This window comes from Phyllopteryx taeniolatus, chromosome 21, assembly GCF_024500385.1.
Source record: "Phyllopteryx taeniolatus isolate TA_2022b chromosome 21, UOR_Ptae_1.2, whole genome shotgun sequence".
Lineage (NCBI taxonomy): Eukaryota > Metazoa > Chordata > Actinopteri > Syngnathiformes > Syngnathidae > Phyllopteryx > Phyllopteryx taeniolatus.
The window spans coordinates 14,523,667-14,579,849 of record NC_084522.1 but is presented as its reverse complement, the minus strand read 5'-3'; the positions used below and the strand labels follow the sequence as shown (position 1 = coordinate 14,579,849).

Sequence of the window (56,183 nt, the reverse complement as noted above, 5' to 3'; positions counted from 1 at the left end):
TTACTTACTATCAAATACATTTTTAATTGAACATTTTCAACGTAGTGCGCCAATTGTGAGCTAAAACTTTTGCATTAAAATAGGTCACAGCTTGGCCTCTGTTCTCCGCTGCAGCTTTTCTCCAGTTTGGTCTCGACATCGAGACCTTTTCATTATTATGGTCAAAGACCTCCGTGACAACAGGTTAAAGCTTTTTTTTTCTTAAATCTTCAGTACACCAGTGGACAGCTTATAGAGCAAAGAAGCACTTATTAGAATTATTAAAGCATCATTTCTCCTTGGTACTATAGCAGCCTGTTTCTACTTCCTAACAATTATTTGATTTTTTTTATCCTACTAGTAGCTTGTTCTTTAGGGCAGAAGGTGAGTTTGGCTAAGAAAAATATCATAGCCTTTAAATTTAGTCTCTGGAAACGCTGCTAAAAAAACAACAACAACCCACCATTCTGCAATACTATAGAAAAGGAAATGAATTGGTGCACAAGAGAAAAAAAAAAATCATCATTTAAAATCATTGTTGAGTATCAAATCTAAAAATCAGAACAACAATATTAAACATTCAAAAAAAATACGAACATTTCTTTTGGCAACTTTTCCTCTTTAACAAGGAGGATGAAGAAACATAATATTCAAGAAATTCTGAACAGAAGCAGTAAAGGCTTCCCATTTTTACAAAACTATCTTGACCACTACAAACTTCACACTACAAAAACACATCTTCCATATCACTTTTTTTGGTATCTCGTCATTTTAACAGCTCTCGGTATGTTAGAAAAGAGACAAGGTGGGGGGGGGGGTTTCAACAAATGTATCTTGTCATGCACGCCAGCATGTTTCTGTGCTTTGCTTGTGATGAAGCGTAAAGGTAAAGACTGTAAATGTTAAAAATGTCGAGGTATTTGGTTACATACTGTATTTCATCGAGGTATCGAAATATTTGGCAAGAAATTATGACTACTTTGAAAGAAAAAGAAAGTATTCCTTATCGTGTTGACATCGTCCAAAATATCTGACATTTTCATTTGGTCACTCGTAAAAGGTTTGTATTAACAAAAATAGTGGTGCACCAGGAAGGAGTTCTAAATTAAAGAATATGAAAAATGGAATCAAATTCTGAGCTTTAGCTTGCTTTTTTCTGGGGGGGGGGGGGGGGGGGGGGGGGGGGGGGCTTGGGCTCAATTAAAGCAAGGCAGGTGACCCCTTTCAAACAGGAACAATCCAAAATGTCATAAAAAAAAATGAAAAGAAAGAAAACCATCAAAATGTTAACGTCTTTGGGTGTCATTTAGCTTGGTTTTCATAGAAGAACCTTTTGGATAGGCTGACATGGTGAAACACAAAAACCTAGTCCGTGCGTTCAGGCATCACCTTAAAAGTTCTTCAGCCGCCAGGTCGGAACCGTCGAGGGCCCGGAGTGACCAAATTTGGCATCTGGAGAGCAAACTCAGCAGCGTGGCCTTTAGCAGTCATTTCATTTGGCAACTATTACTTTAGGCTGGTCTACAGCCGACCAAAAATCCTTCCATTTGGATTCTTTGAAGAGATCTGAAAGGTCTCAGGAAGGGTCGTCATCTGCACAAATGTGTCATTGGAGGTGGAAACTTGTCTGCAAATCCAATCGTCCTCTGATGTCAGATCCGAAATGAAGCTTTACATCTCAAGTAGGCACAAAAAGAAGGCCTGAGGTGAGAAATTCCGGCTTTGGTGATGAGCAAGGTCAGGCTGTGCCACAGTAGTTTCTCTCCGTGGTAGTCGACCCGTTAAGCTCTCTCTGGACTGGCCTGGTCGGCGCCTGGCATGGCACACTGGCATTGGCACTGGTCAAATAAGAATTGAACTGAAGGGGAAATTCGTTTTTTTTTTTTTTTTTTGGCGTGAGGTAGGTTGGCACAGGCAACATTAACCAGTTAATGTTGGCCTCAACTATGGCTCAGGCATTCTGAGGTAGCTTTCTTTGGAGATGTGCAACTTTGAAGGGTTTGTTTGTTTTTTTAAAAATGGCTTCTAGTACAGTGAAAGACCACCATCGCTAATGATGACACTGTCACCTCAGTAAGGCTTTGGCAAAGGCCGCTATGTTTCTTCCCTTATTATTGCAGACGAACTGAAGGCATTGTCAAGAGTTCTGTCACGACAGATCATTTGGAGAGTCAGTCGAATATCAATATTTGGCATAATGTGGTGTACACGTTCACATGTCAGCGTGCCAGGTGAGATCTGAGAAATATAAAACATTTTGGTTATAGAACAGTCTCCCACAAGCAAGCTGATGTGACATAGAGTACAGTATATACGATGTCGACACATTGAGAAGCTGACAGGTCCGAATCTTCTTTGACAATTCTCTTTAAAGGCTTTTTCAACATGCACCTATGCACATGCTGGTACACAGGCAATAAAGGCAATACGCTTTGGTTTGACTTTGAGGTAGGGACATGGTATTGGGAGTAATGGGCTAATATACTGTCGGTCCAGGGAGTTGCACTATGTCACATTTTTGTAAGCTCTGGTATTAGCAGCGGATTTTGTGTTCATTAGGTTAGTTGCAAATAGCTGGAGAGAGGCGAAGGGAATGTTGGCGAGGGTTGGGGGTTAGGGTTATGGGGGCGTTTGACCAGTGCTAGCCTGTGCCAGTGCCAGTGCCAGGAAGACCTGATGAGTGTTGCTCAATGACGACTTGGCACTGCGCCGGACAAACCGCCTGCTGCTGACAGTAAGGAGATAAGAGAAGGAAGACAATTAATTCGATAGAATTACAGCATGTTAAACACTTGGTGGATTTTTCATTGAGCATGGAAGTTCTCCAATACTGTCGTCTGGTGGAACTAATAATTTACATTTTTTTATGCTAATAAAACAAACTAAATGTTCCCCCCCCCCCCCACGCACAACACAATGTGCATTCATTAACCCAAATTTTCAGTTAATTCCTACTGAAACAAAAGTTATTCAACTCTAAGTAATTCCTGAACACAGCAGTCAAGCTACATACTGTACATTTTAATGTAGCAGATGTTTGGAGCACTTATAGCCACAGAAAGAATACAGTGACTTCAGAACCACTTGTACATCTGCAAAATGTTGTTATTATTATTATTACTATTCCTTTTTTTTTTTTTTTTTTTTTAACTACCTGAGGCACTGGCTCCATCCTGGGACGGTCTGCTGCCTCCTTATGGCTGCCATTGTGCCCTGTGTTGTCACTTGGTACAGACCAGCTCTCCTGAGTCCCTTTACCGCAAAACAGACTGCAAACACGTTCCAGGAATGAATACAGATCTGCTAGTATACAGTGCAGCTGCAAATACACCAATCACAATCGAACAGCGTAACTGGCACCTACCTACGGCGATACCCAAACATGAGGAAGATGACGCAGAAGATGATGCAGGCAGTGCCAATATGGATGCCAATAACAATGCTGCCCAAAGAGGCTTCACCGTCTCTACACTGACACGGTGTGTTCTCACCTGCAGGCACAATTTGATTGCATTTGAAATATTGCAGACACAATCACCTTACAGCAAGCAATGATCAGTATTCATCCAGTAAGTCACATTACAGATCTTAAAATGAAAGACGCAGTGTCTTCAAATACCTTCATGCATTAGTATTGAATTTGTTTTTAAATGTATTGAATTGAAGAAAGAAATGTTTTTTTTTTTTTTTTTTAACAAGGAGGATGTAGAAAACAAACCAGTACAAATATAAACTAAACACTGAAAGTCCCATTTTCAAAAAGTTATTTACGATTTAAAATTTTAAGCATTCTTCGTAAAGGTAATCTTCATTGCAATAGTTACGACAAATTCATACATATATGTCGGAAATAACAGCGCTTGGTTTGCTGTCTGCTATTACGTGAATGCAAAATGGCTGCATTGCAACAACACAATGAGGCTCTCTCCAGTGGTATTAACGGTAAAGACAACTTGAGTGAAAAAGTTTGAACCAAAAGCAACTCTGAAGACACTAAGGCACATTACGCAATAGCAGAAAACAGAAAACATGCTGCAAATCATAAAACTTCGTTTGGGACGAAGGACGGGCAAAACATTTTGCCATTAAAAGTTAGAAAAAGATTATTTTACAATATTTGTTTTTTTCTTAGAAACAATTTTTACCGTTTGAATGATAACAACTGCAATTAATTCAAATACTTAAATCTGTCAAATTGTTTGATATTCAAAAGGAAATTCAGTTAGGTATGTCTTCACCGTTATTGATCAAATGATACAAAATGACCCCTAAAGTCCTAAATCATACAACTTTGTCACCCCGTGGGATCAAGAGGAGCTACAGGAAGTCGTGTACTCGGACTCACCAGTGTTTTGGGCACTCGTGGCTTCATCTGCCAATGATACCAGTCTCTTGGAGCAGTCACTTTCCCCATTTCCATTGTACGCCACCAGTTTGACTTCATACACTGCACCCGGTTCTAAAAGAGAAACATAGGAAATGAGTTATATGCAATATATTGAATATTTTTTTCCCCCTCCTCGGCGGAGGTCCATTTTAGTTTTGGGATAAGTCAAAGTCAGGCATTTCGTTAGGAAAGCCGCCCAGTGGTAACTAGTGATGTGGAATAAAGATATGGGACTTTGTTTTTTCATGTTATACAAACGTCAAGAAATATAGTAAACTACGGCTAATATTTGAGATCCAAGACAGGAGCTGATTAAAAAAAAAAAAAAAAATCCCTCCACAAAGACAGTGATGCTTGTTGTGCTTATTGATTGCAAAGTTATTGAAAGTTATCATCACAGCAGCATTATAAACACAATAACAATGTTAACCAACTTAAAGGAAGAACTCAACAAAAGCTCACAAAATGTCACATCATCCCATCAAATGTACTGAATCGCAGACACTTTAATGATGATTCCCCTTTGACTCTCCAGAGCAATTTACAACACTCTTTAATGTAACAATATTGATTTCAGACTGGAGATGACAGTGCTTCATGCCAGGGCATAAATTCACTCCATCAGTTAGAGGCACATCCTATTATTCACTTCTGTCATAATCTCTGGCCTTGTTTCCTGGCTCATCCAGAGCAGTTAGGGGTGAACTGATGAGGAAATTGTCATGCCACATATTTTTGGTATTGGTATCAAAAACTCACAACTGTTCATGTGTGAGGCAACAAATTGTTTTCTCAATCATAGCTCGGCAGAGTAGACAGCTGTCGAGCCAGAGCTATTTTGTGAGTAACATTTGAATGCGTTCGCTTGTTGTTATGGTAGCCAATGGTGAGTCATGTGGTGAACAAATATGGGGGAATGATGGATGCAAAAAAAGTAAAGGAGAAGGAATCCTCACAAACAATACATCCATCCATCCATCCATCCATTTTCAACACCGCTTATGTTGGTTAAGGTCGCGGGTAAACAATACATTTGAATGTTTTCTTTGATGCAACAAATGCAAAAATGTCGTTAATAACAAGCCCAATTTGAAATGTATAATATTTAAATGGGGTTTCATACTATATTTAAAACAGTATTCGGCGAATGCTATTGATGTGCAATAGATTTCGCACATACAGTACGTACCCAGACTTGAGACGATGTGGGCATTGATGTGACAGGGCAACTGGACGGGTCCCTGGAAGTCAGCATTGGGGACCCTGCGGTAGGACAGCCTGAAGCCCTCAGCTTTGCCCGCCTTGCTGGGGAGCTCCCACAGTACCTGGACAGCACTAGAATTCACCACCTTGGTGAAGAAGGTGGGAGGGGTCGGTACTGGGTGGGGGTGAGACAGAGAAGGACAGGACAGGAATAAATAGATTAAAAGTGATTGCATAAACACCGCAATGGAAGGGGAGTAAGGAGGAAGATATATTTAATACATTTAAAATTACAGTAGTATATATAGCTATAAAGGATACAACGTTTTTCCTACTAACAAATACAAATATTTTTGTTATCTCGTTGTTTTAACAGAAAGATAACAAACCACGGCTAGTCCAGCATAAGGGTGTCCACACGTGCACTTGGCACCAGGACACCCTAGGTCGCAGTTCGAATGATCGACTTTGTGGTCGTGTCATCGGATGTCTTGGACACTCGGGTGAAGAGAGGGGCGGAGCTGTCAACTGATCACCACCTGGTGGTGAGTTGGCTCCGATGGTGGGGGAAGATGCCGGTCCGACGTGGCAGGCCCAAACGTATTGTGAGGGTCTGCTGGGAACGTCTGGCGGAATCCCCTGTCAGAAGGAGTTTCAACTCCCACCTCCGACAGAACTTTGTTCATGTTCCGGGGGGGGGCGGGGGACATCGAGTCCGAGTGGACCATGTTCCGCGCCTCCATTGCTGAGGCGGCCGACTGGAGCTGTGGCCGTAAGGTGGTCGGTGGCTGTCGTGGCGGCAATCCCCGAACCTTTGGTGGACACCAACGGTGAGGGATGCCGTCAAGCTGAAGAAGGAGCCCTATCGGACCTTTTTGGCCTGTGGGACTCCTGAGGCAGCTGATGGGTACCGGCTGGCCAAGCGGAATGCAGCTTTGGTGATCGCTGAAGCAAAAACTCGGGCATGGGAGGAGTTCGGTGAGGCCAATGAGAAAGACTTCCGGATGGCTTCGAGAAAATTCTGGTCCACCATCCGGCGTCTCAGGAGGGGGAAGCAGTGCACCATCAACACTGTGCATAATTGGGATGGAGCGCTGCTCACCTCGACTCGGGACGTTGTGAGCCGGTGGGGAGAATACTTCGAAGACCTCCTCAATTCCACCGACACGCCTTCCCCTGAGGGAGCAGAGTCTGGGTTCTCTGAGGCGGGTTCTCCTATCTCTGGGGTTGAGGTCACCGAGGTGGTTAAAAAGCTTCTCGGTGGCGGGACCCCGGGGGTGGATGAGATTTGCCCAAAGTTCCTAAAGGCTCTGGATGTTGTAGGGCTGTCCTGGTTAACACGCCTCTGCAACATCGCGTGGACATCGGGGACAGTGCCTCTGGATTGGCAGACTGGGGTGGTGGTCCCCCTTTTTAAGAAGGGGGACCGGAGGGTGTGTTCCAACTACAGGGGGCTCACACTCCTCAACCTCCCTGGTAAGGTCTATTCAGGGGTGCTGGAGAGGAGGGGCCGTCGGGAAGTTGAATCTCAGATTCAGGAGGAGCAGTGTGGTTTTCGTCCTGGCTGTGGAACAGTGGACCAGCTTTACACTCTTAGCAGGTTCCTCGAAGGTGCATGGGAGTTCGCCCAACCAGTCACATGTGTTTTGTGGACTTGGAGAAGGCGTTTGACCGTGTCCCTCGGGGGGGTCCTGTAGGGGGTGCTTCGGGAGTATGGGGTACCGAACCCCCTGATACTGGCTGTTCGGTCCCTGTACGACCAGAGTCAGAGTTTGGTCCGCATATCCGGCAGTAAGTCGGACTCGTTTCCGGTGAGGGTTGGACTCCGCCAAGGCTGCCCTTTGTCGCCGATTCTGTTCATAAATTTTATGGACAGAATTTCTAGGTGCAGCCGAGGCGTAGTGGGGGTCCGGTTTGGTGGCCTCAGTATTGCATCTCAGCTTTTTGCAGATGATGTGGTTCTGTTGGCTTCATCAAGCCGTGACCTCCAACTCTCACTGGAGCGGTTCGCAGCCGAGTGTAAAGCGGCTGGGATGAGAATCAGCACCTCCAAATCTGAGACCATGGTCCTCAGTCGGAAAAGGGTGGCGTGCCCTCTCCAGGTCGGGGATGAGATCCTGCCCCAAGTGGAGGAGTTCAAGTATCTTGGGGTCTTGTTCACGAGTGAGGGAAGAATCGAACGGGAGATCGACAGGCGGATCGGTGCAGCGTCTGCAGTGATGCGGACTTTGTATCGGTCCGTTGTGGTAAAGAAGGAGCTAAGCCAGAAGGCGAAGCTCTCGATTTACCGGTCGATCTACGTCCCTACCCTCACCTATGGTCACGAGCTGTGGGTCGTGACTGAAAGAACAAGATCCCGAATACAAGCGATGATGTATTTGCCTAGAGGATTTGACATGGATATTTATAATCTTTGTTTTTCTTTATAGTAAATAAAACAAGACTGATGAATATCTCAGTATATAGCACGAACATTATGCAGAAAGGGGGGAATAATAACAACCTTAAATTACATTAATTGCTCGGGGGCATGTTAAACTTCCATTCTGTTTCATATCCAGTGCTTGTCAGAATCCAGAATTAACTCACGTATACAGAATTTATAGATAGGATTTATACAGCAAGTGATGTTCTGTATGCCAATGGTAAGGTGGCAAGAGTAGTTGAGGGATCAAAGCATTGCTCAAGGGCAGTGACAGTGCTCAAGAAGCGAACCGGCTATAAATGTTCATGATTTACATTTCTCACTATTTCTACTTTTCGGCCCAAGACATTTTGTTCAAAATGTCCTTCTCAATAATCAGGAGAGATAAAGAAATATTCTCTGAAGGCTATGTCTCAGTACTAAAGTATACTTACCGCCACCTAGTGTTGTTGCCACCACAGTGCGAGACTGCTGACTAGCCCCAAGGGGTGAATAGGCCTTCAGATAAAGCGAGTAGGTGGTGGCTGGCTCCAGGTTGTTCACATCGTGCTGAAAGGCGCCTTTGCTGATGGCTTCTTGCAGCTCCAAAGCATCTGGCTCTGAAAGCACGAACACAGCAGCATTTTAGTTGCACTAAATATGAGCAAATATTATTAATACATTCACTGCCATTGACGGCTTTAGAAGTCGAATATCCATAAATGTGACAGTACTTTGTGATAATACCTCCTATTTTGCGGATATGCAGCACGTAGCCAATGATGCCATCAGTGACCTCGACGGGTGGCTGGCTCCATGAGATCTGCAGAGCGCTGGTGGACAGCACGCTGACTGAGAGGCCCTGGGGAGCGGCGGGCAGGTCTTTAGCTTGGGCCACAGCGAGTCGGGCGCTGGCCTGGTTGGTGCCGGCACTGTTCTCGGCAATGCACTGGTAGATGGCCTCGTCCTCAGAGCTGATACGGGTCAGGGCCAGAGTACTGGCGAGATAACGCATCCTGATCAGTTTACAGACAGTGACACATCAATGAAAACATGGATAGAATAACACGCGGTTGGATAGTGATAGCGCAAGTGCCCTGGCCCCTCGCTGTCAGAAATAGCAGTTCATTTCTCTCCTTAGAGTACAAAATAAATCCTATTGAGCGAACATGTAGCCTACCTTTTCCAAGGTCAGAAGTGTATGAACAGAACTCTGTCGTAAACTGAGGAACCATTGACAAAATAATTTTAGGAACATACTTGTTCAATTTTGATAATGACAAAAGTGTAAACAGTCGCTTTGGTGTCTATTACTGTAATTAGGCCAGTACAATAGTGTAGCTTGTGCCTTGACCTTGACATACTACACTCCCAATTTACAATTCAGGAAATGTTATTGTCCCCATCCCAAGACATTTCAAATAATCCATGGACAAAATACAGAACTATACGCTTGTTTTGTAAATTATAGTTGTCCTGAGACAGAATGGAACTGTAGCTGTAGTAAGTGATTTTAATACGAATCAAATCTGGAATGAATGAATCTGGAATGACCAATGAATATAAATCTACCTCAAAATTGCCTTGAATGTAATTACAATGATATTGAGTTACCATAAAGTCAACCAAACGTAATAGTGTATAACATAAGCAGAGATAAATGATGAAAAATGAACTTGTGTGGTGCAGTGCTGCCACCGTGTGGTATTAACATTAAATGGAAAGAGTGCAGCCTATCAATTGTGACTTGCAAAGAAAGTCATTTGTAGTAAATAAATACACAATTATCACAGACATTGTCACATGATATGACACCTTTTTCGCCCTGTACCTGTTATTATTGGTCAACTTGACGTTGTGTCCAGGCATTAAAACCTTGCCGTTCTTCAGCCAGATGAGGTGAGGCTCGGGCACACCCTGTGCCACACAAGTGAACACGGCACTGCCCCCTGCTGGTTTGGAGACAGACTGCGGCCACTGCAAGAACTCTGGAGGTGCTGTGGAGAATCAGGGACAGATCACAAATGTACGAGGGTCATTTTCATATCATTTGATCAACAAAAACAAACAACAACTCTAATTTAGTCATTTTTAAATTCCACCTTGGATTTATGTGAGTAAATGTCTCCCATGCTGCAACAGCCACGCTTAGTCCTATTTTCCAAACGTTATGGATGATTTAAAATCGTGAGCATTCATATGTCTAGCCCCCCCCCCCCACCCCCCCTCTAAATTAAGTGTCGTTTTCTAATTATACAAACCAGTGCTTCTCATTGTGGTACAAGTACCACTAGTGATACGTAGGCTCCCTCTAGTGGTACGTGAAAGAATCACAGTACAGTTCAGTTGTACTTACAGTAAGTTTCATTTCATTTAAGCTTTATATGCAATGCAAATGATCATTTAAATCCAGTTTTAAAAAATGTATTTTAACTGGATAGGATCCAGCTCACCTGTACAGAAAATGGATCGACGGATGGATATTTAAGTGCACTACTAATGTTCAAACCGCATAATGTTACAGTGGCCTGCAGTTACACTAAATATACATTTTAGGAATAAAAACCTCTGTCTAGTTTTTGATGAATACTCCCACTATTGGAGGACATTGTACATTTTGTTTTCTTACGCAACTATGCATCTCACTCCTTTTATATAAGGTACAAAAAAAAGGAAAAATTAAATCTCTCTCTCTCACACACACACACAAACACACACACACACACACACACACTGACATCACAATGGACGCGCATATTAATAGAGCCTCCATCGGAGCAGGCAGGGATTTTGACCTTTTTGTTTGGCCTAATCTTAAATCTTAAAGCTTAAAGCTACATCTAAATGAGTGATGAGATAATTGTGTGGCCGGGTGTGTGACACCATTATCAGCATGTCATGTAGATGTGACAACATTCATGTATTTGTGTATTTATTGAATAAAAAGAATGTCCCAACGTCACGCTGGAAATTGTCCTCAGCTGACTGCGCATCAGTCGATCCATACTGTGTATTGATCAGTGATTCTGTTGACCTTGAGTTTTACCGCAGCTCATAAATCTTGTCCCCCTTTTCCATTGTTTGCATCCGTACATCTGGGAAAGCACTTTACGTTGTCGTGGAAGTTGTCTTTTATATTCGGTATGTTTCCTCCTTATGATGATGTTAATAATAACAGAAGTCCAATATTAAAAAATAAATAAATAAAAAATGAAGTAAAACTTTCCTCATTAATTTAAATGCGTAATTGACAGAGGGAAAACACATAATACAGGGTGTTAATTTTTTTTTTTAATAACACATGTATTTGCTATAGTCAAATTCCTTCTGTGGGAAAGTTGCTGATGTTGATATAATTTATGAGAAGTGAGGGCCTTTGCGGCATCTGCATGATAAAAGATCTGCATATCTTTTTGGAGAGGACTTTGTGGGCAAAATCAGAGTGGGAGGGGGTTACGAAGGCTGAGACAGACGGAGGGAGGGAATTTTATTTTGGTATATTTTTTTTAAACACTATTCAATAAATTGGCTGGCAATCTTTTGTGTGTGCAGCTAACACCCACCCTCGTGGGTTGCTATCCATCTTCCGACCCTCTATAATTAACTATACGGCCACACCTCCTTCCTCCTTTCATTTCAATGTCCGTCCCAGAACCTCCTCCCGCCCCTCGACCGTTTTCACACTTTTATGCCCTCCGGTCCTCCTGTCGAGGTTAGAGGTGAGAGGTCACAGATCACCGGTCACACCCCTTCCCCTTTTTCTCCCGATCCATTTTGCGGCGTATTGACAATCTCGTCATCCTCTGCTTTGTCTCGCTCTTTCTTCTCCTCTTTGTCCCGTCTCCCTGACCATGGCCGTGGACGCACATGCGCACAGATGGGCTGATGGCAAGACTGTGAGAAAGTTGAAACCTGCTCGCTAGAATCCCACTCAACTTGATTTCAGCTGGAGGGAGACACTCGCTTCTACACTACGAGACACATCACCGTGAACGTCTGCAATGGTGCCCTTGAATCTTTACAACCTTTCCAAAATATCTCAATGGAGACAGATTTTTATCTTATGATGGAACAATATGTGCAAGTGGATTTTGTAGTCTCATACAGTTAAATCTTCAGTTCTAAACTCAATTTACACACTCAGGAAGCGACATTGTGGTGTGCCTATAAACCAATGGAGAAACGAGATCAATAAATGAATGAATAAATTAGAGATGAATTCCATTCTCCCTATTCTCCACTTGAGGCCCCGCCAATCACTGTGAGACAGCGACACGGGCTGCGCGGGTATCGATTGATCCGAGACGTGGACACAACGTCAACCGAGGGAGGTACGATGGCAAAGCTGAATTCTATGAATATAATGTAGACTCATGTTCTAAAAATGACCAGAAACGTAAAATATATCGAGTCATCTTTGGAGTGCGAGAGCTATATTTAAAGCTCTTCCTTTACAAAGATAATCATGTTGGTATCAGAGAAGTTATTTGTTTAACAATACGTTTATCAGTGTAGTTTTAGATTACAGTCAGGTCAAGCTGAACGGCATTGTTGCTCATATTTTGTCACTGTCTCGTAGCTAAATAAGATATTATCTTGAAACACCTCACAGCATTGTATTCTATTGAAATTGGCACTTTTAAAAATGATCTTTGTACTCTTACGGGATTCTAATGCCTTACAAACAAGGCGCAGGTTCCATTTTTGTTTCTTTAACGTTACCAAATATGATTTCTTTCCCTAGAGAGGGCGGCACTGATCTTTATGGGTCACTAGTTATTACTCAGTAGCTTGTAGCTGTTTTCCTTTCATTTAAATTGCCACACAAAGCTTTGACTCAAGCATAAAGCCAATTCTGACAATCAAAATGGAAAATATTATCTTTGTTACAGCAGAATTTTTATTATACCTACTGTTTCGAACCTCATTCCATTGCTGTGTCCAGTAAGTGGGTATGTATTGTCTTGTGTATTTAAAAGGCAGAAAATTGAATGACTTTGCAGAGCATTTTCTATTCGAGAACGACTGCAAAATCTTTTCATATACTTCCTTTGTTTTCTCTCACCGGCCTATATTAACTCTGAAGCGAACCCAGATATACTGTAATAGAATAGTAATGAGATCCGAGCAAGTGACCAGCCTCAGTGTTTGTGTCCTGTCCCCTTATTGGGTCCTTTACTACTCTGGGAGGTGAGCTACTAATGACCTGGCCGCAGGACATCCGATTAAACCCCAGCTAATGACACTGAGAAATATGAGTGGACTGAGGCTATGGACATCTGCGGGGTGATGGATGAGTACCCCCCCCCCCCCCCCCCCCCCCCCCCTCCTCCCACCAGGATGCAAATACACAAACAGAGGGACACTGGTGTCTTACTTATTGTTGTGCAACGAACTAGGAGGCAGGTGCATATTCCTCTGGTCCAATTTCTGCATTGTAACACCTTGGCTGTTGTATGACATTTGACAGTTTGCACATTTGAAGTTTGGATAAATACAATTATGTGTTGGCGTGTGTGGGTGCGTGTGTTGCGGGGCGGAGGCGTTGGCGGGCTCATGTTAGAAACATCCGCCCCCACTGAGGAGTCAGGGGCAAAGGTGAGACAAAAGGGTGGAGCTTTGCTATTGACCCTCCTTCCCTTTCACTCACTGCCTGCAAATAAACATGGCCAAGTACAGGCACACACACACACACACACACACACTGGCCGCAGATGCGTGAGTCAATTAACAAAGCCTGCAACATAGCCTGTATGTTTGCAGCTGAGGATGAGGATATGCAATAAATTCACTTGCTTACCTTCTTACTCTCAGTCTGGCATTAGTTACAATGATCAGAAAATACTGTTTCAGTTGTTTAAAGTCTTATTCCAAGTATTACCATTAATCCTATTCCCTTAAACTAATTGCCATAACGAAGGAATACTGATATCCATATACTCACACACACACTGTAAGATATGCTTGCTTGTATCTAGTATTTTCGAGTTAGATCGTAACACTGTTCTTTCCTGTCATTTTTTATTTTGTAAGCACATCAGACTCCAATAATGCCTCTTTTTTTATACTATACTGTATGTGCACAGGGGTTTACTGGACATATTTGTTATATCAAGCTTGCACGGAAAGCGTCAAACCTCGAAATTAGCGTTGACCGTTTTCGAGGTCAGTATTTACACTGAGACACGAAACCTGCATTTATATGTAGAACTAATTCTAGCACTGTAGATATCTTTTTTGTCTTTATTCATTTTAAGACAATATGATACAGCGTACTACCACTATATTACCAAAAGTATTCGCTCACCAGCCTTGGTTAGCTATGACGTCAGTCCATCCTTTGCAGCTACAACAGCTTAAACTCTAATGGGAAGGCTTTCCTCAAAGTTCAGGAGTGGTTTATGGCAATTTTTTTGAACATTCTTCCAGAAGCGCATTTGTGAGGTCACAAATTGACGTTGGACGAGAAGTACTGGCTCTCAGTCTCCGCTCTAATTCATCTCAAAGGTGTTCTATCTTGTTGACGTCAGGACTCTGTTAAGGTCGGTCAAGTTCGTCTACACCAAACTCTCTCATCCATGCCTTTTTGGACCTTGCTTGGTGCACTGGTGCACAGCCATGTTAGAAGTGGAAGAAATGTTCCAACAAATGTGGGAGCATGGAATTGTCCATAATATTGGCTACTTAGTTCCAGTGAAAGGAACACTGAAGAATTCAGCATTCCAAGAGCTTTTGGACAATTCATTGCTCCCACCTTTGTGGGAACAGTTTGGGGAGGGTCACTTCCTCTTCCAGAATGACTGTGCACCAATGCACAAAACAAGGTCCATAAAGACATGGATGAGCCAGTTTGGTCATAGTCATAGTGTTCCTGTAAAGGCTTGAGAAGTTTTGGCCCAGGGTGATGATATTGCACAGTAAATACTTAGAGGTGCATGATTTAGATGAGTTGATGGTTACAATATCATATGTTTTTTGTTCAAGAGAACAATACTGACGGCACGGTGGACGACTTGTTAGCACCTCTGCCTCACAGTTCTGAGGACTGGTAACTCCGGTTTCCTCCCACATCCCAAAAACATGCATGGTAGGTTAATTGAGGACTCTAAATTGCCCGTAGGTGTGAATGTGAGTGCGAATGGTTGTTTGTTTGTATGTGCCCTGCGATTGACTGGCGACCAGTTCAGGGTGTACCCCACCTCTCACCCGAAGATAGCTGGGATAGGCTCCAGCATGCCCGCGACCCAAGTGAGGAGAAGTGCTATGGAAAACGAATGAATGAAAGAAGAACAATACTGTTCCAATAATACAAACAACTCAAATGAAACTGACTTCTCTCATTTGGATGACATGGCATTTATGAGAAGAGATTTTAGGACCATAATCAACTCATGTACAGTACAGTCAATAGTAAAGTTGCCCTGACCTTGTACCACAAGTCTGCCAAGCGCGGTACGCCTCATCCTGGTGCCGGGCCGGTTGGCAGCGCATACATACACACCAGAGTGCTGCAGAGATACATCTGAGATCATCAGGTTCCCCGTTCCAAGGACCTGGATACCTTCCACCCCGATTGAGCGGCCGTCTGATGGAGAGAAAAGAAACAACATGGTTTGGAAACTTCAATGTCCGCCTGCTATATTGGAGTGTACTAGTGTTACCTAGTCTGCTCCAGGAAACAATAGGCTTTGGGTTTCCTGTGGCAATGCACTCCAAGATGGCGGTCTGATGGACAGTGATGGTTAGATTCTGAGGTCCTGACAGGATGACTGGCTCCTTGTAGGTTCTTACAGCTCCACCTAAAAAATGAGTGATATTAAAACATATTTAGAGTAGCAAGAGTCATGCAAGCCCATGTATTTATCCAACCCTGCAAGGGTGAATGTATTCAAGCTGCAACAGCCGGTGTGACATCATGTACTGTAGTTAATTGTTTTCCCAATCCACCAATGATATTGCCAATGTTCAACACTTGTACTGTACATGGGCAACCACGTACCAGTGATGTTGAGAATGGCCTCATGGCTGTAGCGAGTGTTTGCAATGTTGGTGGCAACGCAGCGGAACACCCCGACATCTGCCTGTCTTACGCCTGTCACCTGTAGGATCCCCATTGGTAGAAGAGTGTACCTGGATGGGGAATGGACGATTAAGTCAGGGTGCAGCTGGGATATACATTTTGGGATTTTTGTACTACATTTGTCAGCTCATGTAGGTGTTATTCAATGAGATGATAACAGCAAAGTTGCACAGTTAGCCATCCCCGTATATTTTACAATTATTTACCACCTCCCTTACAGTAAAATACTTTAAAGTGATTTTGCAGTAATGAATTACAGTTTCCACTGCATCATGGGATTTTGGCTGACGTCACGCAGAGAGTTACTGTATTTTTTTAATGCAACAGCATTGTGAAGCCTTGTGCTCCCAGCATGCATGGGAGCACTTATAAATAGTAAACAGTGACTGTAGGATCAGGCATCCATCCATCCATCCATCCATTTTCTGAGCCGCTTCTCCTCACTAGGGTCGCGGGCGTGCTGGAGCCTATCCCAGCTGTCATCGGGCAGGAGGCGGGGTACACCCTGAACTGGTTGCCAGCCAATCGCTGGGCACATAGGAACAGACAACCATTCGCACTCACAGTCATGCCTACGGGCAATTTAGAGTGTCCAATTCATGCATGTTTTTGGGATGTGGGAGGAAACCGGAGTGCCCGGAGAAAACCCACGTAGGCACGGGGAGAACATGCAAACTCCACACAGGCGGGGCCGGGGATTGAACCCCGGTCCTCAGAACTGTGAGGCTGACGCTCTAACCAGTCGCCCACCGTGCCGCCAGGATCAGGCATACTGAAGTAAATACTGTAATAGCTTGATCTTGCAAAACGGTGCGCCTACTTACAAATCAATTGTTTTTAAGAAACATCAATTTTAATTCTATTTTTTATGTGCATTTGAACCTTTTTTTTCTTCTAATTAACAATTATGAGACATAGCTTGAATGTAACAATGTAAGACATATAAACATACAAAACTGTAACATTCTTCTTCAAGCCTTATAATCCTTAACATAAAAGTAAATCTAAAAGTCTGCCTTTACAAAAAGAACGTTTTGTGCTTAACAATCATGCTTTAATTGAACAATACGCTCACTAATATGGTTGCATTTTAAAGTTCTGCAGAACTGAATAAAAGAGTTGTTTGTAATATTAGAACAACCGTCAGTCAACAATTGTACAGTGTGACTATATTTTGGTCAAATATACCGTATCAATGCACAAACTGCTTGGAATACCACAGAGGTCTATGCTGACCTGTGGTTGCATGGCCACAATAGTGAAATTTCAATGAGTTATGTGACTAAATATGGACAAATCCATAAATTGATACACATCCTATACAGTATACTGGACCTATTGTTACTGGTGCTCAGGGGCACCCTGTCTTTCTCCCAGGTGATGTTGGCCTCAGGTATTCCATTGATCTGACACTGGAAGCGTGCGACTCCGCCCTCGTCTACTGCCATGGTCATAGGGTGGGTGTGGAATTTAGGAAGGGCTAAGAGAGGAAAACAAATAGAATACTGTAAATGGGAAAAATATTCATTTTGTTTGGGTAGATGTCCTATAAAAAGTGGACTGTTATGATAGCTTGATAACAATTTGTGTCAACTTAAAAAAATGGTGGACATGCATCTGCTTCTGTTCAGTAATAGCTATAGTCTATAGTTCCCAAAATAGTATTTCCACTTTCTCGACTCCCATCAAGGATTTCCAATGACTCGATGGCCATAATCGATACGAGCGTGTACAAGGGCTGCAGCAAATTAGAGAAGATCGCCATGGAGACTCATTGCATTGAGGTAAGACAAGATAGCTATAACTCTCCTAGATTACCCATAAACCCCTGTTTTTATTGGTGTGACCCAAGTGGTGGTCAGTGGGGGTAGGGAGGAGAACGTTGAATACTGTTTGTGTTCAGTAAAGGAACAGTACTGAACAATGTTATACACAATTGATGGGTTTTATCCGGAATGAAAATGTGGTCGCCTTCTCTAAAGAGTCAGGTGCTTGGGTTGCCAGGTCTGATGTAGAGGTGTTCACCTCTGAAGCCTCATTTAATGAATGTTTTGACAAAGGACTAGGCAACACGTGGTGACTTTTCCATGGGGTGGTCACTTTTAGAGTTCTTGAGCCTACCGTCAGAGCATGGGTATAAATATCAAAAGGCCACAGGGCATATCATCAACGCACATTTAAGTGACCAAATATGGTTCCTTCTCCATCTGGGCCTTGTTAGTTTAGGGCTGTTATCCACTGTCATACACTTACATGCCAACAGGACTTTGGCCTTACGGCTGACCAGCATGCCATAGCGATTTTGAGCGGCGCAGTCGTACTCTCCCATATCGGCATCGCTGCCTTCTTTGCGTTTCTGAAAGCTGTGGATCAACAGGGTGCCGTTTGCCAGCACCTGAACCCGAGGATGGGTGATCAAAGGCACCCCATTTTTACGCCAGGTAATCTGGATGGGCTCCTCGCCCCGCACGCTGCAGTCCAACATGAGCGGGCGATCCCTCACTGCAATAACATCTCGGGGCTCCTGCAGAAAAGACAGCTCTGAGGCCAAGCAGGCACCTGGGAAAGAGAAGGGGCAGGTAGAGATCAATTATTTAAAAAAAAAAAAAAAAAAAGCAAAATTCCAATCTCTGAATGTAGTCTGGTTTATGCAGCTGTACTAATGTTTCTAAAATATGGCTTTATTTGATGATGATTGGAAGCCGAATTTGCTCAAATGTTTTCTTTATGGGTGTTGTCTTTGGAAAAAAGTGAAATACTTTGCTAGAAGGAAGTGTTGTGACCTTTTTTTGCCAAATGCGGAGGTTAGTTGTGCATATACACGTTTGTATATAATATATAGTGACTGTTTGAGCTAAGCGATACAAAGCAGCAAATGTCATATCACAGATTGTCGACGTAACAAGTATATTTCTCTTGCATAGAGGCCCCTGCTATTGGCTGGCAACCAGTCCAGGCTGCACCCTGCCTCTTGGCGAGCTGGGATAGGCTAAAGCTCACCTGCTGGCTGGATGGATGGATGCATAGTCCATCCATCCATTTTCTGAGCCGCTTCTACCTCACGCGGGTCGCGGGCGTGCAGGAGCCCTTCCCAGCAGGAGGCGGGGTACACCCTGAACTGGTTGCCAGCCAATCGCAGGGCACATACAAACAAACAACTATTCGCACTCACAGTCACAATTTAGAGTCGTCAATTAACCTACCATGCATATTTTTGGGATGTGGGAGGAGCATAGTGATCCAAAATAATCTATCCACAGCTTTAAAAAAAAAAAAAAACATTTTTCAGTGTTAATTCCACCAGCCATTCAACACTTTTCCTCTATTATGCTTCCAATAATGAATGAGATTTAATGACATTTTAAATACAATGTAGAGGAGCTCTCTTTCAGGGAGCTACAGTATAAACAGTTGCACAAGCCACATTGGATTTATGGAGCAAAGCAAACTAAAATTGCAGGACTTTAATGATTATAGAGAGGACAGCATAAAAGAGGTACCCCAAAGAAATGCAGTGGGCACTTGTGCTTTGATCGATGATTTGCTGCATCTACCACTTTTACGAAGGCGAACGACAATAGAGGAAGAATGCCAGTGAGCCATCTAGGCCGAGAGGGCAACGACAATACCTTAAAACCAAAGAGGAGAACACTGGCAAGAGTCGCAGGGGTCAAGTTTAGGAGAACGTCTATACAACAAGGGGCCTACTGCGACAATGGCGTTGTGACTATGGTTATTTGCACCCAACCCCCAGTAACCTCTGTAAAACTCCGTCAACCACCATGCACCCAAAGGGCACCATCTGCCCCTTCTTATGCATCCCCTCCACCCCTCCCATCTCTCTCCATTCTTTCAGATCCATCTCAGAGGTGACTTTCCCATGCCACCAGATCTCCTCCGTCGCACCCGTGTGCCCTCTCCTCTGTGACCTTGGCGACACCAACTACTCTTCTCCATTTTCTCTCAGCCTTAACGTGTTACTGACCTCATATGCAAAACACCGTGAAGGCCTCAGAACGGCCGCCGTCTCCTTCCCAGCTGCCAAGCTGGAACAATCGCTGTCTGCACTTGAACCTGCACAATGCCCGATCAATGTCATGACGGAGCCTTGAATCTGTCCTGCCAAATGCACCCCTCCCTTAAACTTTCACTGTCACCCATACGCCATCCGCTCTCACAGCTTGCTGCTGAACTTGACTCTGGATTGGTCTCAAACGTCTGCTAGTTCATAGGGAGAACATTCTTGTAGGTGCAACTGATTTTTCATTTCCTTCCAACACGAGACTAAAATGCTATCAAACCACACCTAATTGTATCTAATCATTCAGATGCCACAAAATAAAGAAAGCTCTTCAGCAAATTGTGTCGCGTTGACTCTGGATGATCTAGTAACAAAGAGTTCTAGAAAAAAATGGCAATTCTTCAATGCTGCGAAAACATGAAAATCTGATGAACCCACAAGATTACACATCTTGTAATGACCAGGTTTTTCACAATGTAAAAAAGAAACAACCATAGATTCCAAGCAACAAAAGAATGCATTCGCCAAAAACTTCGGAAAGGCCTGCCAGAGCCCAGACCTACATGCAATTGAAAATATATGTGATGATATAAAGAGGGATGTGCACAGGAGATTTTGAGCATCGGTGCAAACAAAAGGGGGAAAATATTGCAAAGTCAAGAAGGGCCAAAGTGATTCTCACCCCCCAAAAAAGCTGTCACCAAAGCAAAAGGTGCCTCAACAAAGTATTAGTTTTAGGGTGTGCACAATGATGCAACAATCTCATCTGTTTCTTTTTCACCTGAATTGTACAGATTACTATAGGTCACATCAGTTTTTTGAAAGGTGTCTTGAAACTCGTTAGGCTGTGATACAAACTTTCTTCCCCATCTGGTTTGTTGTGTTTTAACAGGGCTGCATTCATTTTCAACATCCACTCTAAACACATAAGAAAAGTTAGCCAATTTGGCTCTAGCCATGTATGGTGCACATGATAGATTTTCGTTCAAAAGATAGTTGGGCGCTTACAGAACCATGGCGCTTCCCCACAGGTTCAACATACACCTGGCCCTCCTCCTTGAGATCTGCGTCATTGCTTTGACTAATGTGTCACGTCACGACATAAGCATCTGCCCCCGTCCTTCTAATGAGAAATCTCCCACACAGCAGATGTAGCACGATGGCGGGTCTACCGGTCAGCTGTCCCCGAATGAGCTGATGTGGACCAAAACACCCCCCACCCAGCTGATCTTCCCATCCCTCTGTGTTGGTAATGAAATTCAGGGCTCCCAAGGGGTGACATGCATTGCATTTTGTGGCTTATCGAACACATGGCGTTGCAACCTGGGAGGTTGAAAGGGCCTACCATGATGTTTGGTGCAGAGTTTATGAGTGATGTTTACATCAACAAGGTTAGGATTTGCAAGCATTTTCTGAAAAGAAAAAAAAAAAACCCTACTTTTCAATCTTAACCTACACTAATCGTCCATAGGAGGCAAAGAGCTGAAGACAAGTTGCAATGTGACGGAAATCTGCTGGTTGTACATTTACTTTGTATCCTAAATATCACAGAAATTTAGAGTTGCCAGTATAATACATTGGAAATGAAATAACTATTACAGCTATCAGCAAGGTAATCTACATTCACGATGATGGTGCAGTTGCACAACATTGCTTGAAATTTCATAATAGTCTCACTATTGTGGTTATAGTTTGCAGTGGTGCACAGCTGCACCGTTTCATATAGACGCTGTGTCTATTATTTTGCTCCTCTTATGTATGGCTAAATGAATTAAGCCAAGTTAAATTAGCACTCACAACATTCGCCGTGCGATGCGGTGCAGTTGCATCACTGCGAATTACATCGATCATAATGAGCCTGGTCGAGGGAATGTCTCTATTGCAGTGAGGTTGTCCATTTACCATTCTGATAAATTCAGCACAACACATTTTTAAAGTACAGTTTAATGAGTCATATTTGCCTGTCAACAAAATACTTTGGCAGGGGGTATTTGTTATTAATGGAGGAGGATTTACTTGGACTGTTATATTAGATTAGATTGATTGTCAAGAAGAACCAAGTAAGCTGACTGCGGAGATTTGTTTTTCACATTTGAGATTTATGCCTTTGCACATTAGCACTGATTGTTGCTTTGTTTTCTTTTCAGATGAAAGCTCCAAATGAAGCAAATTGCGCATTGAGTGGGTGCACAGCATTGAGACCTGGACCATTTTCAATATCGGAGAAGGACTAATAATGCGATTTTATAAAGGGAGGGAGTTGTCCAACAACCCCCACGCAAGCACCCTGTGTCTGTAACCCCAAGCCCCTCAGGGGTCATGAGAGAGTCAGAACTCAGGATGGATGTATAGAATGGGGGAGGTATACTATGTGTCCAGCCAGAAATACTCCCTGAGCCCTCTTCTGCTATTGTTTGGCTGACTGTTGCCCGTGAACTTCACACATATGTCCACACACCACTCCAGACAATAACAAAAAGAAAAAAAAATACAAAATAAAAAGTTGTGAGAACTGATGATAAGCCCAGCATGCTCACATTTGTACAATGTTTTTCCATTTTCAGACATTGGATGGTCAACCTTTGGACTGAGCGCCTTGGTTTTAACTCACCTTTCCAAACGCTGAGTACAAAAATCAAAGTTTCAGATGGGCCTTTTTCTTAGATTTATCGGCACAATTCTGCAGACAAGGCAGCATTCAGATTTTTACCAAAGCAGATCCTCTAAAGTTCTTTCATACTGTCCATGACATCTTCCTTTATAACTGTTGTAGTATGGGGAGCAGTTGAAAAAAGAACCAGATAGATGAATGGGCATGAAATCCATCTTCTCTTTTTATTCACTTGAAGGGAGTTCAACTCTTGTGGCTGCAAGGCTCTTACCACTGTGTTATGTTATGCAAACATGCTTAATGCTTTTTGTCACTGCTGTGGGGGGGTGGGTGGGGGTCTGTCACGCATCTTTTCGCCAGTCCCATTCAGAACCATTTGGGTGGAGGCCAAGTTCAATGTCTGAAAAAGTCATTTCTTGACACTTTAAATAATTACTGTAAGCATCCTGAAACCTGACGCCTAGTTGACATTGATATAAAAAGCATCGACTTTGTCACGTTAATTGAGGACCAGGTTTCATGACCTTATACTGTATGTGCCTGTCTTCCGAGAGACCGCGCTTACTGGTCCACCCCAACTACATTTCAATAAATGCCTGACTAAAAACAAGAAGCCAATCACCACAAATCCATAGGGAATAATCTCTTGCGATGGAGAGAAGGGGCTCCTTGCGGGTCTACCAGTTTTAATTAGTTAAGTGTCAGCTCACAGTGTGGATACTTCAAGACTGCTTCGAGCTACAATGAAATAAAAGCATATTGCTGCTCCAATTATGACTAAGACGCAGGCCTGACTAGATTGCAAACTCGTATTCTCCAAAGTCCATCTATCGCAACTTTTCCAAAGAAAAAAAAGGGCTACTGCTCAGATGGATGAAGTGATAAACCCGTAGTTTAATGGCGCTTCTTGCTCAGCATCGGACAGAGGAGATTGCTGAAACTACATATGGTGGCTGGTGAAACAGGACAGTGTTGTTTTGACCGCTTGTTTATGAGGCAATATTGTTTTGGACAGACTCGGATTATTATTATTCTTTTTTTAAACAATGGCGTTATTGTTCATGTCTACATATATCTTAAACACCGAGTATGTCACATTCCGAATATTAAACATAATAAACTTGATAGCACAGACACTACACCCATAACTCAGATTGCCAACCCAATAAACAAAGCAGAGTGTGAGTGGAGGCCTCATACAGCGACTGTTGAATGTGGAGCCATAGAAGAAAGTCACATAAAAAATCTGAAGGCTGACTAGGTTCAATTCATGAGCACAATCATTTCCAGATAGAGATGTTACGATTTAGGGCTTTATGTTGTGACATTGTGCCCCTGCTGTGGATTAAATCAAGGGGTGTTTCTGTTAGTCTGCTCTACCGTAGACCCTGGAGAGGAGGAGATGTAGCGGCGACACGGCCATGGGCAGCTATAGGCAGATTACCTCCACACTCATGTGTTGAATAAGGTCTCAATCTGAGCACAGACTGGTGGTAATCTTATGGAGATGAGGGTGTGACGGTCAGGTCAGCGAACACAGGAGAAAAGGGCAGCCTATTGTGTGCACGGTGCCCCCCTCACACGCTGCACCGCTGGCCAGGACGACCCACGGTCCTACCCCCTACTACACAGGTCAAAGGTTATTGACTTGAACCCTTCATTGTGGTCTGAGCTAAAAGACAAGAGCCTCCCACCGTCTGCACAGCACCCCTCCAGACCAGTGATGCAAATCGATTGTTTTTTGGGGAGGTTTGGGTGACTGTGCTGCGAAACAACAAAACCAAGACAACCTCAGCATCATTTAGACTGAGAATCATACCTTGGATCCTCATATTCAAATTGGATTTTGTGTTTTTGGGAGCGTTTAGAGAAAGATACACGTAATGGCATGCTTAAATTCATTTCGCTGTTTTACCCTTCTTTGTCCTTTAGTATTTCTTTAACTTTACAACAGAGAGAAAAATCGGCAAAAACCGCGCCGGCTAATTCTTTGGCATTTTAAAAAAATGTTTTATTTGAATGCCATTATCTTTGCCTTATGTTGTATTGTGATAAAGTGTAAAAAAAAAACCCCAAAAAACTGAAAAATTGGAAAAGGGCTAATATTGCCCGATTAAATCGGACAGACGATTAATCGTTCAGGCCCAAATCTAAACTAACTCTTAACAAATTGATAAGGTTGCTGTCTATAGGTTCCCTAACAATGATATTTTATTTTACTTTGAGTCTTATGGCCCTCGATACCTTCATACTCTTTAAAACCTCTTCTTCTTTGAGGGCAGAACAGTTACTGGTCAAATTCACCTGGAAATGCTAACCAAGTGGACGTCTCCACAACTGGCTGCTGATAGCGGTGACGTTTTAGCAAAATGGTGCACTGCCAAACTGCCATCTCAATGATGTAGTTGTACACCACTGTCGACTCCAAACACAATCATAAACATATTGTTAAATGATTAACCCTCTGACCGTGCCAATCGAAATTGAACATGATCTTTCTAAAGACACCTTTTTGAGACAGCTCTTGCAAGTGGTCCGAATGTTGCAGTTGGTCTGTTTATATTAGGCTTTTCATTTACTTTAGCGACGCCCTCAACTTCATATGTGTAACATGCATAGATAATTGGGACCCCCCCACACCCAGCTGAGGCCTCCAAGTTCAAGACAAACGTATTTCAGTTGCACTAAAAACGTTTTGTCGGATTCTGTATTAAGTTGGACACTTAACTCCTTTTTAAGGCACCCAAAAAAATCCTTCTCGGACATTACTTACGTTTTAACATTTTGCCCAATCAATATCATTGTATTCATTAAAACGATGAACAGGAATGAATGAATTATCTTTTTTTAAAATGTAACTTTTCAATTGACTTTTTTCGATCACTGGTTCTAGGGCCCATAGTAAGGCATGTAAAGTCAATTTCAACTCAAGTTTAAGTTCTTAAATATGGCTTCTTGCAGTCTGAAGGGCCATTTCAATGTGTACGATAACATAGAAGATCAGCGAAAGTATATTTACACCCAAGGAGATATTGACTGAATCCGCAAGGCCTTCATAATGAAATGAATTGATCTTGCAATGTTTTTTTTTGTAATAGCTGTATTAGCAAATGATAATAAAATGCTCAAGTGTGACATGCAAAGCAAATGAAAACAATTCGACATTAACATTAAGCATTCATACAAGCACACATACAAGTTAAAGTGAGTGCATAAGGGATAATCCCAGTTCCCATTTTAAATGTTCCACCATAGAGCTAGTTTAACAACATCAAAATATGAACTATACTTACTGAAACATAACAAAGCCGTCAGGCCGGTGAGGAATACTCTTGGTTTCATTTTGCTTTTCTTCACTCCGGTCCCTATGACGTAAAAGCTTCTGGTTCTCAAAACTCAAATCAAAATAATGGGAAAAAAAGTAATCCAAATGAAAATGTGTCCTCTTCTGCCTACACTACGTATTCTTTGGTTAGTACGCTAAAAATCTATGTTTCTGTTACTGTGGCATTTCTATTCTTTTATTTAAATTGTTGGTCCAGCGACGGGCCGACTGAAGGCTGCTGGTCATGTCCAAAGCCACTCTGCGAATAGTGAGAGGATGACACCTCGGCCTGGATCGGGCTCATTAGCTATTCAGCATCATTGATGCAGCCGAACGGACAATGACGCAGCGCCTTTCACCGGCCGATGGCAGGTTGGTCTCCTCTGGACCAATCGCAGCCCAGGGTTTATAGGAGGGGTGGTGGCCCACTAGTCCTGGGAGGCACGATTGATATTCATTTAAACAGAGAGCTGCCGGCCACTCGCTCTGCTTCGGCCTACTTCCTGATGGGGCAGATTACAAAAATGCCTGATATGGGAAATTGCAAGCAGCAATAAAAAAAATCATTTTAGGCATTTTTACAAATCTTAAAAGTCATGTTGGCTAGTAAGGAAGACAACAGGGTATTTGTCGTCGCCATGTTGACCCTAATTCCCCTAATTCGGTGCCCCGCCGGACACCTCACATAGCTAAAATTAGACTTTTGTCGTCGGCAAACACCATCACACCCAAATAATCAAAAAATAATAATGCTAAATTGAAAAATTCATTTCGGTTTCACTTACATCTTTTTACTTCTCTTTATGGAATAACCACCATGAGAGAAGTGGCATGATTATTAAACCCGAGCAAAAAAAGTCATAAAGTCGATAATTACCCAGCCAACGTTAGTTGGATAATGAAAGAAATGAAAACACAACACAGTAGCGAATAAGTAGCCTAATGAATTATCATGCCGTTGTCTTTGGTTGGACTACATTTGGATTACATTTATGAGTCTGGTTTGGTGCTGCTACAAAAAAGGACAATCTCCGACTGCAACGGACAATCAAAACTGCTGAAAGGATTGTCGGTACCCCCCTACCCACCCTTGAGGACTTGCACGCTGCCAGAACTAAGACAAGAGCGTGCAAAATCCTCTCGGACCCTCCGCATCCCGGTCACCGGCTCTTCCGGCTCCTTCCCTCAGGTGGGCGCTACCGATCAATGCAAACTAGAACTAGTAGACATTCCAACAGCTTCTTCCCTCTTGCGATCAACTTCTTAAACAGCTAACCTACAATTCCACTGCAACATGCTGGCAATTTTTTTTTGGACTTGAGTTCTTCGTCACATTTCTGTGCGGCCAATTATATATTACTCGTGCACTCACTGTAGTAGTCTTGCCACGCTTGCAGTCTTACATTTTCGCGGGTCAAATATGTAGGGATGTGTAGGCATAAGAAAGATGCTAGACAATGTCGCGTCCATTTTTACAGGTAGTAATAGTGTTTGAATGATAGTTAACAGTTAAGCAGGCCGTAGTTTCAGCACATTCAGCCAGTGTGTTTGAGAACGGAGAGAATGACATGTTTTTGAACAATATTGAAACCTCATTTTATTTCGCTGGCAAATATTTTTACTCATTCAAATTTGGTAGGGCTGTTAAAGGGGGGGAAAAAAATCCATTGTTTTATTCATTACATAGGTCAAAATGAGTCTGTGACCTGGTTTAAGTTTGACATCTATGCAATTTGGCGATTGAATGCAATAGCCTTTGAACACCAAACCACATGCAAAACGAGTCAATTTGAATTTGCCCTCATTGTGACATTGAAACGTGACACTGACTGTGTGTTTATTGAATGACAATAAAGACTGCGAGTGTGAATGGTTGTTTGTCGTGCCCTGTGACCAAGGGCTCCTTGTTAATTTAGGACTTGGACAACGTGCTGTGATTGATGCAACCACGATTTCTGCTCATTACCAGGAAATCCTGCAGGAGAATGTTCGGTCATCAGTTCATGACTTCAAGCTGAAGCACACTTGGGTTCTGCAGCAGGACAACGATCCAAAACACACCGGCAAGTCAACTTCTGAATGGCTTAAAAAAAAAAAAAAAAGGTTCTGGAGTGGCTGAGGCAAATTCCGGACTTGAATCCGATTGAAATGCTGTGGCTTGACCTTAAAAAAAGCCATTCACGCTCGAAAACCCTCCCGTGTTGCTGAATTAAAACAAACATTGCAAGTTATAGAACATGCTCGATTTCTGTTGTTGCTGCTGAGGGTGGCCCAACAAGTTCTTAGCTTTAGGGGGTCATTACTTTTTCCACACAGGGCCAGGTACCTTTGAATATTAGAGTAAAAGTTTTGAGATAATTTACTTGTTAGATGATAATCTGTAAAAAGGACTTTAAGGACTATCTGCAGGAATAGGGAAAATCTTCTCAAATTCACACTTTTTTAGTTGCTGATAAACTTTAGGCTAATATTCAGAATCGTTTATGATAAATATTTATTGTGTCTAGATTTCTTTTTAATGAAAGTTGACTCCTTTTTTTAACCTATATTAATATTTTGAACATATAAAGATGAATTGAAAGACAGGCACATGTAGTTAGCCTAGTTTAAAATTAAAATTGTATATGATTTTGTTGCAAATTCTAATCGTTCAGTTTCTACTGGATTTATTTGCTTTAAAAGTAAGGATGTACTTGTTCTAAAGGTGTTTTTAAAGCTCTTGTTTTGTTTTTATTCAGGAATTTTACTCTCACAGTCCATCTGCATTCACTGAGTCTACACTTTCATGCTTTGCTTCCATCCAGTGGTTAGAATGTGAAATTGCAGTTGACCAAGCAACAAGCAGTCAGCAGATAATGCACATAAAACTGTTTTCATAACCCTATGCTGTTAAACGAAGTAAAATGTTACCTTCACATTATAGTCTAATAGAATCTGTCTTGAGTTAGTCCATTGCTGCATACGTCAGCGCGTTTATTTGTTTCAGATCAGCCTGTTAACTAATGTACTGGACTTTATATGAAGATATATTTATGTATAAAATACATATCTTACGTTTAGGATATAGGTAAGCACCAAACCAACATGTATTTTCTAAGTTTCGCGAGTGTTTACGTTAACAATGTATGTAACACTGTACTCTGATTTTTTTAAATTAAAAACTTGATAAGACAGCACACTTTTTTTTAAATATCTTAAATCATAAAAACATACAAAACAGGTTTAATGAAAAATCGCTTCATGCTTTTTTAATTAATTCATCCATCCATCCATTATCTGAGCCGATAAATAAAGGTTAAATACATTTTGGGAAAAAAAATAAAGTTGTAATGTGGAGTATAATGTGCTTGTCAAACCAAGCTCCACCCACCGTCTTCTGTCATGTGACCGACCAGGAAGGGCAGGATTTTAAATTTTTTTTTTTTTTTTTTTTGTAAAACTCCAAGAGGAAAACATAACGCCTATGTGTTCCTACACAGCCAAATAAGCAAGTATTATCCTTAATACATATCCTTTCGCATGAAATATCACTGTTTCGAAATTCATGTGGCTGGATAACTTGTCGACAATAATGTTAACGTAATCCTGGAATGCACTTGTGATATTTTAGCTTCACGTAGCTAGCAAGCTAACAGCTGAGCCTAGCTCACTCAGTTTTGTCTACGCAACTTTTGCTTTAATCCACAGCAGTGTGGATCCGTCTGACAAGTACAGTCGCGCTACCTGGGCCTCGGCATTTACATTTACAGTAAGACACAGTTTAGTCTTACTGTGGTTGAGCAAATGGGATGTACGTGTTAGGTATTTGTTTTAAGTCATTCTCAGTGAGGCATTAGCTGGCTAACTACTCAACTAGCGCTAGTTACTCAATATTAGCTGACCTCCTTCTAAGAGTACGGTATAACGTTTTTGACACTGATCTCAATTTACATGCAGCCCGAAAAAAAAGAGCCAAACGGACCTCAGAGAGACAACATGTCGTACGGTCAAGGAGACGGTTATCGCCCAGCCCCTCGGGACTTCACGAGCCTCATCCAAACATGCAGCTCCAATATTCAGAAGATCACACAAAACAGTAAGTGCTGCTACCTGCCTACTACTAAATTTGAAATATACCCAAAATCACACAGGCTATAACTCTCGACAGTGTCAGGATATAGTACATGTAAGCTAATGCATGATCATCGAACGTTAGGAGAGGATTTCCATGCAGGTATTGTGTTGTATTGGATTTATTGTCATTTTAAGACATAAGTTGTTGAAGGAGAAACATTTTCAATGTTCAATCTCCTAAAGGTATTGAGCTCTGGTGATTGATGATGTTGCAACTGGAAGCCACACCCTTCTCTGCTACTCTATTTAGTGAGGTGTAGCAGATCTGAGGCTGGATTTACACTGCAGGTCCAACCAAGTGCCTAATTCCAATTTAAAGCTTTTATCAGTTTTTTTGACTGTCTTTTTACATTTAATGTATACATTTCAAACGAAACATTTGACCCCATATGGGTCTGTGTATAATCGCTGAACACATGAAACAACCCCAATGCGCAGATGCCCACATTCCGCCTAAATAACTCCACAAGCAACAACACAGAATTAAACAATTATACATCCATTTTCCATACCACTTATCCTCAATAATAGAAATATGAAACATTACATACAGTAATACGTTTGTTTCTCTTTACACTGCCGTGATGCATATCTGAAATGTGCCACTTGAGAGCAAATAATTGTAATTGTGTCACTTGAACCATGGGTAAATCCAGTCTTAATGTATCCTGGAACCGCAGAGGTTGACCACAATCCATTGCAGGAGACTGCTCCTTTGTGCAAATCTAAAATCCAGTTTTCCACTAGGGTATAACGGAAAACAAAACAACATGTACAGCAGTGGCAAACTGAGAAGATACAGTATTTGTTTATTTAATTCAGAATTTAGAAGTTTCACTGTCGAAAAAGCCAAACTAGCAACACAATAAGGTTGTTTTTTTTAATGGGTATTTTTGTCTAATTATTTTCCGGTAACATAAGAATTTCAGCTGTGTAGCTTAGCATCTGAGTGCACTGTAGCATTAATTGACAATATTTCATTTGCTATTATTCTCTTAATACTTACCACGTAGGCTATTCAAATATTCCATGTCATATTGCAAATGTAGGCAGATATGATTGCATAAAAACAAAAGAGTGAACTATTTTTAAATTTTCGGGATTGCGCTGATGGATGTCTGAACTCAATGCATTGTCTTTACTGGCCTCCTCTTTACAAACATTCAATATACACTCGTAATACTGAGACTGTCATACAAATCGAGACTTGCATAACTGCTTGCTGTAGTGAAAGAATTTCAGTGTTTGCTTATGATCACAATGCCACAGTCATCAGCCACAATATTAGGTAAGCCTAAACAATCTAATGACATATATAATAGAATAACTATCAAATCTAACGGATGCTTCATTTGGGCAAAATGCCAACAGCTTTTAGTATGAACCATCGCAGATCTACACCCTTGCAACGACTCCAATAATAAGGCCTGTCTTTCAGTCAATCAAACTGAACATTCTGAACGGCATTATGGATCCAGCTATTTTCCTGGTTTTAATAAGATTTGCCTCCTGTTGTAGCTGTGGACTTCATGTCTACAGTTAAAATAAAGACAGAAGGCCTTTGTTTTCTCCCAATGAACAGAAAGTGGGCCATGTGATGTGACCGTCACATGCTGCTTCTTAAGCCACTTGCACACTGGCTTCCCGGTAAATCGTCTCATCACAGGCGTAACAGTGGAGATTCCTTCGCCTTTTCCTTTCGGAGAGAACTCACCGAAGCAGGACATTTCTGTGTTCGAAGTATGGTCACAGAGCTTTTGCGGCTTATCCTATTAAGATAATTAGATGCATGGCGATGTCAATGCAACAGCGTCAGTTGCTTTCAACAAGAAGGGGAGTAGAAAGCGAGTCTTGGGTGTTAAAACTTCACACGCTGGTTGTGGCTGGCTGTGTTCCACCTCTGATTCTATGTCAGAAGCTGCCAAAATTCTCAGGTTGACTTGAATTCCACATCCCCTATCAATACCTGACATATACAACAGTGAGTCAGAAAAAAGTCAGCTTGGATATCCACTGAGTTTAGAGTGTTATTAGCTCTTTACACATTGGCCGCTTTCAAACTGCATTCCTGGTAAATTGGTGTATTAGAGAGTTAATAGTAGAACGAGGCTTAATTTGCCTGTCTGTTTCAGACAGAGCTCATTAAAGCAGGACATTGCCATGTCCAAACTATACGTCAGCATTACCGCTTTCAAAACAAAGGGGACTCGCTCTCAGGTGTTAAACTTCACAAAAACCAATGTGGAATATGCTATTGGCCGCTAGCAAAGGTACAGATTTGGGATGGGGTGCCATGTCCCACTTTAGCCAGTTCTCTGGCAAATATATCCTGGCTCTCTACTAGTACGCCTCTGATGCGCCAATTTACCGGGAATGCAGTGTGACAGTAGTTATTAAGTGAAAGCGCATTGACTGTTTCATGCTATATGTCTCTTGACATCTGTAGCTTTACCGTGTTTCCTCCCAAATATTTTATGTTGATAGCCTTCTACAACCCCAATTCCAATGAAGTTGGGACGTTGTATTAAACATAAATAAAAACAGAATACGATGATTTGCTAATCATGTTCAACCTATATTTCATTGAATACACAACAAAGCATAATTACTCAAGTATTTCTGTCATAACTAATGAGTTAGAACAATCCTTATAGTGATAATTCCTCAAGTTAAGCTCTTAATAAACTATTGCCATCAAATCACTGCATTTCACAGAGTTAGCTTGACCAGACAATTATTGCACTTTTGTCTACAGATTCATATTCACTTTGTTTCTTTCCTCTGACAGCTGCTCAGATCAAAAATATGGTGAGCCAGTTGGGGACCAGACAGGACAACAGTGAACTTCAGGATCGGCTGTATGTATCAACTAACAAAATAATACAAATAGATATCATCAGTTCCATGGTCAGAATGTTACCATTATAAAACCTTATAGCTGTACAAGCAATGTTTAAAAGTAAAATTTTAACTAAGTGTAAAAATAAAATAACCAGTTAGTAGTAAAATGAGTGGAGCAGAGGTAACGAGGCAGACATTCACAAATTCACTTTTTTAAACAACACAACCTTACACAAATATAAACCACAGTCTCTATAGTGGTCTATGGAAAGTATTCAGACCACCTTAAAATTTTCCGTCTTTGTTATATTGCAGCCATTTGCTAAAATCATTTAAGTATTTTTTTTTCCTCATTAATGTACACGCAGCCCCCCATATTGACAGAATTTGAGAATTGTTTGCAGATTTATTAAAAAAGAAAAACTGAGATATCGCACAGCTATATGTATTCAGACCCTTTGCTCAGTATTTAGGAGAAGCACCCTTTTGAGATAATACAGCCATGGGTCGTTTTGGGAATGATGCAACATGTTTTTCACACCTGGATTTAGGGATCCTCTGCCATTCCTCCTTGCAGATCCTCTCCCGTTCTGTCAGGTTGGATGGCGAACGTTGGTGGACAGCCATTTTCAGATCTTTCCAGAGATGCTCAATTGGGTTTAAGTCAGGGCTCTGGCTGGGCCATTCAAGAACAGTCACAGAGTTGTTCTGAAGCCACTCCTTAGTAATTTTAGCTGTGTGCTTAGGGTCATTGTCTTGTTGGAAGGGGAACCTTGGGCCCAGTCTGAGGTCCTGAGCACATCTTCCCTTCGATTGCCATCTGTCGTCCTGTCCCTGCAGCTGAAAAACACCCCCACAGCATGGTGCTGCCCCCACCATGCTTCACAGCTGGGACTGTATTGGAGAGGTGATGAGCAGTGCCTGGTTTTCTCCACACATACTGCTTAGAATTAAGGCCAAAAAGTTCTATCTTGGTCTCATCAGACCAGAGAATCTTATTTCTCACCATCTTGGAGTTCTTCATGTGTTTTTTTAGGAAACTCCATGTGGGCTTTCATGTGTCTTGCACTGAGGAGAGGCTTCCGTCGGTCGGGCCACTCTGCCATAAAGCCCCGACTGGTGGAGGGCTGCAGTGATGGTTGACTTTCTAGAACTTTCTCCCATCTTCTGACTGCATCTCTGGAGCTCAGCCACAGTGGTCTTTGCTCTGCATACATATGGCTGTGTGATATTTCAGTTTTTCTTTTTTAATAAATCTGCCAAAATTTCAACAATTCCATTTTTTTCTGTCAATATGGGGTGCTGTGTGTACATTAATGAGGGGAAAAAAGAACTTAAATGATTATAGCAAATGGCTGGAATATAACAGATTGAAAAATTTAAGCGGTCTGAGTACTTTCTGTACCCACTGTATATATTGAAAATATGTTGTATATGTTGTAAAAATTCAATATATTTAGTCCTAATTTTCAAAAAAAGAAAAAAAAAAAGTTAAAAAAAAAAATGTGCTGTTAAGATTGGAGTTGAACAAGTGACAACAAAACGGTGATGCTGGAGTCTTCGTCAAATGTGAGTCTGCTTAAATCATGCAACTTCCAGTGTCTATTCTTCTCGTCACGTTTACATGTTTAGTTGAGGCTGTTTCTTTTGAGCGAAATGTCAGAGAAAAGCCACAGAGCAGAAATGATCTTTTAAAACTGATGTCAGATCCACAGATATCATGTGAAGTGCCCTGAGACCTTGCATGTGTACCACACTTGGGGCGGTTTGAACTCCATAGTTTTCGTGTGACTTTTAAAAATCCCCCCAAACTCAAATTCCCCAAATGGACCTAAGGGGTTTTCAACAGTAGAAGAATTGCAAAACCTAAAAACCTGTACCATGCTGTGTGTAATAAACAAACTTTGTAACTGTGAATTGTTGCTGTTTTCACAGGCAGCAGATACAACACTACACTAACCAGCTTGCAAAAGAAACCAACAAGCACCTGAAGGAGTTGGGCTCAGTTGCTTTGCCAACATCACCCTCAGAGCAAGTTAGTACAGTACACAGCAATCTGATTTTGTAGCCCTCAACTGTCCATCTAGAATCACTTCTGACTGGTAACGCTTAACAAACCATGAACACTGTCTTGAATTTACTGCTTTTCTTATACATGTTTTTGTATATTATTTTTTATTTAATACAGAATACTTAATTGATGACCTGGAATTGGCTGGTGACCAAGGTTAGGGTGTCCCCCGCCTCTCACCCAAAGTCAGCTGGGCTTGGCTCCAGCTCACATAAGCACTGAATGAATGAATTGGTACTTAATTTAGCCCTGAAGGGAAATTTTCTTAATACTTGGAGGAATGATTCTTGCAGATGTACACCACCCACCCACAGCGTAAGGTACACTTGCACAATATAATGGGATTCAATCAATACTTGCGTTGTTGCTGCCTATACCATGATGATAAGACTTTATTTAATGATTTCAATAAATGTATTTTTAGTTTGCAATGGTGTCAAACTGCATTATTTCGATTGCCTTATCTAGGCCACAGTATATAAAAATATTACAAAAAGCTCTCAATAATGTAGTTCTTGATGGCTGCAAACTGAAAACACGGTAAAGCAAAGCAAATGTATTTGTATACCGTAAACTGGGGTACTAAGGGACGGTGTTCGAGGTTTTCTAATTGTTCTGCGAAACAAACAACAGATGATGACAGCGATGTATGCCATTTTGCGACTCCCTGGTCACTCTTTCAAATGGTTTAAATGATGATTGAATTTTTTCATCCTGTTATTTTTTTTTTTTTACATGTTTTAATTGACTGTACCTTATTACCCCAGCTTTGGAGCTATAAAGGCTTCTTTATACTTGCGTGTACGGCGACCGTAGTTTCTGGCAGCGTGCAAGTCCTCAAGGGTGGGTAGGGGGGTACCGACAATCCTTTCAGCAGTTTTGATTGTCCGTTGAAGAACAACTTTACTGCCTCAGTTTACAGTACTTAGCCGCAATGCTAACCAATGTACCTTATTAACCAGGCGGGCCCTTTTTACCCCAGTTTACAGGTAGCGCATTTCATATACAAGGTAACTCAATGTGATTTACATGAGTAAAAGCCTTTAAAAACAGAAAAATATGCAACGTAAAACATTTAAAACAAAGAGAAAAATAATCAAATAAAATAGCAAATAATAAAAATACTCTTAAATTAACACGTCTAACAGTGTCAGTCAAGACTGAGCATTATCTTGATAAATACATAACTTGATATAATGTAGCTCATCTATTGAAACTCGGGTTGTCCAGTCCATCTGTTGTTGTGGCTGGCTGGTTTAGCTACTGCTATCTTATATGATTGTCCTCTGGTATGAGACAACAAGTTTCCACATTAGCTTTGCTGTTAAATTTACCACCGGTGGTATAAAAGGAATAATTGCTTAGGGTTGCTGATAGAGATGTAATAATGTCAAATGACCTATGACCCAGTACATCAGTTTGATATATTGAAAAAATGTCTTCTTTCTCTGGATTGTGTTCACTCGTAGAATACTCAGTCAATGCTTGTCGCAGACCGTTAATCAAAGCTTGTGGCGTTTGCATAATTTTATTTCTTATCATAACTGTCGCCATTCTTTCTTCACCCTGTGGTGTCCAGAGGCAGCAGAAGATTCAGAGGGAACGGCTGATGAATGATTTCTCCGCTGCTCTCAACAACTTCCAAGCAGTCCAGAGGCGTGCAGCGGAGAAGGAGAAGGAGTCCGTAGCCCGGGCAAGAGCTGGATCCCGCCTTTCAGTAAGTAGGAGTCTGAACTTTGTCTAAACTAACTGCAGTAAAGGACAAGTATCGATGAGCTGAGACACCTTAGGCACGGCGACACCAAGCGAGGCGATGGAACCCCACTGGACTGTTGCGACGTGGGCGGGGTCCAGGTTTTGTTGAGTGGGCAACCATCGGCCACTAGTTTTGCTGCAATTAAAAATTTGAATTTCTCGTGAACGGTGTCGCACCGTCCCATATAACGGCCAATCAAAAATGCTGTTTCTTATCTTGTGAGCTTTCACGACCATAAAATATGTTTCAGGGTATAAGCGAGATTCAGCCGTAACAATACAGTGTCTACTGTAAATATAAATATACATTAGATAAACATAGATCATTTTACACGATGGGAGTCCCGGGATGCACACAATGACTTCCAGCCCTGGAACAATGTGTCCTGCAATTTATCATCATGGAATGCAGATACAGTAATCCTCCGCTACGTCATCGTTCTTACTTCACAATCCCGCTTTATTGAAAATTTGTATCACATGTGTTACGCTATCTTTTATACTGTTTGTACAATATTTTTGTTATCCATTGCTCTCTCTCTCTCTCAATATAATTTTAAGTGTTTAGGCCTGCCGCGATAGCACATTTTTTTTAGAATTATATGTACAAATTCTGCCCTGGTAATCAAACATATTTGTAATGTTCTCTCATTTACTAAATACAAGTAGGGCTGCATTTCACAATAAGAGCAAGTAAATAAAAAGAGAAAGTTATACGTCTTCAAATAAAGTGCTAGAAAATAAAGTTTGAGTTTCCCCTTTTGTGTTTGGCATCTTGACACAACAGTGTCTCAATTTCAATCAAAAAAGTCTCAATTTAACATATTTTATAAACAATGCTATGCGTCTATGGATGCAGATTCACCAGGCTGTATGTGTCCCTGCTCATTTTTGTACGTCTCAGACGCGGGACGCACATAAGACGAGATCCCTCTGTGTTTGTATTTTTTATTTTTATTTTTTTTTCCAACTGATATTATCGCCCATAGCAGCAATTTTCTTTTCTTTTTTTTCAGGCCGATGACAGTGTACGAGATGAAAAGCTTGTGTCTTTCGAAAAGTAAGTAAATGGCAGTTATTTATATTTTTTCCAGTTATGACATTTAGGTAGGTAGTCAGATGTTTTATTTATCTGATGGTAATTCTGGATTTGGATTCAATGTAAATTTATTACATTGTTGTTTTTATTGATTAATGTTTTCGTTTTAATTTTATTCATTATATTTATTCCAATTAATTTGTCAGGAATTTAGAAATACTTGATCAAATGACCACTAAATAATACTATTAATGATACAGTGACTTATATAGTCACACAGAGTTAGTAGTGTTGCAGATTGAGTGTTGTAGTGGTTTAAGTATAGTGTTGCCAATATTTTTCTTGCTAGTAATTTCAGGAAACCGGAGCACTAATAAATTGAAAAGGTATCTGCCGCGGATGCTCAAAATTCTACAGTTATATTTATAGTATCTCCCACATACACACACACACACACACACACACATCTTTTAATGTCTTGTGGCCAACAGTCAGGATGACTGGGGTCAAATGACCACTCAGACAGAGGAGGCGGCCATCACCGAGGAGGACCTGGAACTTATTAAGGAGAGAGAAACCAACATCAGACAGCTGGAGGTCAGTGTCTTCTTCTCATTGCTCATCACCCAATCAACTTTCACTCTCCCTCACTCCATGGGATCACGTTTGTATCATGCTGTTTTTTATTACAGTCGGACATAATGGATGTGAACCAGATTTTTAAGGACCTCGCAGTGATGATCCATGACCAAGGAGAGATGATTGGTGAGGCGAAGCAGTATTCAATATTTAATTGAATACACTACAAAGACAAGATATTTAATGTTCAAAGTGATAAACTTGATTGTTTTTAGCAAAGAATCATTCACTTAGAATTGAATGGCTGCAACACATTCCAAAAAAGCTGCGACAGGTGGCAAAAAAGACTGAGAAAGTTGAGGAATGCTCATCAAACCCCTGTTTGGAACATCCCACGGCTGAACAGGCTAATTGGGAACAGGTGGGTGCCATGATTGGGTATAAAAGGAGCTTCCCTGAATTGCTCAGTCATTCACAAGTAAAGATGGGGCGAGGTTCACCTCTTTGTGAACAAGTGCGTGAGAAAATAGTCGAAAAGTTTAAGGACAATGTTCCTCAACGTACAATTGCAAGGAATTTAGGGATTTCATCATCTACGGTCCATAATATCATCAAAAGGTTCAGACAATCTGGAGAAATCACTGCATGGAAGCGTCAAGGCAGAAAACCAACATTGAATGCCCATCACCTTCCATCCCTCAGGCGGCACTGCATCAAAAATCGACATCAATGTGTAATGTATGTCAGTAAATACAGTTCGGCGCTACATCCGTAAGTGCAACTTGAAACTCTACTATGCAAAGCAAAAGCCATTTCTCAACAACACCCAGAAACGCCACCGGCTTCCCTGGGCCGAGCTCATCTAAGATTGACTGATGCAAAGTGGAAAAGTGTTCTGCGGTCCGACGAGTCCACATTTCAAATTGTTTTTGGAAACTGTGGATGTCGTGTCCTCCGGGCCAAAGAGGAAAAGAACCATCCGGACTGTTATGGACGCAAAGTTCAAAAGCCAGCATCTGTGAAGGTATGGGGCTGTTTTAGTGCCAATGGCATGGGTAACTTACACATCTGTCATGGCACCATTAATGCTGAAAGGTACATACAGGTTTTGGAGAAACATATGAGGCCATCCAAGCAACGTTTTCATGGACGCCCCTGCTTATTTCAGCAAGACAATGCCAAACCACATTCTGCACGTGCTACAACAGTGTGGCTTCGTCGTAAAAGAGTGCAGGTACTAGACTGGCCTGCCTGCAGTCTAGACCTGTCTCCCATGGAAAATGTGTGGCGCGTTATGAAGCGTAAAATACGACGACGGAGACCCCGGACTGTTGAACAGCTGAAGCTGTACATCAAGCAAGAATGGGAAAGAATTCCACCAACAAAGCTTCAACAATTAGTGTCCTCAGTTCCCAAACGTTTATTGAATGTTGTTAAAAGAAAAGGGGATGTAACACAGTGGTAAACATGACCCTGCCCCAGCTTTTTTGGAACGTGTTGCGGCCATAAAATTCTAAGTTAATGATTATTTGCTAGAAACAATAAAGCTTATCAGTTTGAACATTAAATATCTTGTCTTTGTCGTGTATTCAATTAAATATAGGTCGAACATGATTTGCAAATCATTGTATTGTGTTTTTATTTGTTTAACACAATGCCCCAACTTCATTGGATTTGGGGTTGTAGTTCTGTTGACCTATTTATATTTTTCTTGTTTTGTTGGTTTGTAAGCTTTGCATAAACTATCACAAAAGGGGCATGAGTAATTATGAGTGTGTTTTTTTTGGGCCAAAAAACACAGCACAAGGTCTTGAAGTTGAAAGTTATGCTATGTTATCTTTCTCTGTTATAGTATGACCTAATTCTTTAAAGAACGATGAAGTGTCATAATTGTACTGGATGTATATTTACATATACTGTACATTGCGTATGTGCTGTTTTGCAGATAGTATCGAGGCAAATGTGGAGAATGCTGAAGTCCATGTAGAGCGAGGAGCAGAACAACTACAGAGAGCCGCCTATTACCAAGTAAGTCACTCTTTAGTCATTTGTGTTGATGGTGTCTACGGTCCTTGACTGAGGTAGTTGTTCTTAGATGGAGTTTGCAGAAAGACCTGTCCTGTTCAACCATTTTATGGTCACTGGGCCGCAGCTCAGTTTCAGGGTGTTGGCAATCTTGTCACAGTCTAGGCCTTCTTCATGCCATCTTTCCCCCCAGTTCCTCAGAGATTTCTTTGCCATGAGGTGCCATAGTGATCTTCCAGTAGTGACCAGTATAGGATGAGATATGTGGGGCATATATTTTAAAGGGACAGTAAATTTACAGTGTGATACAGTAATTTACATTGTTGCAAAGTGTCATGTTTTCGCCATGGAAAAAGTCAAATAAAATATTTACAAAAATGTAAGTGGTATACTCATTTTGAAGAGCTACTTTGTATCGCCTATATATACACTCACATTGCTGTCCTTTGTTCCCTGCTAACAACTTGTTGCTTTCCTAATGACAGCAAAAGTCCCGGAAGAAGATGTGCATCCTGGCATTAGTTTGCTCCATTGCGCTGGTCATTCTTGGCATCATCATCTGGCAAGTGTCCAAGTGACTTCACTCCACGCTAATTGCGTCATTGTTATTACTACGTTTTACTCAGTCCTCCTCCCACCTGAAAGTACCTGCTTGGTTGAAGAAGAGCAGATAGATACTGCTCACTTCATCAGGCTCACAGGCATAGATTAGAGCAGAGCTGCAAACATGCTCATCTGAATTGACTACGGATGTTTTTGTTTTTTTTTGTAAAATAGCAGCACACATTTAAGAGGAACTGTGGCGGCGTAGGGGAGTGATGAATTGTTTTCCTTTTCTGCACTAACACTGTCACTGTATTTAGAATGTGTAATTATTGCAATTAGCAGACCAAACAAGGCAAGAATATAAAAGACGATTGTGATTTTTAGGGGCTGTGTGTATTATTATTTTGATCCTTTCCTATTGTGGCACCTCATGGAAAAAGTGTTTATTGCACAGTTGAAGTGTTAAGTGAGCAAGCCAGTAATAAAGACTACTGAGAGCTGGCTGGGGCCTTAGATTAAATTATAACCACACATGACTAGGACGACTTCAAGTGGTGATTGTAGTCTAACTGTTGTATACATGTCTTAACAGAAAACCAGTACATCCATATTTGTAAATATTACACTGTTCTGCATTATAGCCTGCCGTATACAGTATATCTGGAAAAAGCAAACCCTGTCCGAAGAAGCATTTGAATTGATTTATATGACTCATGTATGTAATAAATGTCTTGATTACAGTACTTTAATTGTGGATGTGCCATTTTTCTTCATTATGTGATTCTCGTTCAAATGTACCGTATACTCTATTCATGAACGGTTCTAAATGTGCAGGTTCTATGCATGGTCTAGAATAGATTCTTTTAGACGTTACCAGGATCCTTTTAGAATGGTGCAAAAGATTCTCAAATCAAATTTGTCTGATAGGATCGGGCTATACGAATAATTTTAAAATTAGTAATGCAAAAAAAAAAAAAAAAAAAAAATCAACATTATAAATGACAAACATTGTCACTACATGTCATTTCAAGGCAAATGGTCGGTACCCTTTTAACAATAAAATGTCACAATTCAAAACTTTGGAAACAAAATGTAATATTAATAATGACTACTTGATAGGCAGCACAGGGAGTTAGTGGTTGTCGCAACGCAGTCGAAAACTGCTTGCGTGAGTTTTCTCTGGGCACTTGTGCTTCATCCCACAAACCAAAAACATGCATGTCAGGCAAATTGAATATATTGTCCATTGGTGTAAAGGCAGTGTAAATAGTTGTCAAAATGTGCCCCGCAATTGACTGGAACGCAGTCCAGGGTGTACCGTTTCTCTTGCCCAAAGTTAGCTTGGACTGTTGGGATAACAACACCATTTTACCTCTAATCAGGGCCTGAGGATGTTTGAATTTGTAAAAAAGCCACTATGGGCCTTGTAGACCACAAGGGGGCGCTGGTTTGTTTTGCAGCGGTGGAAGAGTTTGCATGTGGCGTCAGTTTATATTCCAGAGGACGTAAAGTTTACATTTCTGTGTGTGAGAAGCATACTTTTTTTTTTTCAGTTTAATTTCCAGAGGATCGTTTTCAAAGGTGTCTTTAGTGCATATTTTCAACAAACACACGCAAACAATCTCGGATGGGTTGTATGTCATTTTCAAATTTCTAACCCATTTTGGGGGTGCTGAAGCCTCCCTATAATGAATCCCAGCACTTCCCAAATTTGAGAAATTAATTTTAAACAAACTAGAATAGTGTAAAACCAAACAGTCGAAAAATCTGTATGTCAGACGGCCAAGTGGGATTTTACAACCATTTCAGATGATTTGTGGCCATTTTGTATTATTTTTTTTCCTGGTCTGTAATTTAAAAAATGGATATACTGTATGTTTTTTTGTGTGTGTTTCTTTTGCTACATAGTGTTTAACGTCAGTTCTCGTCATTAGTATAAAATGTCCATTTTTATTTTGTAACATTTTAAATTCCAGTTTGTTTGCACCACGCGGAAATTGAAACCCCCCCCCAAAAAAAGTTCAATTCATATTCTCAGTGGCACTTTTCCTCCCAATCTCGCCCTCTATAGGAACATTGCTGGCATTACAACCTGCACTCGTTCTTCATTCTTCTGGTTGTACACTTTTTACCTTTCTTTCCTCACCTCACATTTTCTCTCTACCTTTAATACATTCACATTCTTTGCTCCTCACATTCACTCTACCTTTAATACACTCACGCACATTCTCTCCATCTTTTGTCTTCTCATACTTTTTCATTTTTCCTCACACTATAATTTTTTTTGTAAATTCTCTGTTTATCTTATGCCCTCACGTTCTTTCCTCTTCTCACACATTCTCTCCAACTTTCATCTCACATATTCTCTCGATCTTTCCTCCTCGTGCATTCTTTCCATCTTAGGTCTTCTCAAACATTCTATGTCTGTTGTCCTTTCACACATTCTCTCCATCTTTCATCCTCTAACATTCTAATTTTTCCTCGTATATTTTCTGTCATCTCACAAACATTCTCTCCATCTTTCACCCTCTCACACGTTCTCTTTATTGTTCATGCTTTCAAATGTTCCAATTTTCTCCTCTCACACTTTCTCTCCATCTATTTACTCTTACACAGTCACTACATTTTTCTTTTCTCACACTTTCTCTCCATCTATGCTCCTTGGCCACATTCTCTACAAATTTTCAATGTGCACATCATTGGTCCTCTAGCATTCTCTCCATCTTTTCTTCTTTCATCTTTGGCCCACTCTCACCTTCATTCCATCTTTCCTCTTCTGTGGTGGACTTCGCTCACAACTTTACTCTTATGATTCATATTAGTGCTCTTGACTTTGAAAGGAAAAGCAACACTCGGACTGCTTCCGAGAAGTTGTTCAGACTTTTAAATCCTTCCCCCTCTCACACATATTTTGGTTCTCCATTTTTCAACATCTGTTGTCCTCTCACACTTTCTGTCCACCTTTTACCCTCACACATTCTCTCCATCTTTCCTCACCTCACATGGTGTCTCTATTTTTCCTCTTACACGTTCCATCTTTAACCCTCTCACAAATCTTTTCTGTTTTCGGCACATTCTCTCCGTTTTCTCCATGCATTGTCCAAAACCTTCACATGGCTTCAAACAAACAAACAAACAAACAAACAAACAAACAAAAAAGCCTCTTTCCAGTACCTATGCTTAACCACAAATACTTGACCTAAGAATTCTGAGGTAGTGACTGAAGTGTCTTTGAAAAGAATATTTCATCAAATATGAAAGATTTTCTGATGTACTTGTACTTTCAACCTCTTAAACATTCTTTATCATTCATACTTTCACACATTCTCTCCATTTTACATCACCAAATGTTCTCCCTACCTTTCCTCTCACATATTGTCCATCTCTTCTCCTCTCTCCCACTTTTGTCCTCCCACACATTGTAGCCGTCTTTTCTCCTCTCACGTTATCTCCATCTTTCTGCACGTACAAGTTCCCTCCCTCTTTCTGCTCTCACACATTCGGTCCATATTTCCTTCTTTTTCATGTTCCCTCATCGTTCATCCTTTCCATCCTTTGTCCTCTCATACATTCTTTCCTACTTTCGTTCTTTCATATTTTCTCACCCACTGTCTCCATCTTTCTCCTCTCTCATTCTCTCCATCTTTTCTCCTCTCGCACATTCTCTCCATCTTTTCATCTCTCACACTATCTCTCCCTCTTTGGTCCTCTTACACATTCTCTCCAACTTTTGTTCTTTACATCTTTTGTCCCCTTACAAGATCTCTTCAGCTTTCATTCTTTCATTTTTGGTCCTCTCACACATTCTCTCCATGTCTCACTTTGCATGCAGAGCTTCCCAAGATGTCTCTATTCTATCAATTGACATTAAGGGTATGGCTATTTCTGACCATTTTTGTGTATTTTTTGAATTACAGATTCTCCCCAAAGTCCAGACAACCTCTATGTCTATTAAGAATAGGTACTTAAAGGAGAGTACCGCCACTGAGTTTATGGAGACCAGAGCTGTGCCACAAACTGTGAATGCTGAGACAGTTGTTGAAGTTTTGTATAATTATCACCTGGAAAATCTCAAATTTCATAAATGCTTAAAACTAAGACAATCTTGAGGCGACCCAGAACACCGTGGAGGAGCACAATGATGTTAAAGACCTCGAAGTCAAAGTGTAGGAAAGCAGAACGTTAAGTGGAGAAAAACTCAACTCCAACTTGACTTATGACCTCTACAGACAAAGTCTTTGTAATTTTAACCAAGAGTTAGTCAGGACTAGGCAGCAACACTTTTCTGAAATCATCAGTAAGAACTTCCAACATTACTCGCACTCTGTTTGCTGTGGTTGACAAGTTTGTGCAGCAAATGATCAATTGCTCACTTCAGTCAGGCGAGTTTCCTAAAGCTCTTAAAGTAGCTGCCATTAAGCTTCTACTAAAAAATAGAACGCCGGACGCTTCCATGTTAGCAAGCTACAGACCCATCTCAAATCTCCCTTTCATAGCCGAAAGTTATTTATACTCAACTCAGCATTTTCTTGAACTTAAATGGGCTTTTTGGACAAATTTCAATCAGGTTTCAGAAATCATCACAGTGCAGAATCTGCTCTTATCAAAGGGCTAAATGATTGGTGACAATTCTGATCCTGTTGGATCTCAATGCGGCTTTTGATATGGTAGAAAATAATACACTGCTGAACAAGTTGGAAACGTGGGTAGGACTAAATGGAACAGTCCTTAAATGGTTCAGGTCCTACCTGGAGGAAAGAAGTTATTTTTCAACCGTTGGAAGTGTTCAATCTCATCGAATGGCAGTGACCTATGGGGTCCCTCAAGGGTCAGTTCTTGGACCCCTTCTGGTACTTACCTGTATATGCTACCCTTGGGTCACATTCTTCAGAACTTTAATTTAGACGATCACAGCTATGCACAGTTATACAGTTATATCTAGCAGTGTCTCCAGATGACGACAGTTCAATTGAGGTGTTGTGTCACTGTCTAAACAGATAAATAACTGGATAAGCCAAAACTTTCTTCAATTAAACCACAACAAAACTGAGGTAATTGTTTTTGGCAATAAAGAAAAGAGGATTGCTGTTAGTAAATACCTTGAGTCAGGCTCTGTAAAAACCAAAGACCAAATTATAAACCTCGGTGTACCTTGGAGTGCAGCTGGACGAAGGGAATTGTGTGAGAAGGTTGTGGGAATGAGACAGGTGTAGGTTTTTTTTCTTTTCTTGTCTCTCTCACTTCTGTATAAGGAATATCATGCTTTCTGTTACATTTTTTTGGGAAAGAAAAGCACTTACAAATAAAGTTGGATAACTCTTTCTGGTGTTTCGGCTTACGGTCTTCAGCCCAGGGTCAGTTTCGGTTTTCGGTTTCGGTTTCGGTTTCGGTCAAGAACCTTCATTTCGGTGCATCACTATTTTAAACAGTTTGAAAACAAATATTGGGCACTGTAGACATGTATTTGTGACTGTTGATTTAATAGTGATTTAATGCTAATATATGTAGATACGCCATTTAAAAGTGACTGAATATAATTTTTTCAACAATTTTTAATTCATTTGTGTTTCCTAATCATAACATACTGTATACCATAGCTACACAAGTAGCAGCTCATCAAAACAATACAACGTACTGCTTTATAAAAAGATGTTCAATTCATATTTAACGCAGTTGAGCTTTGCATGTTGGTGTGACCTTTTCAATTTATTTATTCCACTGCAACGAGTTTGTACATATGTGGAGGAGTCAATCGCCTGTTGAGCAGTGGGGAGTCATGGACTGAATCTTGTTGGGATTGTCCAGTTAGTCGCTTTCCGCCGTGTTGCTCGGTGTGTGGTGGCCTTAAAGTGATATTGTTTTTCTTTGCTTGTGCGCGATGAAAAGCTGGTGTCTTTTTTCATGAGTAAGTGAATGCCAGTTATTAATATTTTGTCGGCAGGTAAGCAGATATTTCATTAATCCTGATGAATAGATGGGATTTTTATTCCATGTAAATGTAATAAATGTTTGTTTTTATTACATTTATTAAAATGTGGCTATAATATGAATGAAGGAATGCAATTTGTGATGCATTCAGGAATACTTAATCAAATGACAACTCAGTAATATTATCAGTCATACAGTGGGGGTGTTGCACATCGACGTTTACGACACAAAAAGAAGTTTGATTTGGATTTTGATAGATTACTTTTCTTATAATGGAAGCTAATTTGCTCAAGCGAAAATAAATACATTTATTGTAACAAAAAGTAATGTTAGAGTTCAACAAACACTGAATAACTTTTAACATTTAAATACAAAAATACAATTGCTTACTTAAAAGAATATGAGTTCAAATTAATTAAACAGCGAGTATTATTGTTTTTCTGCTCACGTGAATTGAAGATACAGTCAAGCCCAAAATGATTCATAACCTGGCCAAATTTGTGAAATTCTATTTGGGCAATGTGTTTTGTTGAGCTGGAAATTACAATGATGAAAAAAAAAAAAAAGCAACAAAAGACTTTGTTATTCATTCTTTATTTGTTAAACAGTTTGATACACATTTCCATGCCCACAAGTATTCATAGCTTCTCTTTCACAATGCAGGACAGGTATGTTGTAAATGTGCAGCTTCGAAGCATGGTCTAGAATCGATTATTTTAGAAGTTACCTTTAGAATGGGGCAAAAGATAGTCAAATCAAATTTGTCTGCAAGGATCGGGAATATGACTAATCTTCGAATTAAAAATCGAAACAAAACAAAACAAAACAATTGAAAAGCAATTGTTGGCCTTGTAGACCACAAGGGGGCGCTGGTGTGTTTTGCAGCTGTGGGAGACGTTTGCATGTGGTGTCTTAAGCGTGGAGGGAGGGAGTTCAGTGGGTAATAATCAAGGTTACTAGAGCATAACATGCAAATTCACACGGTAATATGAACTTTGTTACATGGAGAGCTATGGGCAGGCTCAGAAATCTAGAGTATTTCAATCGCCATTGCATGTCTGACTCACAGTCAAGACTTGCCGGGTTTGATTCTCAGCTCAGGCCCTCTGATGTGGAGCGAGCATGTTCTTCTGGTACTTACCTGGGTTTTCTGTGAGGAATCTGGCTTTCTCCCATGTTCCAAAAAACATGCATGTTAGGTTCACTGACGACTCGAAATTGTCCATATGTGTGAATTTTGCGCGTGAATGGCTGTTGGTTTGTGCCCTGGAAAACCACACCACCCACAAAGCTAATGTGGGCAAAAGGGGTAGAAAATGGATGGATGGATTACATTAAAACTAAAGTGGGATATTATATGGGCACGCAGTTCCAAAGAAGGTGCTGTATGGCATACACGATGGGGTTTTGATTATCTCAGCAACAAGCCAATGTGAGTCTGAGGCAGGTGCTCATGGAAGTAGGAAAACACACCATTGGGTAAAGGAAAGACTAAGTTCAGAAAGTCATTAAAAAAAAAAGAAAACATGTGGGAAGTTTTAAAAATGTTAAACACAGAGGAATATTTGAGTAAAAGAGGAGGATTCAAAGCTAACTCTTAACAATTGCAGCAATGTTCTTCATTTGACATAACACAAAGAGACAGACAGTCCACTCTTTATTGTTCTGTTCTCAATTGTCGGGATGTTCAAGTTGTTGTCAGGCAATTTTCTATGCTGCGATTCTATTGAGTTACCATTTACCTTGGGGACTCTTGGATTCCTTAAAAAAAAAAAAAAACAACAACAACAACAACTGGGGCGGTAAGCCAACTGAAGACTTTAAATTGCCCAAAGCCGAGTGATTGACTGATGACCACTCCGAGGTGTATGCTACCTCTCAAAGTCCGTTGCGATAGGAAACATAATACAACTTTCTTATTGTTAAAAGCAATGACAGGCACTTTTGCATCTCTTAGTTCTTAGTAGCTTACACATAGAGGCACAACAGAAAAAAAAAACAAAAAACACAACCATTAAGAAACAATGTTATTTGTGTAGAAAAAGTTGTAAAATGATAATAACCAGTAAGACATAACAGTAGAATAGCTTAGAAAAGAAGGTGACATGTGTACAAGATTCAAAGCATGAAGGGAATGCTTGGTTGTTGCCTGCATGTTTACATTTAACAGACTTGCATCAGCATAAACCAAAGATATGCTCATGTAATGAATTGAGGATAGAGGATGCGACATATTTCATTGTTATGTAATCCAACACATTTGACCAAAATTCGGATTCATTCATTCTTTTGAAGCACAGGTGTTTGGAATCTTGTAAGCTTGTAATCAATAACAACCCTGAGTGATTAAAAATAATAATAATAAATAAGCCTTGATGAAGCCTTTGTTTTTTTTTTTTTAAACATTCCATACTACAAAATAAGTAAAGTATGTCTGATTATTGCTGAAATCGGATCGGACCGATATCGGTATCGGCCAAAACTCAAGGCTGCAATATTGGAATCGGATCAGAAGTGGAAAAATTGGATCGGGACATCCCTGCTGTATTCCACATGTTCACTGTTTCATTTCAAATCCGTGGTGACGGTGTAAAGAAGCAAAATCATAAAAACTCTTCAAATACATTTGGACCCTCGTCTATGTTGGGCGGCGACTGGAACATTCTGCTGGGCCTTTATTGTTCCCATTGCACAGTAAAAGTTACATTACCTAAGAGCAAATAACGGTGTGTGCTATTTGAGTGCTTTATGCTTTATTATATTAGTCTGTCTTTAATCAGAGCAGCTTAATCTGCTCTGCATACTGCTGCCAGAGTCAATCTCCATCAGTGGCACATCAGTGGCGTGAGAAGGAACAACGATGTGGTGTAGAAAGACTTTTTCGAGTCAGGGGAGCCTCCTTCCACGTCTGCCTTTGAACGGCTGCTTTTCGAACCGTACGGTCCCTGATTAACTCGCCAATGTTGGGGATGTTTGACTCGCGTGCCCGAGAGTGGCAGCTCTCACTCCAGCATACATTCTACTTACGTCCACTCCGGAATCAATCCCAGCTGCCTGCGCGGCTCAATGCCGGCTAAAAATGTTGGAACTTAATAGCAGCCATTAGGTAAATTGTTTGCACCATTTGTGTACATTGCATTAAAGAAGAGGTTGCCTCAGTAAAGGCACACGATTTAGCCAAAGTAAGATTTGGCTCTTTCATGAAATAATATAAGTGAAAGCTGCAACCATCGCATGGCGAATCCTCACAATGATGATCCCACTTTGACGCCACCTGCTTCTGATGGAGGTGATTCTGATTGGAATGAATTCTCTTGTAGAGCTCAGTATAAAATCGCAGCTTCAAACCAAAATGGCCAACTTGCTGTTCAATTTCAGGCATGAGACTAGACATCCATAGAATTTCATGTTGATTTGTTCAACTGGCGGTAGGATACTTTCCTAACTTTCCAAGGGGTCTACTGCAGTGAGCCTTTGGGTATTGTGTTCAGTACCCCAAAATACATCTATTTTGACCAAAATCACCTTAAATGCACTTGACAAATACTTTGAAAATAACTCTTCGCTTATTTTCACTCCCCTCAAAAGTATCGTGAACAGATGGACCTCATATGCTGTATATTACAGTAACATATTTAGCTGCACATCCTTTGTGTGCGATAACTGCATCAAGCCTGTGACCAATTGACATCACCCAACCTTTGTATTCTTCTTTTGTTTGGATTTCGCACGGCCTCGCTCTGTTGTTTATTTTGGTGGTTTAATGCCTTCACTCTCTTTGACAGATAAAATGCATGCTGTATAGGGTTTAAGTCTGGCGATAAACTTGGCCAGTCTAAAACCTTCCACTTTTTGTCGCTAATAAATTCCTGTGTTGTTTTGGCAGTCTGTTTTTGCTAATCGTCTTGCTTCATGACACTTCATCTCTCAGTCAGTTTGTCTGCATATTTCTTTGGCTTAACAGACATAAGTGCGGTTTCTTTTATCCTTTGAAACGGTTTCCAGCTGTTTTAATGAAATGTCTGTGACATGCTTTGCTCAAAATACCCATTAGATCAAGAATTACAGTACACGTGACAGCTTGTTTTTCAAAGCCTCCCAGAAAGAACTCTTTTGACTTGGCAGTCCTGTTCAACGAAAACGAGTAACAACTAACCCCGCCCACTGCACTGCAGAACCAATGCTCAATAGGGCTTTCATTATCATGACGGCCGGGGATGGAGCGATGCGGCTGAATGAAGCGAGGGGCTTTGAAAATCAAGTGATTGCCCATTGCCAATACCGATATTAGTATCAGTACCGATAGAGTACAGCTACGTCTGTACTCGTACTCATAAAAATGCTCCAATACCACTTTACCAGCAGGACATGGGCTATATCTTCCAGGCAGGTGCCATAGGAGCCGTGCCAGCCCCGTGAGAAGAACTCAAATGCCATGTGTTACAAGGAATCATTTCTGTGAAATACATAGCAAGACTATTATAAAAAACACGCAACTGGATGTTTAAATATCAGTAATGATTCGTTGTTGCTGTAAAAAAGTGTCGAGTGAAACTTATGCCGTGTTCAAAAAAGCTGTACCTCATACTCAGTATGAAAAAAGTGCTATCAGTGTATCGGTAATTTGTTACAACCCAAGTCAATTTTCCACAATATGTCCACTTCAAATTGCCAGACAAAATGATTCTGTAGACCTCTCAGTTCATTTGGATGCTCCCATCGTGTTCCATCAATGAAAATAGTGTTCCTGCCCCAGAAACAGCCACGCAAGCTCCAGCTGAAGCGTTTTTGTCACTTTAGCAAAGATTAGTCTTGGTCTAATTAGTCCATTAAATGTTTTTTCTAGAAATTGTGAGGCTCGTCTTTGTATTTATTTTTTTTTCTTGCTAATGAGTGGTTTACATCTTCTGGCATGTGTCATCTAAGTCTTCTGAAAGCAGCAGATTGACCACGAAACCTTCCATCCTGCTGTCTGGAGGTTGTTGCTGATGTCACGAACAGTTGATGTCTTTCTTTACAGTTCACACAATGTTTCTTTCATAGCTGGTGTTATTCTCCTCGATCTACCCGTATGACGTCTGTTCATTAGTACAGCAGTGGTTTCTTCTTCAGGCTATTCCAAATGGTTGGTTTCGCTATGTTTGTGCTATGGCTCTGATTTGCCCTATTCCAAAACAAACAGCTAAACATAGAAGAAGAAGAAGAAGAAGAAGAAGAAACTGAACTGGCCTCCAATGAGCCCTGATCTAAATCCCATTAAACATCTATGATGAGGGTGATGAAACATGCAGTCTGGAGTAGAAACCCATTAAGCCTGAGACAGCTGGAGCACTTTGCCAAAATAGCAGTTAGACAGGTGCAGAAATCATCTGATTGCAGTGACGCAACAGAATATTGTTTTTGTGTGTGTATATTCTCCAACTGATGTAATCATGTCTCGTATAAGATCTGACCAGACACTGTGACTGATAAGAAGCAATGCAACACACAGTTTGCACAAGAATGGGAGTGTTGTGTTTACGTTCCAATGGCTTGTATCACATTTTCCATAAGGTTCACCCTGGGATAATGAACAGGGGCAATGGATAGCAGATGCCATTCATGCTTTGATGATGCATGCAGTGTTTACGCACAGTTTGAACACTTGTAGACAGGTCTGCACAGCAATCGGATTGCTTGCAGTGTCTTTTTTTTGCCCCAGTATTTACTTTGCTCACAGGAAGAATTGTTACAATGTTGGTGATGATTTCAAGTCTCACACGAGCATGACGTTTCTATCTGCATCATTCCCACCCGAATATCATGTAATAGTGACGCACATAACTTCGTCCCCTCCTGTGCAGAGAGTCTGCAGTGGTTGAAATCGCACCTCACTTGAACTGGCAGACACTATGTGAGTGTGTGCCTGATCCAAGCCTTGACGCACTTGATGTCACACGACTGTTTTGTCTCACAGCAGCAATTGCATTGCACCAACACCACAATTAGTAACGCTGCCAAGAGCACGAAGCTGGTCAACAAAAAAAGTCACACCGAGAAATTCAGCAGAGAATCGGCAACTGCAAACAAGTCAAGATTAAAAATTAAGTCGGGATGCCAGTACTTAAAATAGAGAACCAGAACTCAATTTATTGTGATGTAAGAAAGTGGTACACGTCTCTGACCTGCTGCTCAGTACAATGTGAGAAAATCGATAAATATCAATTACATACACTTATTAGATATGTGAAACTTACACACAGTACTTATACAGTATGCATAAAACATGAAATTAAAACTAAGCAAACTGAATGATAAGATCATGATAATGACCCAAAGCATACTGCCGTGGGGCAGCCGTGGCCCAATGGTTAAGATCATCGCCTGCCACCGTGGGGGACCTAGCTTCAAGACCCCGACTGGACCATCCGCCAACATCCCCCGGACTCACGGCTGTGGTGTCCTTGGGCAAGGCACTGATACCCCGAAATGCTCCCCGGGCGCTTCAGCTGCCCCCTGCTCCAGTGTGTTCCACTAACATGTGTATGTGTTCACTGTGGGTTAAATGCAGAGAACAAATTTCGTGTGCATGCGTGCATGTTCATGACAATAAAAAGGGATTCTTCTTCTTCAAAGCAACAAAGGAGTTCATCAAGGGCAAAAAGCGGAAGATTTTAGATTGGCCAAGTCAAACTTCAGACTTAAACCCTATAGCGCATGCATGTTATCAGCTCAAGCTGAGACTGAAGCAAATAATCACCCCAAAATTATAAGAGGCTGTGGTAAAAGCCTGGAAAAGCAGCACCAAAAGACGATGAAACAAAGTGATGTCAATGGTGCTAAGATTGATGAAGTTATTGCAAGCAAAGCAATTGGAACTAAGTCTGACAATTCTATTGGACTATTGGAACACAAATGAATAAAAAGTCAATTCTCCCCCTTTTAGGGTTATGTACAGTACGCCAACCTATACTGTATTTAGGAAGTGATTCAAACATGGTTTGATGGAGAAAGTCACTTCTAGTTGTTAAAAAGTATTCAAAATGATCAGCTGATGAAATTGAATTGAGTTGAGCTGATGATTATTGTTCTACGTAGAGTCAACGGTTCCCCAAATGATGGTCATGGACTCAAAGTGTGTCAGAGAAATCCTATACTATATCAGAGCATGTGTCCTATTCATTTTATACTTACATGTATTTTTCGAGTGTGGAAAAAGAGTAGCTCTAGTTTTGCGAAGGTTTTCGTCAATTTCACGTAAGCATTGCGAAGCAGCTCAAAGGTGCTGAATTTTGAGTTTGAAGGCATTTTAGAAATAGGGGTGGAGTTATGAGAAATAGTCCAAGTATCCCGTAACCCCATCATTCGTGTGTAACTAAAACGGGAACATACAATTGGACTGCAGATATTACAATCAGGCCATATAAATACAGTATCGCCACAGACTGACTGATTTGAAAGGTTATTCAAAGGAAGATGATTTTAATATCCTAACTTAGTGTTTGCCCTTTGCTCCATCTGTTAAATCTTAAAATGTGTTAAATTCTTCGACTAGCTGAGGCAGCAGATCTGTCAAGCATCAGAAGAAGGAGTAGAGCAAAGGAAGGATGGAAATATGGCTGCCTTCATTCTTTTGGCTTTTATTGTAACCAGTAAATAGCTCACCTATAAAGCGATCATGCTCTTGAATCAACATCATACAACAGCATACAGTAGACGAGCTGGAGAAAAAACGTCTGGAATGTGTGGACGAGTTTAATTCATATTTCACATGTTTACTGAGGCACCATAGAGACAATATTACATCCCACATATATACTAGAAAAAGTTGTTTTGGCAAAATATGTCCCCTTTAACACCCTTGGTATGTAAACAGACCAAATGGAGAGGGGAACACATTGAATCCTTTTTGGATTCTCTGATATAGAATTTAAGGCCTGCACCTGCACCAACACTTCGTTATGACAAAACGTTTTTAACCTCTAAAAAGGCATCCTTGGAATGTCAAGGACATGATGGAATTCTGAAAATAATTCAGCTCAACCCAACCTTATTTATAAATGGCAAACTGGAAAAAAAAAAAGAAAAAAACGTGGGGAGACACACATTGGAAAGATTTTAAATGGATCTTAGCGTGCAAGAATGCACATTAGTTTCAATCCCAGCTGTACCTGACCCAGAGTTCTTTTTCTGGACAGTCAAACACAAGAATTTTCCCCCAAATCCGGATAAACAAATCTATATAAGTGGACTAAGGATATCTACAGTCAATTATAGAGCTGAGAGTTGGACATGTATAATGTATGCAGTGAGCTAGAAACAAGAATGATTGAGTGATCCAGAACAGGGAAGCCAAATAGTGGTAGGAGTGGTGTCACAGGAGGATTGTGGGGAGGGAGCTAAGCGTATGCACGTTACACACTTTGGGTGGGTCACACTGACTCTTTGAAAATTGGTCTGGCCACCTCATCCACCTTTTCCCCTCTTTAATTATTTCCAGATGGGCCAAATGTTGAAGCTGGAAAGCCTTCAAGGGCTTCTCTCGTCTGGGTGTGTGTGAATGCACTAAGAGGGAACAGGGAAGAAGGGTGGGCAAGAGGGGGGCGATGTGAAATGCCATCCCAAGCCTCAATAAAGAACCGATGGGATTACTTTGAAAAATCCCCTCTCTTGTTCTTGACGGCTCCCAGCAAAAACACGGCAATGCGTTTTGGGCCACCAGCTCTCCTCCCAACCTGGTGTGTCTTATCCAGCCTGTCAAAGGCGAGGCATGCCTGTCCTCGCTTGGTGCCAGTGGTATTTTCCTGCTCCAGCTGCAGTCCACGGGGACAAATCCATCTCTGCCAGTTCCTTACAAGGCCCTGCAGCTCTCAGCTCCAACCAGTGTGGAACAGGCTACTTTCTGTAGTTAGTCCAAGTAGACTTCATGTCCGAGCATTTATATCCTTTTAATGCTCTAGCAATCTATCAATAAGGGGGCCTCGGACGTTCAGCGGTTGCAATAGGTTCGATCCTAGGGGGCCTTTGTGTGGTCTGCAGAGTTATCGTGGTCTTCTTGTCCATGTGGAGTTACTCTGCAGATACTCAATGACATTTACATCAATTACATTTCTGAGTACTGTGAAAAAAAGAGCAAGAAAGAAAAGCAGTTAGTGTGCATACACATTGTTTCTTTGCCATCATTAACTAGCGGCCTGAGAGGCATTGCAGCATTTCTCATTCTTTTCCACTTACTCATAAACATTTCAGTTATTCAGTTATTACGTGCTGCTTTGTTGTGCTGACAGTGTGACCCTG

At 41.1% G+C, this 56,183-nt stretch overlaps 2 protein-coding genes across 4 annotated transcripts; one reads left to right on the top strand and one right to left on the bottom strand.

Moving 5' to 3' along the window:
* Window positions 1-1,174: 1,174 nt before the first annotated feature.
* On the bottom strand, window positions 1,175-26,238 carry si:ch211-57n23.4 (immunoglobulin superfamily DCC subclass member 3). 2 transcript variants are annotated; one of them, XM_061760838.1, is made up of 14 exons: window positions 25,979-26,238; window positions 18,307-18,612; window positions 17,389-17,533; window positions 15,973-16,103; window positions 15,635-15,772; window positions 15,400-15,558; window positions 9,805-9,970; window positions 8,721-8,971; window positions 8,429-8,593; window positions 5,556-5,744; window positions 4,325-4,438; window positions 3,344-3,470; window positions 3,134-3,248; window positions 1,175-2,707 (listed from the first exon to the last, which is right to left on the bottom strand). In XM_061760838.1, the coding sequence occupies exons 1-14, from the start codon at window positions 26,025-26,027 to the stop codon at window positions 2,621-2,623; spliced, it is 2,142 nt and encodes a 713-aa protein (XP_061616822.1). In that variant the 5' UTR covers window positions 26,028-26,238; the 3' UTR covers window positions 1,175-2,620. The 2 variants fall into 2 exon arrangements, with proteins under 2 accessions (XP_061616822.1, XP_061616823.1); XM_061760839.1 differs by having other exon boundaries at window positions 1,175-2,704.
* Window positions 26,239-29,382: 3,144 nt separating this feature from the next.
* On the top strand, window positions 29,383-41,722 carry stx12 (syntaxin 12). Of its 2 annotated transcripts, none has more exons than XM_061760509.1 (10): window positions 29,383-29,497; window positions 29,947-30,085; window positions 32,912-32,981; window positions 34,900-34,999; window positions 36,615-36,752; window positions 37,807-37,850; window positions 38,321-38,426; window positions 38,522-38,594; window positions 40,354-40,436; window positions 40,919-41,722. In XM_061760509.1, the coding sequence occupies exons 2-10, from the start codon at window positions 29,986-29,988 to the stop codon at window positions 41,009-41,011; spliced, it is 807 nt and encodes a 268-aa protein (XP_061616493.1). In that variant the 5' UTR covers window positions 29,383-29,497; window positions 29,947-29,985; the 3' UTR covers window positions 41,012-41,722. The 2 variants fall into 2 exon arrangements, with proteins under 2 accessions (XP_061616493.1, XP_061616494.1); XM_061760510.1 differs by having other exon boundaries at window positions 29,412-29,501.
* Window positions 41,723-56,183: the final 14,461 nt, after the last annotated feature.

Excerpts from the sequence above, each read along its gene's own strand:
- si:ch211-57n23.4 (XM_061760838.1), bottom strand. The coding sequence starts at position 26,027 with ATGAAACCAAGAGTATTCCTCACCGGCCTGACGGCTTTGTTATGTTTC. Across the intron at positions 15,559-15,634 it reads TGTTTCCTGGAGCAGACTAG|ACGGCCGCTCAATCGGGGTG; the intron begins GTAACACTAGTA and ends TCTCTCCATCAG. Across the intron at positions 8,972-9,804 it reads AAGTTGACCAATAATAACAG|TACTCTGGCCCTGACCCGTA; the intron begins GTACAGGGCGAA and ends TTATCTCGCCAG.
- stx12 (XM_061760509.1), top strand. The coding sequence starts at position 29,986 with ATGTCGTACGGTCAAGGAGACGGTTATCGCCCAGCCCCTCGGGACTTC. Across the intron at positions 36,753-37,806 it reads GAGCTGGATCCCGCCTTTCA|GCCGATGACAGTGTACGAGA; the intron begins GTAAGTAGGAGT and ends CTTTTTTTTCAG. Across the intron at positions 38,427-38,521 it reads CCAACATCAGACAGCTGGAG|TCGGACATAATGGATGTGAA; the intron begins GTCAGTGTCTTC and ends TTTTTATTACAG.